Consider the following 72,089-nt stretch of genomic DNA (forward strand, 5'->3'; position numbering starts at 1 on the left):
TTAATTCCTCCATCTACAGCAGAACCATCATTTTTTTACCATTTACCATTCATTTGTCCCCTCTGTCAGTGCTAGAAGCCAAAGCAAATACTTTGTACGTTCAGGTATGATGGAGCGTGTGTGAAAGGTGTGATTACATGTGACAGCCCCTGCTCAATCAGCACTTTCAAACTTGTGCAAGCTATGGGTCCAACAACAAATAGCACATATATCTGTGCAGGTCGGCATTAAAAGTGAACCTGATGTTTTTCTATTTATGGGCAAATCCTAGATTCTCTTTAAATCTGCATTGCTCCTTGGCTTGATAAGCCAAGCTGCATTGCGCCTTGGCTTGATTGCTCCTTGGTAATGATAAAAGATGTATTTACCATTAGTCCAGTGTATAAAAGCGCTCCATTTACATAAAAGCATTGTCTGCATGAAGCATAAGCTTTTTAGCATTCATTTTGACTATCTGATAAGTGATCTGCACTTGAACTTTAATGCGCCAGTTCCTTGATATGATACTTAGCTAAAACTATGCTATCTTTCCACTTCAGAGTTACATACAGCAAGTGTGACGAAGTACTTCCTGTCCCTGCTAAAAATCAAACAACATTGTGCGTAGTTAGCATGGCTAATAGCTTAACCACAAAGAATACAGTGTCTTGCTGCTATAGCAATTATTTACTTCCTTCATTTATTGGCACATGCATTCCTGGTGTTTAATATCTTAATGATGCAACAAAATGGATCAGTCTAGAAATGTGTAAACATCTGAATGTGTAAATCTGTTTTTAAACAGAACTAGGTAATACCTTAGCAAGGGAACTGATGAGTGCCTGTATTAATTGTCTTTCTAGCAAAAGGATAACCTGTGTTGGCCACAATCCTCCTGATTCCTAAAATATAATTGTAAAAATATGTAAAGTATTTAGTTTAATGCTGGGATAGTGAAGCTGATTTACTGAAGACCTGGGAGTATCTTCTGCTTTAGGGTAAAAAATCCTGTTCATTGTAAATACCCAATAAAAAAACTGGGAATTCACATTTTAACTAATTGACTTCGCTAACTGAATTTACATTCACACAATTTATTAGAAGAAAAAGGGAAAAAGATAGGTTTTTCAAAAGGCATAAACTTTAGGTAGATCTATATAAAAACAGTGTAATATTTATTAATATTAAGGTACAAAAAACTTAAACAATGGTAGAGTTATGTTACAAGTTGGCATGATAAGGGACTCTATCCACACTATATTAGTAAGTAGGTTTACAGACTTGCATATAGTGAGACAGGGCCTCATCCTGGTCTCTATATCCCCTGAAGAAGCCCATTTGGGTGAAACGTGTCAGCATGAGGCCCTGTCCTTTGTTCCACGATCTATATGCAAGTCTGTAAACCTACTTATCAACTAACATAGTGTGGATAGAGTCCCTTATCATGCCAACTTGCAACATAACTCTAACATTGTTTTAAAGTTTTTTTGTACCGTAAAAATCATAAAAATTACGTTGTTTTTATAAATAACTACCTAAAGTCTATGGTGCCTTTTGAGAAGCCTATCTTTTTCCCTTTTTCTTCTAAGTATAGTCCAATTTCTGGACACCAAAGGCTTTGGCACCCAAACCAATGGATTGGGACAATATACCTATACTAAGTAATTGATGCTCGGCTAGCTATGGAATATTACTACTTTCACACAACTTACTAGTTGAAGGTTCTCAAACCCATTAGTAAATCAGCCAAATAACATGTTGTGAAAGTTCCTTAAATGAACTAAAAGGATTTGGACACTTTTGGTTTTAGGTTTTAGAAGGTGCTAATGCTTAAACCAAACCATGCAGCCCGCAGGTCAAAGCAACGTGTTCACGCTTAGATGTACCGTACTTAACCTTCCATTGCTTGAGAAAGCAATATAAAATACCTGATACACGCAGATATGGGGATCATGTGGCTAAATCCCCTTCTTTCTTCATGACAATGCTGGTGTTTGTTCACTGGTTAGGACTGGCTGTATCAGGTATCCAGCATTGTAAAATTTAGGGCTGAAAATAAGTCCTCTACCTTATTTATGTTCTATGTCATACCAGGTTTAAGCAGACATTCTCCTTGCTACCAGAGGCTCAACAGAGTGATAGGGATAGAAAAGGAAGGCAGAAACAGTCTGATTAATAATTTATTCAGCCAATTACTCAGAGGAAACTTTACTTGTATCAACAGTTCAGTCTGGTGGTGTCCGTGTAATAATGCAGGGAATATTTTCCTGGCACACTTTGGGCCCCTTAGAACCAACTGGGGCAATGTTTAAATACCATAGCTTTCCTTATTAATGTTGCTGATCATGTCCATCTCTTTATGACCATAGCATACCAATCTTCTGATGGCTACTTTCAGCCAATCTTAAACTTATGTCTTGAACATGACACAGAGTTTTCTGTACTCAAATGGCCTTCACAATCACCAGATCTCAATCCAATAGATCAATTTAAATCATGGATATGCCATTCACAAATTATGCAAAAAAACTGCAGGATTGTATTATGGCAATATGGGCAAAAACCCTGGAGGAATAGTTCCAGAACCTTATTACATCAAAGTCACGAAAAATGACTACAGTTCTAAAAACACAAGGGGGTCCAACCTGGTACTTAAACAAATGTGTGTATTATTATTAATATTATTATTAATATTAATAATAAACAGGGTTTATATAGTGCTAACATATTACCCAGAGCTGTATATATGTTTGTGTCAATCTGTTTTTTTATTATAATATATATATATATATATATATATATATATATATATAGAACACACATGTGCTTGTCATCATACTACAGAACTACAGTAAAACTGGTTTAGATAAGTAGCCCATATAGCTAACATTTTTCATTTGTCCTAGATGTGACACTCAATTCCACAGTCAATAGTGCTCAGACAATGTCAGAAATGACTAGAAACACAATAAACCTATATGTATGTGATGAAGGTCTCTGTCACTTTACATAACACAATGCAGCAGTAAAATGACCTAGCTGCAGTATGAGCTGTACCTCAAGGCACATAACTCATAGCAGGCAGATTGTCAAAGTGTGGATTGATGTAAGTTGTGTGGAAGAAAGATTTCTGGCAGTAGTACAAGCACCTGGAAGACAGCAAGGAGGGAGTCGTGTATTAATAGGGAAAACATGTATTTATTTATGGATAGAGTAACGAAGAGTTTAAACCCCTACAAGCCTTTTTGTGCTGTCTCTGCATCGGATACTTTCCTTCACTTCCTGTCCTACAGCAGAAAATTTCCCACAGTGGGCCCAATTTATTAAAGCTCTCCAAGGCTGGAGAGGATACACCTTAAACTGTGAATGTGAAGGAAAACATTTGCCAGCCAAGAGCCAATTATTTTAAGAAATACATTCCAGGTTTGTTGGATCACTCAGCTTCATTGATGAAAGTGTATCCTCTCCAGCCTTGGACAGCATTAATAAATCAGGCCCAGTAAGTAGGGTTTCCATCCTAAACATCTGTCATTTGGAATACTTATCCGCAATTAATGATTTATGATCACCTCTTATTGCGGTATGAACTGAAAAGCTCCCCTCATTTTTAATTTTAAAAATCACCAAGAAAATTGGAGGGGTTATCACATCAGTGGGAACATGGACGTCAATAGTAACCTGACATTTCCCAAATACCCTGTCCCACACTGTGTCTCTGTAAAGAGACAGCCTCTTGGTAGAGGCAGGGTTTGCTTCCTTATGTCAGAGCCACCAGCAAGGAGAACAGTGGGTCATGCCGTAATGACATCTCCAAGTCTCCAAATACCAGCTTTTGGAGGCAGCAGTGCCTTGGATATCTCCCTACAGATACAAAGGTGTGAAACCATAGACATAAAAGTACCTATACACTTGCATACAAGAAGTGCTTTACTATTTCCAGAAGGAATTACGGACAAAAGGTATACAGTATTCCTCAGTGTATTACTTTACAATGAACTTTGAATGAAGTCCTACATATTTTACTTTTCTCATATCATAGCAAGGTTTTACTTTTTAGTTTAGTTACTCATACTATTTTATGCTATATATATATATATATATATATATATATATATATATATATATATTTGCTCGTTACAGACCTACCCCACAGTTTAATGGACCAATAAAAATAGAAGAAAAGGTCATTATTGAATATGTTTCTATATAAGTACATGTTCACAAGAAGATTAATAGGGTGCCAAAAATATTTCTTTGGAATTGGATGAATGATTATTCCTTGCACAAAAGCCATTATTGGTTGATGTGTAGAGGTTGCAGACTACTGAGAGAATCACAATGCTGCCTGGGCCTGGGAAGATCAACAGTATAAAGTCAAGAGGTCTGAACCTGAGATCAGGCTTAATAGTATTAATTGCTTAAAATGTTTTAAGAAGATTTATACTGAGAAAATACACTTATCTATATATATCAGGTACTTCCCTACTCTTCTGTCTTTCCCCTTATCTTACGGTACATGGGTGATGGTATCAGCCATTATGCATTATTAGGTCATATACTGTGGGGAGGTTAAGCTGTACAAGTGGGAAGAAAAGTATTCTTGTTCTTACCATCAGTATAGCTAACACCCAGAAACCTTTTTACTAATCTTCCACATAGCATACATCTAAGGACATCAGGGAGAGCTAAGTCAATGTAATCATTTTAACCATTACAGGTTTTTCTTTTTAAACAAGATTCTGATTTTAGTTGTTAGTTTTTAGAAATATGTGATAAATCTATCAGAAGAGAAGATAAATGTTGACAACAATTCCTCTTTATGAAGCAAAGTATGCATTTCACAAACAGTAGACATTACATGAATGTATTTCTCAGTTCTGCAGCATTTTTCATCAGTGTCTTTTGTCATTTTTTATTCATCTTTTTTTTTTAAACTTTTTTTAATAATTAATAATTGTACATTACTTTACAACCATGTAATAATTAGGATTACAATTTCTGCTTGCCTGAATTGTCCTCTGTGACCTGACTTTAGCATATGAACTATTGACCCAGATATGGTATGTAGTTCTATATTGTTTAAATCCTGACTATAATAGAAAGTGTGTGCGTGTTCATCGCCCAAAGCAGTGCACAATAGAAGCAGTTTAAAAAAATATTGTTTAAAGCTTGGGCAATCAGCATTTAATGAAAAGGAAACACAATGGCAGTAAAATAGTATATCTATAGATCTTAGCAGGTTAGTACCATGCAAAACATAAATCTTTCTATAAATCTTGACTTGCTTCCTGAGCCTTACCATTGGTCCTTTTAGGTTATGGAATACCTCACTGGCCAATAGAGAAATTTAGAAGCGGTGCCAGACTCAACATCCTGTTCAGCTGCCCATATTCCTGGAAATACTATCACTGTGATGTGTGGTTTGCAGTGGGGTCATTTAGACCAGTTCCACAAGGATTGTGTTGAGCAGCATTGCTAATTCAAAAACAAGGCAATTTGCTTCATGTCCAATGGTATCAGGCCAAACCCATGCACTGCAGTAGTATTTATGGAAAAAGATAGGACATGTCAGACTTGTAATCAGTTTGTTATAATATGCCATGAATTCCATAAAGGAAGATTTTAAAACTGTGTGGTAAGGATGCACAACAGCACTCTTCAGTGTCCATGCACACTATTGCATATGCCTTGTGGCACATATAATGTGCAGAGTGAACAAGTCTTGGTACCACCAATAACCACCAAGCATGCATTTTATTATCATATGCCCAGTTTAAATTATTTATACTATGTTTCTTTGGTTTCATTATGAGACTTGTAATTCTCTCTTCTGGTGCACAGTATGATAAAGCATGTTATAATGCTCATGATAAAAGTTAAAGTGACACAAAATGCAACAGATAACCACAAGCACAGTGGTTACTGTTCATGCAAATATTTAACAAATGGTTCCACATACGTCCTGAGTCCATCAGAACATCATGTGCTAATTTCTCCTCATGTGTTGTAGGAAGTGAAAGAAGAAATGAAAACAAGCTGTATTTGGAACTCAGATTGATTGTTTTATTTTAACATTTTTAAAGCTTAGAAAATGTTGCCATTTCTCATTGATATTTAAGTATTCATATTACAGATATTTGCAGTTCAGCAGAGCAGCTACTGAACATTTTTATACATTAGGCTAAGTTCAGAAGGACAATGAGTTTGCAGTAAAGTTCTGCTTCTTCAGACCTGTGAACCATGTCCGCAGCCACCCATAGGGATTGAATGGGGGTAGTAGTGAGTGGTTCAGTACTGGCTGCTGCTGTTTGTCGAATGTTGAAATTCTGCTTTTATAAGAACCAGCACAGCGGTTGGGGTGGCTGAGTGGCTGGCAATGTGCCTACTGCTGGAAAGGCAGCCAGGTAATGCCTGATCCCTCTGATTATCTGCACCTAACCCCAGTCATTGATGATATCTTTTATGCTTTATCACACTACTGTAAAAGCATTCATCAAACAGTAATATGTCTAAAGGAAACCTGTACAATAAACCGAGGCTGCCACCGCTGGCTATATTGCCAATTTTGTTTCTTTTTTCAATCTTTAAGGCTCAGCATCACTTGAGGAAGTTATGTAAGGCCATTGCATGGCTGTTTTCTCCCACCAGCCACAAGCTGCATTTTAATGAGAACCTGTAATGACATGATATTCCCTTCACTCAAGTGAAAAAATAAAAGTGTTAATTGAATATTTTAGGATACATTAAAGCTGTATGCTATGGATACTGGAATCTCACACATATTTTATGATATTTAAAAAGACAAATTGAGGAACCCTAATATGTGTAAACAGGTGCTATGGTTAGAGGCATAATTAGCCACAAAAAAATATAAGGAAAAGTTGGCACCTTCCTCTAAAGTGTATGTAAAATTGGGATTTTTTAAATTTTTAAAATAAGTTTTGGATACAGTGAGAATGATTACACCTATGTTTGGCTGTCAATGTCCTCTCTCAGGAGATGTAACCTTCTAGTTAGTCACAGACAGGGGTGTAGTAGGGCAAGCATGGGTGGGAACCCTGTGCCCTCACTTTTACTCGGGAGTGGGCACACGTCAGGAGAAGGAGCCTGCTGGTGGCGCACTGGCCAGAGCCGCGGACCACGTCCTCCGTACTGATTGCAGGCTCAGGAAGGTGGGCGGGTTGTCTCAGATCTGCGATGGGAGAGTGGCCAGGTTCTGGTATCATGACGCCACTCTCGGGAAAGTGTCTTTCCCTTTGAGCAACACAGGCACAGGTGTAGTAGGGCGCGCACGTGCCCCCTCTTTTTTTTTGTGACTACACCCCTGATCACAAAGACAAAAAGTGAGGTGAAAACCCTAATTTTATAGTTGTCATGAGAACAAACAATGGAAAACCTTCCAATGAGAACAGATGTTCTGGTGAAATAAGTGCAAAGTGGAAATTCCCCGCATTTTAGGAAGATGCATTGCCTGCACACTTCCTGTGCAGCAAGTGAAAACTCACTAGCAGGGCACTGAGATTAAAAAAAAATACCCTACTGATGTTTATTATTTCCCTACTCTAAGGCCAAGAACCAAAATAGACTGCACAAAGACTTTTATTTAACAATTAACTGCCAGCAATTGAAATGATTGTTGCTGGAAACCAAATCAATTGCCCAGAATGTCATCCCGGCCTGGCCAATGAAGATGGCCAAATATCTGGCACCTGGAAGAGGATCAATAGAAGATGGCAGTGCCTTTACAGCAACGGGTACAGGTAAATGTAAATAAAAAAAAAAACAATCAGGCAGGAATATTTATTTTATTGCAGTCGCCCATCCTTTCTTCTAATGGACCTGCCTGATTGTAATTTTTTATTTGTATAGTTCCACTTCAATTAATCTCAGTGGAGTTTCTAAACAATCCTATACTAGATAAATAAAAAAAACATTTTAGATATATTTTAAGTTGAAGCTAATAAATGTCAAACTGTCTGTATCAGAATCTTCTAATAGGAGTAATCTCAAATCACAAACCACAGTTTTACACCACGGCCACAATCACACCACAGTGACTTCATTTACATTGTTGCTGTCACAAATTACCATCAATCTTTTGGGCAGGATTTTCCAGACTATGTCCTCTGAGCCTAAATCATTGTGGACATGGTTCAGCCTGTAATTGGAGAATGAAAGAAGAAGCAGCACAGCAATAATCTCATCTGTTACTCTACTTTCTCAATATCCTTTTTGTCAGCATGTGACAGATGGTGTCCCTTCTGCAATAAAACTTACCTGCCTGTCCCTTCTGCAATAAAGAACCTGCCCTGTCCATTTTTTTTAAAGGGTTTAGTTCGGTTTTATTGTATATTTTATGTATAATCAATTTCTATTAAGTTTTCAAAATATCAATGAAAGAGGAACAGAAGAAAAGAAGGGAAGGGAAAGGTGGGGGGTACATATCACCATGAATAAAACATATCCAGCCATAATATAGCAATACAATAATATAAATAACCAGCATAAACAAAGAACAGTATCAATATAATATTCATCTTCGCAAGAAAAATTTGTATAAATCATATATTTGTCAGCGGGAATAGTGTGGACAAGACTCAAAGCTACACTGAAGAGACATATTTGAACAAAGTTCCGCATTAGATAGGCAAATACACAGAAAACTTAGTTTACCTTGACACAAGTATTACAATAGATTAGACTCCACCATTCCATTTTAATATATCTGTGTATCTATTCTCAGTCATTGTAAAACACCTCTACTGAGGTAGGCCAAAGAACTCTATTTCAAAAAGGGTTGGATCTCTGGTGAATTTTTGTAACATTCCCAAATGTCCCAAGAAAATTGGGTGGTAAGTGTATTATCTTCCCATGCAATCTGCGATTCCATGGACTTAATGTCATTATTCCTACAAACCCACTCTGGCATAGAAGGGCATGAGTCTGGCAATGATTCTTTGTCCAGGTGTAATGAAATGGCTCAGTAGATCCTTCTAAATATGTTTGAGGGGACCAGTTAGAATGTGTAGGAGAGTCATAGTGGGGTGTGGGCATAAATCTGAATCCGTGATCTGATCTGTTAAATAGGTCAAGGATTTTCTTCCAAAAAGATTGGGCAGGAGAGCAAAGATTCCAAATATGAACCATAGATCCCTGGGTATGACTATATCTCCAACAATTAGGTGAGTATGTCTGATCAAATTTGTGGATGTCCATTGGGCACCTATACCATCTGCTCAATATCTTAGAAGACCTTTCTTGATCTTTACTAGACCTAGACAGCTTATGGGTCAATTATATATCTAGGTCTTTTCCCCAATATCTAATAAAGTGAGGCAGACCTTGTCTAAAAGCTTGCAATAAAATTTGATATATACATGCCACCCCATGTGTCATCCCTTGTAGGATGAGTTGCTCAAATCCCATGGGAGATCTAAGTATACTATCAATTGAGTGTAATTTTAAACTGATAGCCTGCATTTGGTTACATGCCAACCAGGTTGAACCTAGTAACTCCTGAGGAATCTGGAGATTTCCAAAACAAGGTATTGCGCCATTATGCATTATATTACCAATAAATGGATGTTCATGCTTGGTCCAAGATAGGAATTCTGGAATATTAAATAGAAGGGTCAGTGGACCCCGGCCTTGAAGATAAAATGTTTTGTTTCAGTAGGGAATCTCATAATGCAAGTACCGTATGTACCTTGGGCGGGGGGTGGATGGTAAAAGGGTTCGGAACGATGGGTGTACCCATGGTAAGACAGACAGATCACACAATGTCAGAACCTCATTCAAACTTACCCATAGCTTTTCAGTTTTGCTTTTGGCCCAATCTACTACCCTATGAAGGACTGCTGCCATATAGTATAGTTTAAAGTCCGGAATAGCGATACTACCTTCTGATTTCTTTTGAGAAAGAATTTGTTTATTCAATCTTGCCTTCTTTCCTCCCCATATAAAAGTATGTATCAATCGAGTAAGACGAGGAAATAGATATAATTACGTGGTGGAATCGCAATTGTGTAAAAATAGAATACTACTTTCAGGAGTATATTCATTTTTACAGTATTAACTCGGCCCAACCATGACAACCGTAAATCATTGTATATAAGAAGAATATTTTCAACATGTGTAAGCAGGGATCTATAATTAGGATCCGCTAGAACTGCAACATTGGACGAAATCCTGATGCCTGGATATTTAATGGACATATCTTGCCATCTGAAAGGGAAATTGTTTTGTAATTGTGATACCTGGGTAGGTGACAGAGAGACATTAAGGTCCTCAGTTTTATCATAATTACCTTTGAAGTTACCTAATGCCCGGAAACGATCAAAATCTTTCATAAGCACTAGTAAAGAGATATGTGGAGATGTAACATATATTAGGAGATCATCTGCAAATATAGACAATGTATAGTGATGTTCTTGAACCTGTCTGAGTCTGATAAAACTCCATTAGTTCATACTTTTGCATATGGACCTCAATATAGGGCTTGTATTCTATCAAACATATGTGGTCTAATACGTATTTGAAGAAGCGTATCCTGTAAAAACACCCAATTAACGCGGTCAAACGCTTTTTTGGCATCAACCGATAAAAGACACATGGGGACCGAAGTTTTCTGGGCCGTTTGAGAGATACCGTTTTTAGGGGTATTATCCCTAGCTTCTCTGCCTGATGTAAACCCCACTTAATCTAAATGTATAATGTCAGGGATCAAAGATTTTAACCTGTTGGCTAAAATTTTGGAATATATCCTAATGTCCAAACTCATCAAGGAAATGGGTCTATAATTACTGCATAGGGTAGCATCTCTACCTGGCTTAGGTATCACCGTAATGTGGGCCTCTAAGGATTGATTTGGAAAATCCACAATCACTGGAGATACTTATAAATACTGACAGCAGAAGAGAATAAAAATTGTCATGAAATGTTTTTTTAAAATCTAGGTGTAGCTCTATGTCAGTGAAAGGTTTCTCTAGATGTAAGCGGTCATTGTCAGAGATGGACGGAATCGCTGTCCTTGTTATATATTTTCGAACTCTATTGTGGAATGTTTTCGGCGCCATATATGCGTGTTTCCCTTTAGGGCTGTATAGGTCTTGGTAAAAACTTTTAAAAGATGATATTATCTCCAATGGATTATAGACTTTTTTTACCCTGAGATGTTCTAACATATGGAATAGAAGTATGGGTCACGCGGGAGTGGAGTGCTCTAGCTAATAATCTTCCAGATTTGTCACCATGTTGGTAAAATATTTTCCTAGTCCTATCTCTAAACTTCAAGGAATATTGTCCAATATTGCTCTCAAATTTGGCATTGGAGAGATAAGAGAACCAATGTAATTTTTATAACCAATTTTTTTTATATTTAGCTTCTAATTGGGATATAGATAATAGAAGCTTTTTAGTATTAGCCATTTTCTCTTTTTTCAGTCTAGACATTTAATAAAATGACCCCGCAGGACACACTTGAATGATTCCCATTGGAATGGTAAAAGTGTCACATCTGTCCCATGAATAGCCAGAAAATCTTTGATAACTTTAGTTAAATCTGCCATGCAGGTTGGATCTGTAAGTAAATTGTCATTTAGTTTCCAACTACAACCAGACGTAGAGACTGGAGATGTGCCTATTGATAGAAAGACTGGCGCATGATCAGACCACAAAAAGTTCCCAATAGTGGCAAAGTCAACATATATTGGGATACCAAAAATGCGTCAAATCTATGGTATGAGGCATGCGCCGGCAAATATTAAAAATGATCTTTTTCACAAGGATGTGTTTCCCTCCAGATATCTACCAGGGAAAATTGTTGGAGTAATTTTGCAAATTTAGAAAGTTTTGCATGGGGAGAAACTGTAGTTTTCGATGAAGAAGTGGGTCAGATACAAAATTAAAGTCACCACCTATCAGTACCAAACCCTCCTGAAATTCCACAAGAACCATAAGTGATGGGGTCATGATTTGGTAGATAGATATTTGCAATGGTATATTTTCTACCTTCAATCAAAAGTTTCAGGAATAGAAATCTACCATTAGGGTGTTCCCGGTGTGCCAAAACTACATGTGGTACTGATTTATGGATACCTATTGATACTTCTCTAGATTTGGATTCAGCATAAGTACTGTGGTACCATGTGGGGAAATATTATTGGTGCAGAAATGCGTCTCTTGATTCATAACAATATCGACCCTCTGTGAAGATTGTAAAGTATTTGTGATCTTTTATTAAGGGTATTAAACCCACATACATTATATGAATTAGTGGAGGCATTGATACTGTGTCTACAAGGCTTTATTAATTCGGGTAGATGAGAGAAAGGATAAACCCTAATAGGGATTAAAAAGGGGGGAGAGGAGGGGAAGACAAATAACCTAACAGAAAAGGAAAAAGAAAAAGCGAGTATTACAGGTACTCGCACTTGCAGTATATGTACAACGAACTTGAGTACTAACAAAATTCTTACCGAAGTAAGGGCCCTACTTGGGGGAGTGGAAGGCTATTAACCAAAAAAAAGTACAAATATATTATATTATAAACATATTATATACAAACATAATATATGCCTTGAGGAAAATTATCATTATGAATAGAAAGTGTAGTAAAAAAATTCCTTAGTTATGTAGCACATATATCAGGTAATTATCAAAACCAGACTATATAATAGTCAAAATAAAACACTGTGCCTAATATAGGCCTAACACTGCAAAAGGATATACTCTGAGACAGTCCTGAGTAGATCGCCATCTTCCATCCAGGGGATATATCTTTGCCAAACAACTGAGTGCTCTTCACTGTAAACCACTGTAAACTAATCGAGGAAGAACAGGTATAACATGAAAACCCACGCCAATCATGGGTGGTAGGAAAAAAATGAGGTAGCTATCATTTGCGAGAAGGACATGCAAATTATCCTAGTCCGGATTTAGCTTGAGACCATTGAGGCAGATCAATTGAGGCAGAATCAATAAAGTTCAGGGTAGTTATCATCTTGGGCAGATCCTCCAGATCTTTAAAGATTAAGACTTGACGCTTGAAACTAACATGTAACATGCTTACTCTACGTAAGCTAGTGTGCGTCTTGATAAATCTGGGAGGAATTGTAACTCAGCTCCATCAAAATCCAGGAAACGCTTTTGGCGCGCAGCCACCATAATTTCTTCCTTTACAATGAAATAGTGAATTCTGCAGATTATGTCTCTTGGACAGGTGGGATCAGATGGTTGAGGCCCAAAGCCCTGTGTGATCTATCAATAAAAATGTCTGTATCAACTGGACGACCAAGTAGCAGGTTAAAGACTCCCTTGACAGTAGCCATTAGGTCAGGTACAGTGGTAGCCTCCGGCAACAATCGGATACGTACATTATTGCGTCTATTGCGGTTTTCCAAAATATCAATAGAAACCATGATTGTATTAAGCTTGTGGTAGTGCTCAGCAATCAGGGTTTCTGCCGTGGTCACTCTGGATGTTAATAAACTATGATCTGCCTTTATTACAATTACAGCCTCCTTTGTGGTTTCAAGATTTCTTTTAAGCTCCTCTACTTCTTATTTAAAGGAGAATTCAAGGTGATGGGTATGAGCTTTTAAGTCAGCTTTTGTAGTTAAAGAACTCAAATATGCCTTAATTTCAGTAGGACTTACCTGCAGTAACAGCACAGTCTTCTCTCATAGAAGGCTCCGTATGATTCTGTGAGGAAGGAGCCAAGTGGTTGTGGTTTCTTCCTGCTGCTGCGTCCACCATCTTGGGTTCCCCTGGTGAGTGTTGAGGCCTGGCATGGAGCTTGTGCTTCTCTATCTGGCCATGCGCAAGGCACGTCCCTTATTGTATATTTTAAACAAGAATCCAAACAGGCAGGTAAAGTTGTTTTATTGTAAAAGAGACATTTAGTTTACATTATTTATTTATTTTGGAGTTAGGCTCCCCTTTATTGCTGACATGTTTCCAATTGATTCATGTGACATGTGAATTTTAATACCAGTCCCAATTTCGGTATTTAACATTCATATTCCCCATTAGAAAATTTGCTAGAATATAGGTTTATATGTACATTAGAAGCTTCCTCTTTATTTACCTCTGATGGTCTGCTCATAACTTCTCTTCTAGACTTTATTGGTTAATTTTTATAGTATTGTATGTTCCTATTAATAGTTAACACACATTTCAGATTTTATGAAGTCATTAATATAAAGCCGTGTGAATTTTAACAATTCCTACAGGAATCATTTTGTAGAATGCTGCACTGATGTAGATGTTCACATATAATTAATAGGAGGACATAAATTTCTTTACAAAGTTAGGACACTTGATAAGTATTATAAAAGAATGTTGGTGATATCTTCCCCTATGGCAGTCTTTTGATGTTCGGTTTTCCTCTGAAATCTTGCCTCTTAGTGGCACTAGAGGTCTGCTGTTTAGCTTTAGTCATTTGTTCACTTTCATCCCTAAATATAATGTTTTGAGTTATTTCAGGATAAAAAATAAGCTGTCCTTTCCCCCATGACATTCTGTCAACATTAGGAATACAGTATTTAGATTTACTGAAATCACATGTATCACATCACCAATAGCATGTAAATTGTATGGCATGATGCATACATGAGTCACGTTCAGTAAATTGTATAGGATCTATATACATGGGTTTTGGTTATTTAATCTGTGCATTAAGTTATATAGTTATATTACAAATCTTGTGGACTAAATTATATATGACTGCTTCAATGTAATTGTGATGGGCTTGCACTTCTATACATTAGCACCTCCTGTATAGATTATATTCATTGTTCAGGCCGCAGAAGTCCTAAACGAGGCCTCCCAGCATGTGCTGACTGTGGGGTTTCAGTAAAGCTGTCTCTAACTGTCTACGACCCATTCAACAGGCTATAAAAACCCCAGAAGATCAGCCACTCAGCATGTTGCCTACATCGGACTCTCAGCTGCTTGATCTCAGCAAGGTAAGGTCCACATTTTCATCAACACTAGAAGGAGCAATTCTCAGTATGAGTTTTGCCAATTTTGTTAAATGTTTTATAGTCAAGAGAGGCTGAACATTTCTAAGTTTGTGTACTGAACAGCAAGTCTTCATAAAAATTTACTATATAAAACATCAAAATGTCAGGTGAGAATCGTAAATTGCCCAATTCATATGGCAAGGGAACAGGTTGGGGTATAGGACACTTTAGAGAATTCATCTTGACTCATATAGAGTTTCTATGGCACTGTAAAGAACAAATTGCCATGTATAGATTAGTAAACTATATTATCCAATCGAATTACAATTCGTGTCTGATCTTACTTCACTAAGGTAAAAAGCTACTCAATAGGATCAAAATCACAATCTAATGTAGTCCAGGCTCTTTTATTAATACTATGTGGGTGCATATCAAGACATTCACAAATATGGTGTGCAGATCAAGGCGTCCTGGCTAAATCCTTAGGTGGCTAATTTGATTTGCAGCAAATATAATCCAAGTATTTGTAGTGTGATATTGCTGTAACCATAGGTTATATTTGGCTAATAAATAATATTAGAGGAAACATGGTGTTGGAAGATGATACAACAGGTTTCCATATCCATATCAACCCTTCAAATCCAAGGTGTCATTCTTCTAGTACAGTTTGGAACTTTATTAGGTTGTTACAGACAAAACAGACAATTTTATTTTTGCCACATTGTATTAGGCGGCCAGTTAATGTGATGTTTTTAAACAAGGCTTTCAAAAAACAATTTCAGGTATTACCATAAAACATCTGATTAAAAAGATTGGATGGTTAAAATACAGAATCAGAATATAATATGCAGGAAAGATGAAGTTAAAAGCATAACAAAGTTACAATGTTCTGACTTGTGTCCGTTTATAGGACATTTCTCCGGGAGACCAGCACTTACATATCAATCACGCTCTTCAGCCAGTCAAATTATAATGGCCAGACAAACATTCCAACATGAGGAATAGCCTGATCTCCTCAAGTACAGATGACAGAATGTGCGTACAGCAACAGATCTGTCAGCTGCCTAAAATATATCCACTTCTCCTTGATTTTATGGTTTCAATCAGAATATACACTCCACTTGTTCAGTAGGAGCTTATATAACATTTGTCAGAGTTGGGTATTTGAAAAGCTAATCACTGATGGGAAAATAGATGGAGTTATATCATGTTGTACTAACCTCTACTGCTGCAAAATGGAGATGATGTTTTTAATTTGGATATCAGCTTAATTAAAACCGCACCATTTATTTTCAATTCCGTAAATATCTTGTGGCATAGCAGTGGTAACCTATCTAGTTTAAAGCTTCCATTTCACAGTCTATAATTGCGACAGATATGAGCATTCCTGGCAAAGGGCCAGAGCTATGATGATATATTTGTTTAATTTAATTTACATTTTGGTGAAAGTTTATCAAATCTTTTTTTATAAAATAGTTTTTTTTGTATTTGTATAATATTATATAATTGCATATTTTTAAAATCCTTATTTATTATGGTATGCTTTGGTTCCTTAGTCTATGCAGCTCAATTTGGACTGTCTAATAGAAAAGAACAACATTACAAAGTATTGCAATTGATAACCATTCCTGACACTGTGCATTGAAAAGTTGTCTTTGCCCGGGGAGGAGGATCAGGTAGACCTATTCAGAATCCTCAGATTCATTCAGCTGGTCAGGATAGCAGTAAAAAAAAACAGCTACCAAGCTAATACTTACCAACTGCAGTTTAAAAAAAATAAATAAAACGTTAAATGTGAAAATAATCAAAAAAGAGGTCAGTCTTTCCAAAACAGGTTTTGATTTGCTGTGGATACCAATCAGTTGAACCAGCCATCAACCTTTTGTATATTTCTAGCAGATTTTTTGTGCATGGTGCAAGCGGTATTTTTTTGCTGCAGGAGTATTGAAACTCCTTCTGTCAAAAAGACTCCTTGGTTGGATGTTGAAGTCAGATATTCCACAAGTATATATTCCCATTAGTTTTTATCCATAAGACAAATATCAGTTTGGGGAGAGCTGGCACTTTAAGGAACTTTCTATCCACCTCTGTACATCTATGAAATGTCTACAGCAACTTTCTATATTAGGCAATATACTCAAAGCCAGGTGGATGTCTCAACATCTATAAAGGCTGATTTGTGATTGGCTGCTATGGGTCGGTGCACATCATAATTTTTGCACTAAACAGCTAAAACAGTATTTTATTTTTGCTTACAATACAGCCTCTGTCATAATCCCATCCGTGCCGTGCTCCTAAAAATGAATTGTGCTTAAATAATAAATCATAACATGGCTGGCAAAGCTGGCACACTTCTTAATAATCACTTACATAGAGCAAGGGCATAACTCGGACAAGATGAAATATAAAAGATGCCACAATTTTCAATGACTTCATAAAAAAATATATCTATATATATATATATATTGTTTCACCAAGAGTAATGTACTCCACACAGACATATTTACTGCAGACTTATTTCATAATGCTGAAACATTTCCAAATATAACCAGCTTTTGTGTATTCAGTGATAAGAATCATTGTTCCTTCCTGTGAATCAGAGTTAACGGTTGTACCAATATACATAGATCTTTAATCTGTCACTGTATATGAACACAACAGTGAGTCATGACGAGTCATTTCATAATCTTATCCACCTGTGAACATAAATAAGGAAAGCGCTAAAGTGAAACAGGAACCACTACTATTAATTCTTTGGAGTCCATACTTAGACATATATATATATACATATCTTTCCTAAAACACATGCAAACTTTCAGTTTCGTAATAAAATGTATTGATGATTCTGCATTTCTATGCCAAATAGCATATTGTAGCTTTGGGTAATATTAAAGCTACACATAAATGTAAGTCTCTGGGTTTGTAATAACTTGCAATGTGCATGTGCCCAGGTTCCTAAACCAGAAATTGCCAGGATGTTCAGGAATCCTCAATCCTAAGCTTTTTGTTAGATAATTAATAATCACATAATTTCCTACTAAATATGTAGTTGGACATCTCTCCCCCTCCAACTTCTATTTTCCTATTAGCACCTTAATGTAATAATTGGCTTTACTGGATAAAATAGGATGAAGTAGTGGCAGGAAGCAGTCCTATTATTGACCAGGAATCCATGGGGTCACCAACTGACTAAAAGAACATTTTGGAAACCCCGGGTATAAGAGCTGGTGATGAAGTACCAGGAGGTGCCTTCTTTATGGCTATGATGCCTCATTATAAGATATGTTATCCCAAAGGTTAAATGGTATTTAAAACAGTATTTTTTGCATTGTAGTGTTACATTTTATTTTAGTCAATAATATGTAACATTACATATAATTAATTATATGCAATACCTAATATTAAAGGTTATAGTTAGATAAAAAAAAAACATAACAGCACCTAAATTTTATTTTTTTATATAAAATCCTAAAATTTCAAAATATTATACCAGTAAAAAAAATCGAATATTGTGAATGCAATGGTCTTCAGTGTAGTTATCAATTTACTAAAAAGAAAAACCAATATTGTCTTCTCTTATTTTGCTGACACTTTTTTTGGCTGCAACAGATCTGCATAGTAATCATGGAAAATGGCAGTTTGTATTGTATTACCTAAGATCGATCTCTCACCTTTCTACTTCATGATCTGAAAGTAACTATCAATAGTACATCCCTGCAAAGGCTGGAAATATACCATCTGTATTATAACATTCAAGTGAATTATTTTATATCTTAAGTTTACTTCTCACTAATACTAAAGCACTCTGAATAAATAAATTACTCAGATATTACCACCGATGTGTGTACATCAGAACTTTTAGAGAAGCAAGTCAATTGAAAGGAAAGATTACAGCCACAAGTGATCTGAATAGTAAACTATGTTTAGACTATAAATAATAGAAATTGGGCATGCTAGACATAAATTGAGTTCTGAGCTATGTGGTGCATTCATTTTACATCGTTCATGTTTGTGCTAATCAGTTCTGGTTGGGGGTCCCATATTGGAAGCAAAAAGTTTCCATGTGTGTCAGCGTGACATTAGTATGATAAAATATATTAGGACATGTCTGATCATATACAGGGCAAATCCATGGGTTCATTTGAATGGGACCCTCTAGTACATATAGTACACACACAGTACATACCAACTTTTTGTTTGCTTTCCTGCCACTACATTCAGCAACTGGGAGTAAGGAGTGAAGTTTACACAAGGCTAAGGGCTCTCTGTCCACACAGAACTGGGCCAGTCAGCTGGAAAAAAAGATCACATGCCCTGTCCAACCGGGAAGTAATGGGGATTTTGTTTATCCCTTTACCCCATTCATTTAGTTGAATAGGAAAGATAGGTTTATGCTACTAGGTATGGGAGTTACCTGTTGCTTTGTCTACATGCATATTATTATAATGTATATTTTATATTCATATGACTCGGGGTAAGCATGGCTGCCCCGTAAACCCTGTAAACACTTTACATCACAAGAAGTATAACTGAGCACAGAAGGAACATAAGTTAACTGAATTGATTTCCACATAGCCAGGAAAGGGTTTTATTATTCAAAAACATGAAAGCAATACTCTGCAATTTACCATTTCCTGTACTGCAATTTACCATAATATATATATATATATTTTTTGTTCATGCCGTATAAAGAGTTTATTATTGGTATTATTATTAATAATAATAGGAGTAATAATATATATATAGTATGAGCATTTTGTAAATAATGTCTTTTTTTCTTTACAGGACAGAGCCAATATGACTCAGCATTGTACTAAATTCGCTGGCCACTGGAAGGTATACCCCCTCCCCCCCATATTGATGGGGCATAAAATGTGACTTTTTTTATTCTGAAATTTTAATTTCCTGAGTGTTATCTATCTAATAGTTCATTGAAGCACTGCATACAAGGGCACACCATACAACAAGACTTTTTACAAGGCAAATAACAGGAAACTCAGTAGAGTGTTGTCACTCTGAAGAGGAACTATTCAGGAGTCAGAATAGAGGATTAACCAGCAGGGCTGAAAACAAACTGGAACGTTGTACAATGAACAACACTGCACAAACAGTGAAAGAAAGGCAAATGGCACGATCCACTAAGACAGGAATCTAATAGGCATGGCAAACAATAAACATGTGCAAATGCAAAGAATGCTTAGAGCAGACATATGCAAGTGCCGAAACAGAAGCACAAATAAAACAGATGGTGGGTTTGATCCTAGGTAGGGCCACACATGCATGCTTGTTAGTTAAATTTCCCATTGCTTTCTTTTGTCTGTCCGTAGACTTTGATGGAGAGTGGCCTGAAGTTAGCACATTCAAAACAAATCAGCAATCACAGTTTCATATTTTTAATCTGAAATATTATGTGTACATTCAGAAGATTATCATATGTTCGCCCTTCTACTTTTATTAATTTCATATAGATAATTACAAACTTCTGATTCAGGTTTATTTTTCTCCTTTGCCACTGGGCAGTGTTCGTATTCAGTAACAGCCATACTTCTTCTGTATTGTTTCACATGCATTGACCATAGCCATGAAAATAACAGCTGGATCCGTCTCCAGGTCCGTTCATGCACCCAGAATAGGCCAATTATTTTCTAGCCATGCCTGCTACATGTTTAAAAATTTTCAAGGCATCGGTAATATATACATATTTTATATAGAACATTGAGCTAAATAGGATCCTGGACCCTCAAAACCAGGCTAAATTTAGATACGATGTGCCAGCTAGTAGCAGTAGGTGATCCTATTATTTATTTAAAATTATTTCTATTTAGAAATGCTTTTCTTACTGCTCCCAATGGCATAGTAACCAAGTGTCGACATTTTAGTTTTGTCTAATTAAAAGGAAAAGGTGGCACATTTCACACCTTCCCCTTGGCATGAAGATATGCATATATCTTGGTCAGTTTTAATGTAGTTTTTATATTTTAAATACTACACAGAGAGCAATATTTCATTTTTACCATAACTATACAGAAAGTACTTGCCACATACATAATTTACTAGGTCAGCTATCATTACCCATAATTCTTAGCAAACAACACTGCGATTCCAGATAAACAGGCTGCTGTAAACCATTACTCCATGCAGACATCTATTCCCTGAGGCCTGCGCTAGATTTATATCTCTAAAAGCATTATGTTCTGCTCAATAAAAGTCCTAGGAAAATGAAAAAGCTGATAGCCCGAACTACCCTCTAGACTCACCATGACATGAGGCTTAATTAGACAAACTGAACAAATGATATCACTGGCCATGCACTGATGTTATTCTTCTGCCATTCAGGAGCATCACTGGGGAAATCTTACCTTTTCTCACTGCCGTCACTGCGGTTTCGGTCACTTGTGCTCTTGTATCATCATGTGACTCATGCTTTGACTTTTAACTGCTTCCATTTCAGATTATTGTCTGGGATGAGGAATGTTTCCAGGGCCGCAGACATGAGTTTACATCTGAGTGCTATAACATCATGGAATATGGATTTGAAACTGTCCGCTCCTTCAAAATAGAGAGTGGAGCGTAAGTATGCATATTAGTCACACCAGATTAACATAGAACTGAGGCCAGGATATAAATATTCAAAGACTTACATATAAATAAGGAGCAAATATGCTTTACATTTGACAAATACTAAACTCTGCAGCTGCAGGTAATATGGAGCAATTCATCCAATTGACACTAATAATAAAAGTAATAAAGTTGTTAGGTTTGATTCTCTTTACTTTTATTTCTCGCTCTTCTTCCTGTGCCCTTGCTCTATGTTTTCCAGGAGAGGTCACAAGGCTGCCAGATTAATGCTGATAGCTGGCTACAATTTTATCCACCAACAAACATAAATGTGAAAATGTTTTGCAGTAAAATTTGATTATGAATGCTCTGCAGTGTCTCCAACTACAGAGGTCATTTCAGGCTTGTTTATTTATGATATGTAAATAGTAGACTATAGTTGAATATCCAAGTAAAGTATATCTGAAGCTTAATCATTCTTTTCATTCTTTCATTTTTTCATACTTGACAGTGAAAAAGCAAAGACTATATTAAAAGGCCAATAACCCTTTCACTGTACTGAGATCAGTACCACATAAAATTGGTTTCATTATGTGCCTTTACTTTGCATATAGTCTGTGCATTTCTATTGCCTCAATAAATTATCCAGCAACTAGACTAGCCAAAAATTGTTCATTGCTCTAGTTGTTAATGCATAAAAATAAATGTGTACATGACCTCTGCCACAAAATCTGGTCAGTAATAGGAACTGGACATTCAATTAGAACTAGTCAGTTGATAGCTCTGCCTGAACACTGACCACTACCTTTGTCATTTTTGACTTTTATAATGTAAATGGGCACTGCTTCTCAGCCAGGGTTCAGAGGTTGCAAGGGGTTGCTTGAACATTGGGCAGTCTGTACCTCTCAGGTCAGTTTTACTGACACCAATGTTTTTTTTGGCTATCTGTAAGGGTGAAATTCTTCTCATAGGTCAGCAGTGTAAGAGGTAGTCCCCGAGTTAAGGAGATCCGATGTACGGACAACTCCTAGATACGAGCGGGGCTTCCCTGCTCACTTGTGTGTAAGCCAGAGGCTTGATGGGGCGGAAAGGGGAGGTTTGCATGACTTGTCTTTGACAAGTCTTTTGGTTGTAACTCTTTAATGACCATGACAAACTCTTCAGTTGTTTCGTTTTGGCTCAGCTTGCTCTAGAACAGGGGTGTCAACTGGATTTGGATGGTTGGATTTTCCTAGAAGAATACTGTTATTATTATTGTTAGCCTGTGCAAAAAGGTTACCATTGAAATTCAACTCAGAAGGCTACAAATAGAGAAAGAGGCAAAGGATTTTTTCTTAAATAAAATTAAAAAAAACTTTTTTTTTTTTTCTTCTCTATTATAAGCTTGTTCCAGATTGAATGTGAAGCAAGACCTCTTTGTTTCCATATGAAAGGGGGTTTATATTTAAAATGAGAAGGAAAAATTTCCTCAATTTTTTAAAATAAATTTTAAGGTTGGCCCACGACTTTGTTTAAGTTTTTAATGTTGGCCCTCTGTGTATTTGAGTCTGACACCCCTGCTCTAGAAGGTAATAAATGTCTAGGCTCCATAAATTTTTTTTTTTTTTGCTTTGTTTGTGATTATTTACAGTGAGGATTTTATACCATAACTGACACCACGCTGCCTAATAATATGTTGAGACAAACATCTGTCCTAATTGCATTTATTAAAATGATGTACCTGTTCCAACTTACATACAAATTCAACTTAGGAACAAACCTACAGTCCCTATCTCGTATGTAACCCGGGGACTACCTGTATTGTGAGCTGTAATAATAGAAGGAGTTCCCTGAAGACATTAAAGTTTTTCAAGAGTCCCCCCATGTTAAAAAGTCCAAGCATAGCTGCAACAAAGGTTTTATAGAATACAGGTCCCACACTATAACCGCTCAGAAGAATAATAGAAATGATTATTATTTTATAATTATTAATATGATTATTATATCTATAGTATCATAGTGGAAGATAGTGTAATGTATTTATTGAATATTGATAATTTTAGGATACATAGTTTGAGAACTATAAATATTTGTTTATGAAGTGGGAATGTGTTAGAATAGAGAATAGACAAAGTCATATTTGTCCTTCAGATTAGTAATACAATATAGTTTACTTTACTTTTTCTTTGCTTAAGAATGACAAATGTGAGAAATGTCTACCTGTTTATATTACAGGAAGAGTTCTGTACAGTACTGTAAATCTTTCATACAAGTGTCTGCTTAAAAATTCAGTTGTGCAGCACAAAAACTATTCTATATCGCAAGATCTGCAAAATCACTTACAGGAGCTCCTAGGAACACTGTGTTATTTCTTTATTCTGAATATAGTAGTCATTATCAAAATGATATATATTTAGTCACACATCGTACCAAATAACAAGTTCTTAACATTTTACCATGGAGAAACTACTGAGAGTTAAAACTTAAATATAAGGTACAATAAAAACTACATAAAATATTAGTCCTTTACGTTTGGGTTTTTTCCGTCAGTTAATATAGGTTTCTAACATGCAATGTAATCAAAGTCTGCATTTTATTCCCACAGCTGGGTGGGCTATGAACACTTAGGATTCCAAGGTCAGCAGTTCGTGCTGGAGAGAGGAGAGTACCCCCGCTGGGAGGCCTGGAGTGGCAGCAACGCTTACCATGTTGAGAGAATGACCTCCTTCCGACCAATTGCCTGTGCTGTAAGTACACATTCAATAAAATCATCAGGGGGCCTCTGATAATAGTTTTCACTTACAGATGACAGGATAGAGTATGGTTCATACTGCCTAATAATGGCCTATGAGTATAATTATATTTAAAAGATATGTATTTTCTTTTAACACCAAAATGTCTAGAATTTTTTACACATTCCAAAATGGAAATTACAGCAGTTTCATAAGTCAGGTATACATATTGGAAGGGGCATCTTTTTCACAATAATCTATTTTATAAAAACAATACAAAGTGAATGCCATCTACAAACTGGTTGGCTTCTGTGGGTAAGACATTCATCCTTCATGCCCTACATTTTTTAAAGTGCCCATGCCTACACAAATGTAGGACTGGCATATTGGAGACTGTTTAAAATATAAGCAACACTTTCAAATAATTCATCTTAGAAATACTGTTTAATTTTATTATTGGTAACATGCCAGACATTTTTATTTGGGAACATTGGATACCTTTTTAACAAAATTTTAAACCCTATTTTTTTTCCATGATATTTTTAAGTTATATTATAATATATTTAAAAGTAATCACTGCATATAACTTTCAGTTTTTAGAACATTAGTAAACTTGCTTCTGTTTCTTGAAGATCTTTTTTTAAGGTTTATAGTAATTATTAATGACATTGCCAACATAGTAAACTGCTCAGCAGAGACCCATGGAGCACACAGCTTAATGTTCTAAGCACATATATTTAGTATATAGCTGAGTTATAGAGGAAACCAGTTGATTCACTAATATGTTGATGAAATAGAACAAAGAAAAGAAGCAACCATAGCAGACACGCACATGTAGAAAACTGAACTGAAACTCTAGGGATCTAAGCCAGTGGATCAATAGGATAATATGGGAAATTTAAATATATTTAGGAAAAATATGGAATATGCTTTTTTTCCAGGCATACACTTTACTTGCTAAACATTGGGGTTCAAGTTCCCAGTGTGCTTTTAATGAAGTGGAATGTCATTATTGTTTACCATATTTTTACCAAAACTAGTAGAGACAAATGTTAATAAATTAAAATTGTTAATAAATTAAAATACACAATTAAAATACACACTTCAAGGTATAAAAATGATTAAACACATCGTGTTACATGTACATGTTATGCCAAAATTTTTTTAGTCCTTTTACGTAAAAAAAAATGAACAATGAACCAGTCAGTTTATTAAACTGAAGGGCTGGCAAGAACATTCATCTTCTGTAAAATACCATTCTACTATATAACTACTTTCAGGTGCTTAACATAAAAGACAGGGTTCCACTGTATGGTTATTATTGGGCCCTCAGGATGGTTATCCTATGAGCTTGTCCACAGTACATAACACAAAGGAGGTTTCTGCATCATAATAAGTCCAATGCAAACCAGTTGCTTTATTTATGAGTGAGAACTGGTAGGCTCTTACCCCCTGTTGTTCTTTCTTTGGCTCTGCAGCAGAGTAGCTTTTCCTGCTCCAATCTTTGTTTAGTTTCCTCTTTATCATAGAAGTCCTAATGCACCTTCTGCATTCTCTGTTACATCTTAATAAGATAAAGACCATCAGTGAGTTTTCTTTGGTGCTGACCACAGCAGTGGGTTAAACCTGGGAACCTAAAGCAATATTAAAGTCCGGTTTCCTACAAATGCTGACAGATTGGCATTTTCAGTGAGAGAAGAGACTGTTGTTGTGGTATTTGTGCCTGCCAGTTGTTTCTTCTAGACAGAGTATAAGCTACAGGGGTACAGCTCATGCAGGGGCCAAACCAATAATTATATCCTAGTGGTTTTACTTCTGCTTTAAATAAAGAGATTTTACCACCAGATACCATAAAAAATATATAAAATATTACTAACACCTGTTCCACACCTTTTTGTACAGGAGCCTAACAGAATAAATGCTATTATTTATATTAGTAATAAGCAAGGCAGACGATAGTACATTAACAATAGCCCAAATTCTTTTTTAAAATGTATATCTTAAACTGTTCTTGCCACATTACATATGAAATTAGGTATTGCCTTCTACTAGCTAGAAAATTGTCACCAGAGATGAACGGTCATGATTGTCTTGGACAAAAATCTAGCATGTCTACAAAGGGTTTATCACTGAATCCCAGCTTTCATTCTTTATGTATTTAGGGTGTTTGCAGCTGTACCACTTATTACTCTACAGTGCACACGGTGCTGTGTCAGCAGTTCTATAATTGAATTGACCACTGGTGACAGTTTGGGGTCATTTTGTCAGTCATAAATTTACACAGTAGGTAACTGAATCCAAGTGAATTCTACTTGGTCACTGCACTGTATACATAACATTTGCCACCTTACACTATTTATTAAATATTGCCAAGAGTGTATTCATTTCTGCTCTTTATATTATCTCTGAAGTCTGATTCTCCAAATACTAGTAATGAAAAATATCTGTACTCTTCCTTTAGAACCATCGTGACTGCAAGATGACAATCTTTGAAAAGGAAAACTTCTTGGGAAGGAAAGGAGAGCTGAGCGATGACTATCCCTCCCTGCAGGCAATGGGCTGGTGTAACAATGAAGTTGGCTCTTTCCGTGTTCAGTCTGGCGCGTAAGTCATGTGCAAGTAATGACTATGTATAGTGTTATATAGCTAGGATAAAAGTGTATGTATGGGTAGATTAAAAAAGTAAACATCTCTGCAGGATGTTTCTCAGTTCTTTCTCTTGAGGAAATGGTGCATGTACATAAGCAATGCTGCAAAAAAAAGGTGTGTTCCCAGCTACTTCTTTGGGCTCATCACATTTGCTGCACTGAAATCCATTGTCAGTCCTGATTGTTGGACTACATAATTCCAACTATTGCCACATCTCTGTGTCCTCCTTATGCATACATGGATTTTTTTTCCTTGAAATACAATACTACAGCTTTGACTTTCCAGGAGCCTGTGTGTATTTGCCAACTACGCTCATCTCAGGCTCTTCAACAGACCAAGACTTTTTAGGGATTCTTCTTTAATGTTAACCACATTGCAAACATAGAAACATATCTGTAGGACTGAAAAACACCTCTTTTGTTTTTTTCACTCTACAGTTGGGTGTGCTACCAGTATCCTGGTTATCGTGGCTTTCAGTACATCCTGGAGTGTGACCGCCATTCAGGAGAGTACAAGCACTGGAGAGAGTGGGGATCCCATGCACAGACCTTCCAAATCCAATCCATCCGCAGAATTCAGCAGTAACCACCTTTTACATGGAGATACATATTTTAACCTAAGACAAATGAAATGATGCTTAACGTCAATAAAAAGTGTTTCTTTACATCTTACAATGTCATAATCCTTTTTTTTTTTGCCTGGAACTTTAAGATTAAATAGACGTATGATGCAAGTAAGCAGATTACTTTGAACATAAAGGTATTTTCTAGAAAAGAAACCTTGCCTACACAGATCACACTTTCTGTTAAAGGGCTTGTTCACATGGATGGTTTGTTTTCTCTATAATGAGAGGGCTTTGGAAGTTCAATTGACAGTCAACTTTTACAAAACCAAATGTGCAGTTATTGAAAACAGAACATCTGTGTGAACCCACAGCCCACGGTGTAAGCATATTAAGGGGATCATTCAGCTGGGTCAAAGCCTAACTTAGACTTAGGCTAATTCTAGATGTAGAAGTTGTTGTCTCAATTCTACTGAAGTATGGGGTCACTGTAACATAAAACAATTGGAGAAAAGAGGTCTCTGGAACACACAAGGTCATTGGAGCACATTGGGGTTACTGGAACACAGGGTAAATCCCCTGTATGCTTGCATGACATCTAAGAATACAATATTGGATAATAAAAAGAAGAAAGTAAGCAGTGAGTACTCCCCAGACACAATTTTGCTGCACTATGGAACCTAATTTACCTTTGCATAAACCACTTGATTCTTTCTACTGGTTAAAGCACATACATATGCATACATATCCTAATAATATCATTGTCTTTGTGCTCAGAAACACATTATTATTAGTAAAGAACAAAAAAACATTCTTGCAAAAAAGCAACCCAGTTATGGCAATAGAATCTGTCCCTTTAGATTCCCTGGTGTCTGCTAAACTCTGTGGTTACCCACAGATATTACACATTTCACCTGTGATTATTTTTGCAGAATCTAAATATTTACAACATGCTTTAGAAAGGAAATTAATATCTACAACTAAGAGGAACTAAATACAGAAGTATAATATTGGCCAACACCAAGGGAGAGATAGGGGAGGGGTACAGTAAAGGTTAGGGATATAATATAAAGTGGTTTTATATTTTATTTTGCCACATGCAGCCGATCATAGGAAATGAGTGGAGTTATTTTGACCTTGATTGCTGAACTCTATCATTTACTATGAACAATTAGCTAAAAATCAATTTGGATTTCTGTTTACCTTGCTGCAGCATCAGAGGGACAGGTGATAACTGTTGCATAATTCTTGTAATAAAACATCACCGGGTCAGCCACAAGTGAATGGTTTGCTTTAAGCACCCCAAACATAGAAAATACTGTATCAACATAAAATACAAAATACCCAAAAAATAGTGAAAACCCCAACAATTCACCCCATGAAACTGAAGCATAAAATAAGTTCCTAACATTAGGAATAAAAAAGAATGGATTCAAATAGATTAGTGCTTAAGGAGGTAGTATTGGGGAAAAAAAGTACATTAGTCTAACTCACCCTACGTTCTCCCTCTACAGTTTGCCTGCTTTCCCTATCCTTGTCGTACAGCATTTTATAAAATGGTGACAGTATGGCTGCTTGAATACTCCCCTTTTATAGTGTAGGGCGCTGGCTTATCCAAAAGCCCATTTATTGGCCTTCATAAGCCTGCCGGCTGTTGCTCATTGGCCCTGCACTGCATTCTAGTTCAAAAGAAATTTGGCCTAGGGCTGGAACTAAAATTCTCAAACATTTAGAATCTGCCAACAAACCCAAGATAGAATCCAAACATGATTCCAAGAAGGCTAGAGTTTGCAGATTTAAAAACTATTTGTAACCAAAATTTAGGATGATAATCCACAAACTACACATTGAACAAATAAAGTATTCAATAATAAATTAAAGTGCAAACAGCTAAATACAAAACTGCAGTTGTATTTAGAAATAAAAGTATTGCTTTTTTTAATGATATATACCTGCATCACATGGCATGTTTACACATCCTGGATCCCAGTTTTACTTTCTTTATGTCATGATGTTTAGATAAAATTGATGTAGACACCCATAATTTTCATTAAACACAGTACAATTCTGCAATTACCTTTGGTTCTTTTTATAAAATCATCCAATGTGTGATTAGTCAAGATAGACAATTGATTTTGTCTGTACATGCATATGATCACATATATAGGGGGAATTCTGTAGTAGGTGTGGAATTTCAGTAAATAATAATTGAAAATAATACTTGACATAATATAGTCTACAATAGTTATTAATCGGACAAAAAGTGTTGACAAACCACAGAACTGCTAACTCTGATGTGTTTTGCTTGCAGCACATTTAAAGAGTCAAGCTCAGGATGCTTCATGGTTGACTGTACAAACAAGAAAATCAGGAGTGACGTTAATAGAAAACCACTTCTGACTGGTTCCTTTATAACTTCCTCCTGTTGGGTTCAACGGGGGAGTCTCTATGAATTCATATACCAAACAACATGTTTTTGTTGCTATAATAAAACTCACTTTGATCACAAAATAATCCATCTGACAAGTACACTAAGTTCTACCTAATAGATTTTAGAGTGTTATTATATTCGATATGATTAGACAGGAATGTCACGGCAAGGTCTTCAGCTCATTTCGATTCTACGTTACCTGCCCTTTGTTAAACCACGAAAATTAAAAACACAGCCTATGGATCGTTGAGACAAAGTTCAATATGTCCCTGCTTGAAGTGGCAGCTGGCCCAATTGACTTTGAGATGCCCTTTTAACAGTTCTTAACCTGTAATTCTCAGCCTTCCGTTGATTGATGCTCCACTGCTCCTGGCTCAGCAAACCACTTTGAGAAAGGAGAAGAAAGGGTAGGAGGGAAGATTATTGTGCAATAAATAACACACAAGAGGCAGGTGGAAATGAGAATGCTATCTACCATTCGGGAAACAAAGCGTTCTTATGTATGATGAACATGTCTTTTTTCCCATTAGTTTACTGAATATAAACTACTAGAATGTCAAAGAACACATAAATCCTGAATTTATATATATACTACCTTTTACAACCAGATGTTTTTTTTTTTTTATAATTGTATGTATTGCTGGAAAACAGTTTATTCACTGTTCCATAGTATTTCATTTAAAGGAGTGTGCCAAATTGGTGTGCATTTGATATTAACGTGGGCAGCACTTACATTGCACGTGGCCAAAATGCGGACGGTCTTTGACATTTTCATGCATTATAAAAAATCAGGATGTTTTTTCTCTGCCAGATATACATATTGCCCATGCTAGCATTAAGAGGAAAGACGTTTAGATGTTTTGCCTTTTGTGGGTTTGCAAAGAATCCTGAAGGTTTAAAATCTGAAGCAGAATTTTTTAAACATAATGCACTTTTTGGCTTGGAACGAAGTCCAGCAGGAACAGAGGGCCAATAAAGTAGAGGTGTTTTGTATAGGTCACCCCTCTGTATATAAAGGGCCACAGAGCAGTCCTATTGACAGTGTAATGATGCTGGTGTAAGAGGGAGATAAGAAAAGGTGAATAGACAGAGATTGGGGCCAAGTGGGAAACTGCATTTGCTGATTGCAAGCTCTTTGTTCCTTTTACTGCCTTTTTTGTATTGGGTGTTTATGCCTATAAATGTGTAGTTAAATAGAGCAAGAGCAGGTTTCATCAACACGATCTGCCATTAAGAGATTTTACCCTATTTTCATTTAAATTTGGAATTCAACTTCCTCCATCACATACAACAGTTAAAAACAGCAAAACTGCACAACTACTACACAGAAAGTGACAAAAGTAATAAATCCAATTCTCACATCTTATACATTCTCACTCATCCATTACTTACAATTTTTATTCACTTAAATGTATTCCCTGCACCTCCACTCCAGAGCTCTATGTTGTTATAGTAAAATAGTAGACAGCCACATGTTGTAATATTTAGGAAAATAAAAAGTGTGTCTGACCAAATCTGTTTAATTATGAAATGCATGGGCAACAATCCATTTCATATCCACTGCCAAGTGGAATCCAGACTATGAAAAGAAATGCTGAAAGAGCAATATCTGTCAGAGTAAATGTCTATTTTGATAACACCAATTGGACTTTAAGCACTTCAGGTTTTCAGATGTAGGCGAAAAGTCCTTCTACAAAGTTTTTATATGTCCTGTTTCTGTCCAATTGCTGCCTATACTCCCATTGGTATTACTGGCAATTGCTAGCTGTCAAAATAACAGCAGTAATTACTTGTATTTTACAACAGGCAGCTGCCATAATGCAGTCATTCCTGTGTGAAATGACACTAACAGATAATTTACAAGTGTAAATACAACAATATATTGTAAGCTATAGGTACTATTCAAGATGTGGATCAAAATTCTGACTCTGATCTACATAAAAAATATGATAAAGAAACTTTATTAGTAAAAAAAATGTCATCCTAATATTTTCCAGGTAAATTGAACCTTCCTTCTCAGTGACAAGGTCAATTTATTTAAGGTGCCCGCACTTCCCCTCCCTAAAATTCCGCATGAAACTTAAAAAACTGTAGGGGTTAAGGTGGATCTTTCCAATCTGCCCCCACAGTGCCCAGGCAAGGAAGACATCATCCTTATTCTGGCCAGATCCTGGATTTTGCTGAGTAGCCCTGATCTGCAGGAGTCACTAATTCTGATAAAGAATGAAGTGTTTCTGCTTATGGCACCTTCTTCCTGTTCACCCAGCCAATACATGACCAATACTGCTTGGAGGTGCCTTATAAGAATCATCCCTTCTGCACTTCCTAAGACCTGGCCAAGAACACCTGCTTTATTCAAACCCCACCATAACTAAATGAGGAACTTACAAAATTCTATAAGCACCTCCATAAGTGCCTTATGAAAACTACAGTTCTTCCCTGGTAATATTTTGTATTTGATTTGTAGGGCATTTTGTTTCTTAATGCATGCATGGTTTAATATTGCAATGCATACTGATGTACAGTAACCCACAGCAATCAAATCAACTTTAATAAATCTGCCAATTTTAAGCTGCAGAATTTCATGCTGCACCCATTTCATCTCAGCATTGAAATGAAAAATTCCAACATGTAATGTATGTCTACATTGTGTTTTTCTGATAGATAACAAGGAGACAAATAGATAACTGTCACTGGGTTATTTTAAAATTAATGACTTTGGATCAAAGCTGCATAATACCACCTGGTGGTGAAAACTGGTGTTGCAAGTAATTTGTGAACATTAAAAAAATGAATTAGTTTTGGCAAGTTTTTTTTAGTTTTAGGCTATGTGTATTTTTTCTGTGCACCTAGTTTATGTTTTTAGCCATAATCTATAGATAAATAGCTGTATTACCCACTAAAGTAAAAGTACCACCTAAACATAGCACTTTCAGTTAATGAATAAATCTCTTTCCTTTTTAATGAATGCCAGATTAACTGTTTTATAAATTGACCCCATTGTTTTTGTCTAATTGATTACAATATGGCAAAGTTTATGGATGGCTTACAGCAGAACTAAACGTGAGCTTTGTTCTTCTTTATTACTGACCATCAATGTCTATGAACACCAGCCAGAAATTGTAGTGCATACAACCAATTTAAGTTGGTCACCTATTCCTGCTGTCATATTTTTTAGGGTTTATGGTAATCTGGAAGCATCTGTTCTTCGGAAAAACATTTACTTTTAATAGCTTAGATAGCAGTATTCCCTTTACAGATATTTTTGACTTTTTCATTTGTATGTGCTTTTACTACATTAGGTTATTAGATTTGAAGAATAACAACTTCCTGCTTAATGATTGTTGAGATATCAACCACACAGGAAACACATACATATTTAGAAAAGATTATTTTTTCCCTTCCATGTCAAGTCAAAAACTTTTGTTTTAGATTTATATGAAATTATAACGTTTTAGGACTCCTGTTGAGTTTTTACTGCTCTGTAGAGACATTCAGGGGCCATGTCAATGGGTGGTTTTTCATATGCTGCATTTACTATTAGAATGCATGTTTGTTTGGCCCGAAAAGCCTGTATTTGAGCTGCACTTCTAATTCACCTTAATAGAACATACTGGCCCTGATTTATTAAGGCTCTTCAAGGCTGGAGAGGATACATTTCATCAGTGAAGCTGGGTGATCCAGCAAACCTGGAATAGATCTGGTACAGAATTGAAAACATTTGCTAACAAAAAGCTAATGACTTTTAGTAAATGCATTCCAGGTTTTCTGTATCACCCAAGTTCACTGATAAAAATATATTTATATATATATATATATATATATATTCTCCACTTTTGGAGAGCTTTAAAAATCAGGGCCATTGTGTCTAAATACAACAAAAACATACATAGGGCACAGTACACAGCAGGTCCAATGCAGCCTCTGGATTGATATATATGTTTACTGCTCCGTTTAAGTCAATGGAAGTTTTCTGACCTATGTTTTATGTGTATTCTGAATGCACATAAAGGCAGGAACACATGGCTTTTTAACAAACACTAACCTACACTTCTTGTCCTACTGCCAGTGGCTTCACTAGACAGGGACACAGACAGGGATCAAAAATATGCTTCCTGTTGGTTAGAAGTAACATTTCAAAGTCACATAGTCAACTCTCCTGCAATCTCATAACACTTTCTGCACATATATAACATTGTCAACAACAGTATCAGTAGCATTATTTCATTGTTAACAGGTGAAGAACTCAGCTATGAGGAAAGATTAGCTGAACTGAATCTATTCTCTCCTGAGAAGAGACATTTAAGGGGGGGACATGATCACCATGTATAAATATATAAACGGTCCATATAGAGAACTATCTTCCCCATTATTCACTTTGAGATCATTCACAAAGAACAAGAGGGCACTCTTTGCGTCTGGAGGAAAAGAAGTTTAAGCTCCGGATAAGGAAGGGATTCTTCACTGTAAGGTCTGTGAAAATGTGGAATCGGATATCTACTAGAACCCTATTCGGACATATTTCTGTAAGTTACAGGTCTACAATTTAAAAAAAAAAATTTCATGAAAACCTGTGACGCTTTTGGAACAGAAATCTAGAAATCAGTGTAACGCTCAGGTGGTTAATGTACAGCACTGTGTACGTTATTAGCGTCATATAAATACTGTTTATAATTATTATTAATAATAATAATATTAATATAATAATATTAAAGTCAGCATTTTACCCTTAGTTGTCAGTTTGAGAAGGAGCAGTAATAATACAACAATCTCCAGTAAAGTTTAGGTAGATCCTAATCTACATATGACCTGGTTAGGATTGTTCTTCAAGTTTTACCTGTATATATAAACTATGCCGCAAGCTCCTTGTGTGAATTTTGTGACCGTGTCCGGTGTTTGTCATCATTAGCACTGCACATTCCACTGTGGGTTGCTTGATCTCATTCATATTGATGCCATAGATTTACTGGAGTGTGCTAGTAACAGAAAATAACAGTGCCACGGACACAGCCGGATTAATCTTATTGATTTGTAGCAGAAGTGCTAAATAAATCATTTACAAACCCAGTACATCCCTGGAATAATTTAGATCTCCTTCATCTGTGATAAATAACTGGGGAAGAGAAAGGCATATATTGAAAAATGTACATTTCTGAACTACTTAGTTGTTACTACAATGATGTTTGTGTTTTTGAAAATTAATTCATGTTTAAACAGCCTTGGGTGAGGTAATGTCTTTAATGATGTATTTTTATTTATTTTGTTTTTACTAAAGCCTACCTTTTTACTGTGTTACAATTTAGATATTCCTACACTTTGCTAATAAGCATTTAGAGAGACTTTGTCGTTAGATTAAATAACATAAGGACTTTTTTTTTTTCCTGTGCAGGCCTTTTTCTCATTTATTAAACAACTGAAAGTCACTATTTATTTAAAGATACTATAAGCAGCATCTTATAATAAAACTGCTGTGTTACAGTTACTAGTATGAGACTACTTAATACCATTTAAAAACAGACATGGAAGAATACCAGTTCTGCAGTAAATCCCTAAGGTCAGTTTCACAATACTATGTTGAGGAAACGTGCATTAGGTACATTGGTGCTCTAAGGTTCCAATCAATTTCTTTGGTATTTCCAAAAAAAATGTTTTGAGAGCCTTGTTACTGAGTAGGAAGTATACAAACAGGAATGCTAAGAGTCTTGTTACTAAGCAGGAGACATTTAAACAGGAAAAACCTGAGAGCCTTATTACTGGGTAGGAGACATTTAAACAGGATTGCTGGGAGCCTTGTTACTCCATAGAAGACACATTTGTAAAGATATAAAATTAGAAACATCCTAAAAAACTATACTATGTTAGCTGTATGTATTGGGCAGCATGGTGGCTCAGAGGTTAGCACTCTGGTCTTTGTAGCGCTAGGTCCCAGGTCCGAATCTCAGCCAGGACACTGTCTACGTGCAGGTTCTCCCAATGTTTGCGTGGGTTTCACCTGGGTACTCTAGTTTCCTCCTACATCCCAAAAACATGCAGTTAGGTTAATTGAACATGGTAGGGACATTATATTGTGATCCCCTTTTGAGGGAGAGCTAGTGACATCACTATGGACTTGGTAAATTGCTGCATATGTAGGCACTATATAAATACTGTGTAATAATATTTGTGTAAAAAAGGAATAGGCAATCAATAATGATGTGTGGTCATTTTTCGTTGTGTATCTATGTTCTTTAGGTATAAGTAAGATATTGTCTTCTTCTGGTCATTAGTTACATGGGTACCAATTGGCACAACAACATCTATATATAGGACCTCTTGCAGGGATGAAATAAATTTCTGAAGACATAATTATATATTTGTTGAACGCTTGTTACCTTAGACAAACATGGAGGAACATCTGGCACTGAAGGAGAGTGTTTCTGAAGTGGCATGGCACAGAGGGTATGTAGGATACCAATTACCATAATTACAAACTTCAAGCACCGAAGTGAACAACATTACTCAAAGCAGATCTAATTTGTTTCGGAACTCTATAGGTTTTATGTTGTTCCTTGTACTATGCTTCATTATGCAGAGTTAATTGAAAGTATAGATAAGATTCTAATCGTTCCCGCATGCTTTAGTCTTCCCACTTTCAATCTCATCAGTTAAAACTGAGTCATTTTCGTCCTTCTCTCCTGTCTCACTTTTTGTTCCCTAATGAACTCTATTTACGCATTCAACCTTTCTGCTCTATCTGTGCAGTGAATTATGTTTATTACCTGCTCTAAAACAAGGCAAACAGAAAATAACCCAAATGAACCAGTTTAATGAACATATATAAATGAACCCATTTTAGTTTCTCAAAGAACAATGCAGTGCAGTATCTAACATCAAACTGTCAAAGATCAGCTTTCATTTGACTGCACTAACGTGCTAAAAGCTAAAAATCTTATTGCCTGTCATGTTAGCACGTTCTTGCTCTTTGCACTGTCATTATTACATAGATATGCCATGGCACAGTACACTAGTCCTGCTGTGCATCACCTGCACTGTTCTCTGGAATAGGTTTGACCTTACACCGCAGAAGCCAATTTTCCAAATAAATTGTACTTGATTTATTTTATTTACTGGTGGAAAACATCACGTATGGAGCATAAGAATAATCACATTAACTGTAAGGGTATTTATTTTCTTATAGTATAATATAAAAATATTCTGTATCAATATGAAGTATATAAATATACAGTATAAATAATAATATAATAATATAAATAGTTACATTTTATGTATCCTTTATTTAATGTTGTTATTACCTATATTTTTACTTTATACTGCCAGAGCAATGTATTGGGTACATTAAGGGTCAATCGCTTATTTGTAATATTTACATATTTCTTTGTATGGCTGATTAGAACATGAAAAATACAAATTAATTCATAGCACCCCATGCTTTGTAGTTCTACAAGGAAGAATTCATACCAGTATTCTGTCTTCCTTGCTTGACTTGTGCTTTGTACCAAATTTTACACAGCACTCAAATAAACGATTGGCCGAAATAAGATTGATATTCCTCTATGTTGTCACATAGTTCTGTTCTGTATTCTTGACTTTCCTGCAATAATTCCCTGTATGCTCATGATGGCAGTCCTGCACTAGTCAGCCACTCGTAGATTTCCATTTGTCCGCACTTTTAAAGCCAGCTGATGGTGCTACATACATCCTGCCCTTGTGACCTATGAACACAGGATTTGTATTGAACAGTGTATAATAAGGTTGAAAATAAGCAGTGTACTGGGAGAAAAAAATCATTAAAAATATGAGAATATATAGAAAATATTGTATTTTGACTTTTATTACAGAATAGAAAAATGGTCGAAATGCGGTCCCCTGCCGTCACTGTGCGTCTGAACTATCAGCAGATAAAGTCAGGAGATAGGATTTTGTGGAAACATCTTTCATCAATTACCATGAAGCAGATAAAAAATAAACAGCAATCAATGCAGTAATACTGTATATATTTAGGACATACATTTATTTCACCTGTATTTGACTGAATTATAACCTAATGGGTACTGCAGAATGCAAACTGGGAGTGAAAGCACTAACAAGACAATGACAGTATATAGTAAAGGCCCCTGGGGAATACCTCTGTCCCAGATAGCATTACAGTAATGTAAAATATATCTGTCATTAAAGTGCACCCAATCCCAGTTCTGTGGGGTGCACAGGAGGTCTTGTGGGCAATAAGTAATACAGGAGATGATAAAAGACTTTAAATGCATTCTCCTGCAATATTGTGCATGTGGGACATCTGAGCTTGGAGAGCTCCGATCCAGGGTAATAACAACTCTATTCTATCCAACCACCACCAGCAAAACCTCACAAATCCCTACACTTTTTCAGAAATATAACACACAAGGACTGACCATTCACTTGCTACCTAACATATCCTATTGGTGCCAATATAAAAAAAAACAATAGAATGAATTCACCAGCTAGTGGTTTTAATGTTTGGGCTGATTGGTGTTCATCTCCACTGGAGTGGGTTTCCTTACCTTCTGTATTGAATGCTGTATATTAGTAAATAATAGGCACTCTCCCACACAGGAATATAACATGACAAAGACCTGACATCTCTATTATCCCAAATGAGAAAAAATGTCTTGATTTGAGTCTTTATCTACCCACCCATTAGTAGTATAAGCATTTGAAAGGAAGGTTTTAGAGGGTGACTAATAAAATAAAGCCCCAAATCTAGCAGTAACTGGTACCCTTATCTATTAGTTCCAGCTGAAATCCTAAGTTATTCCTTATGCATTCAGGTTTCTATTTAATTTTAACTATGTATTTTTGCTTGTACAATGAAGGCTGCCTGAATATATTGCACAATACTGGACCATCGCTCTAACACAGCAGTGCTACAGCCCAAGTCCCCAAGGATCTGACATTTCCTTCCTTGTACAATGCTCCAAACACTGCTTAGGGAACTGCTTGGTGCTTACTGCTTAGGGCACTGCTTAGTGTTAATAATTGTGGCCTTAACCTCCCTAGCGGTACATTTCTTTCCGATTTTATATGTCTAAAAGTGGTACATTGTTTTTCATGAAAATTTATTTTACAGTATAATATGATAGTATGAGTATAATAAAGTTTGAAACACAGAACCATGTACAAATTTGAAATTAAATAATAATAAAAAAAATAAATATATTTAAATTTTATAAAAAAAAAATATTATAGTCATACTATTATATATATTGTAAAATAAGTGTTCTTGAAAACAATGTACTGCTTTTACACATATAAATCCAATGTATTGCTTTCAATACAGCTATTTTGTATGATGGAATGGATGGATGGAATGGATTTTGAATTTCCCGTCTCGCCAGCAATGTACACACGCACCAATGTCACCGGGAACTCATCGTGTGCAGAAGATGCCGGAAGAAGAAGGAAGAAGATGGGGATCGTGGCGATGGACAACGCGGGATGCTGGCGGATCAGGTAAATGCTGTATTTACTTACCTTCCCATAGGTTTACCTACCCCGAGTGCGACTCGGGGTTACCACTTTCAGCTACTTTTTTCTACCCCGAGTCACACTCGGGGTTACTGCTAGTGAGGTTAATTAAGCTATAACTATCACGATAGCAGAAGCAGAAATGTTTGAACAAATCTCTGAGTAAAGCAAAATATTCTTTATTGGTATTAGAAATGACATCAAAACTCGTCTATAGTGCAGGGGTAAAGACTGTGCTTGGAGAAACTGGAGAGAACTTTAATACATAGGGCCCGATTTATTAAAGCTCTCCAAGGCTGTAGATGATGTTCTTTCATCAGTGAAGCTGGGTGACCCAGCAAACCTGGAAAGGATCTATCTGGTCCAGGATTCAAAACATTTGCAAGCAAAAAGCAAATTACTTTGAAGAAATCCATTCCAGGTTTGATGATGAAGTGTATCTTCTCTACTCTTGGAGAGCTTTAATAAATCAGGCCCATAGTGTTTATGTGTATGATCAAATATCCCTCCACTGAGTAAATTCCCCAAAATCTAGTCATATGCATACACACAACACTTTCAGACTGATTTAGTTTAGAATTTTCACTACAATTATCCCAATTATGTTGGAAGTAAATTCTTGTTTACTTATTATCTGCATGATTGGGTATTTAGAGTGATCAGGATTTCGCTTTTCACATAATTGGATAAATGAAGTGAATATTCAGAAACTTTTTTTAGTAAAGATTCTTAACATCTTTAGTGAATCAGCTTCACAGTACGTGAAATATGAATAAGAAAGCAGAAATAAAATGAAGTTGCTATGGGAAATTTATCTGTTCTTACCAGGAGTACAATCCAACAACTTTTTACCTAGCAATATATTCCTGTACCCAATAGTTTTAATATGATCACTTAGCTATAAGTCAACAACTGAGAGCCACTTGTACATAAAAATGCCGGCATCCATTGTCTTCAGTAATTAGAGTAATTAAATTCTCAGAGTCTTGTGGGTGTATTGTAGGATGTGATTAATAAAACTGATATAGTACAGTTGTCTAGCTGTTTTAGACCATTATTAGTCTTCAGATGCTGCTCGTAAACAATGGCATGGTATTGCTTGATGTAATAAAAACATTATATTACTGTAAACACAAAGGGGAAGCGCCTGTATCTGAACGAAGCATTCACGATGAATTGTAGATCTATTGGTGATGCGTAGAAACCAATAGATCTGTGGAGACATTCCGGGGAATAATAGTGTCAAGTACTACAAAACAAATCACTGTGTACTGTTCATCAGTAAAGGAGGAAGCTGAATAGTACAACCAGAGTGTTATTATTATGAAAACCCCTACATTGTGCTGGAGACTTGTGGTTTATCGATGTATTAACTCGTTTAAAGGGTCACATTGAGCTCAAATGCCATAAAAACTAAAGCAGGACAAGAAATCCTATGAATGTGGGACATTAGGGACTACTGGAGCTCAAGGACAACCGGACTTAAGCTATAGCCACACGTCAGATGATTCTTGCCTGATAGGAATGGTTTGGCTCTTCTTGAACAAGAATCTGACACGTGTACAGAGGTCGCCCCACGTCAAGCATGGATCAGTCCTGACGAATTCATGAACGACCGCAATAGAAGTGAAGTGGGGAGAGCAGAGCAGGGTGCTGTTCGCTCATTCTCCCCCCTCCCCTCTCAATATGTACAGCACTTGTTTGTTCATCTTTCATGCTTTTGTCACTGGAAATGATCATAAAGGATTGTTTCCAGCAATAATAATGCTTTTGTACGCAGCCTTATCAAAACCATAAAACTTGTGCTGATGGTTGCTAATGCTGATCTTTTGGAAATCCCCATTGATTAAGGGCTTAGTGACATGGGCAGTTGCAGGATGACTCTAGCCAATCACTAATAAAACTCCTATACATGTTTTTAACGCTACAAGGAAAAAGATGCTGCTCTCATTTGATTCAATGGTAAGCACACAAGTGGTTGATTAGCACATGGAAGATGTTTAGCCATCCTGTAAATGCTGTGTGAATGAATGGTATGTTAATCCCTTGATTTCAATACATTCTTACTGGGCACAAGCATGCATCCAATTAAGCCAATTAACATTAAAACGTCTAACATGCCAACTTGTTCTGGTTCAATGACTCAGGAATTATTGGAGCAATGGGATCAGCATGGCATCCAAGGGACTAACATTCCAGAAGGAGACGTCAACCGCCTATCTCGCTCAGCCTAGGTTTCTTTTAGTAATGACCTCATTTTGGATTTGTAAATGTTGAGAAGCCTTTTAGTGAAAACTTTGCAGATCAAAATCTTTAGCTAGTATGACTTGGCACATTTTCTGGAGTTTGTATCCATTGTGATGGATGTAACACGTATATATATGGGTAAACCAGCTAGCTGACTGCAGTAATCCTCCAAACCGCAGAGCCTGGGGAATACAGAGCTCAGCAGGATGTATCTCTATAATAGAGGTTTGTGTTACAAAGAAAAACAGGTACTGTAACATCAGTTCATTAAGTCCATGCTAAACAGCAGCCTAGATATTTAATGAATATAAGGTAAGCTGGAACCCTTCCAACTCTCTCATTATGCTGCTTGAAATTCCCATATGCCACATTTTATTAGTGGGTTTAATTGAGCATTGAAACTTCAGGGTAAACTGGAAAAATACAGGATCAAAAGTAATTTAGACATGAAATGGTTACTGAGGCTGAATAAATGAGTCAGTCAATTGTGACATTTTACAAAACAAATATGGAAAACATTTTTATACAACTTTATTGCTCATTGTCCTCTACCTAATGAAAGCTGACCTTGGGATTAAAAAAAATCAAGCAAGAAAAATAATCTACATTGCCTTCTTATTTGAATGAAACATGACATCATTAGGTGGGGCTATAAATGTTTTCATCCAAAACATACACATTTTTCACATTGTACTCTAGTAGAAAATGTAGAAATACCTTTATATAGCTTTCAAGATGCTAAAATATAAAACCAGAATGCACTTCCTGTTGGTCATATATGTACGATTTCACTATACATTCTCACATATCTGTGGTAATAGTGTAATTTTTTTAATTCAATAATATTTTATTCTTCATATTTTAAATTTCCTTGCTTCCATATTTTTGATACTAGATTTAATATTGTGATTGGTAGATTACCTGCGATAAAGGTAAAATCTTCATTTTGCAATGATTGTGCTTCCTTCCTAAATCTCAGATAGGATATCAGCTATAAAAGAAGCGTGCATGATTTTGTCTGCTGACTCTCAGATGCCTATTTGTTCAGTTTATAGTGGTTGAGAATAGGAAAATATGAATATTCACTTCAACTATCAAATCATGTGAAAAGTATTTGTTCGAGATATGATATATTTTAATGAACAGAAATCAGCATTAAACATTATTGGATAATTAAAATGAACATCCACAACCTTTGTTGTATAAAGAATGTCACATTAATTAGTAATACAGCTTCAATTTCTTGCTTTGATAGAAAGGGAAGAAAGTGGAACTATTATAAAAACATTGAGAAGTGGTATTATTAAACAGGAATTACATAGCCCCAACATGTTATGAAGTGCTGTACATTAAATAGGGGTTGCAAATGACAGACAGATACAGACAATGACACAGGAAGAGGAGAGGACCCTGCCTCGTATGACTGTATGTATGTATGTATGAGCAAATATAGCTCCTTCCAGGAACATATAGATTTACATATTATACATAGATCGGGTTAAAAAAAAACATTAGTACAAAGAGGAGATCGCTGTGAAAATTAAGGTAAAAGGAGCGTATATTTTAGACCTAATTAGTTGGCGCTAATCAATGGTTTCTGCATGTGTAACAGCTGCATCTTCTCTGATCTTCAGGCTTTACCCCAGCCATGCATGAAAATCACAGGAGAGATAAAGAAGCAGTATAAAGCATGTAAGGACCAGGAATTTAAAGCTGCAAATTAAGTCACCTACCTGAATAGTATTCCATTTTACATCCTTTCCAAAAAGTACAGGTGAATGCTAAAACACAGATTTAACAACTGCCCGAAGTGGAAATGTTTCCCATAGCTCCCTCATAAGGTTGTGTATTATTTTGCAGATTAGGTAACACTGTGATCTTAGTGTGATACACATTAGATGTAATTAGTAATAATAGCAATAATAAGTATAATCAGTATATCAGTAGATATTTGGATCTTTGGCAAGTCATGTCATGCACAATCTTGCCAAATATAAACTGACCAACCTGGATAAACATTTTATTCTTTTATATATATATATATATATATATATCTTTTATTTATTCAATCCCTAGGGATATTTTTTAGAAACTGCAGTAGATTAAGCAGCGCCATGGCACTAGCACATTGTAAATGAAATAGGTTGCATACTAAAGATAATCAGACAAAATAGGTGCTAAAGGACAGGAGCTTACATAAAGACAGCAAACCTATCTCACATATATTAGCAGAGTTACCCCAATAACATTTTTTTATAGAATTCATAGAGCCATGTGGGTTCTCTTTGGTCCAGGTACACATTTTGCTGTTATCCAATCAGTCCTATTCGGACTGGCAGTATACATTTTTCTGCAAGGAGGCATATACACCATACTTACTAAAGAGGCCCTCTTCCTCATCTGTTTATGCTGACTCTATGGGGGATGAGCCTGTTACCCTCTATAATGCTGTTGATTGCACAGTGAACTTTTTCTTTTACACCAGTTATGCTGTGAATCCCTTGTTTACAACACAGTTTATAGGTTGCTGTCTAAGGTCTATCTTGTCTGAAGAAGTGGACATTTCCTGGAAACGCATCAAAAAATATCAACTATGACAGATTTGCTATGGGAAAACATTACTTTGGGTGTACTGTGCTAGTACATATCTGCTTTGGGTTTATCACAGTTAACTGTCTTGCTTGATGTTTTCTGCAAATTATTTTATGGAATTATCTGAATCTTACTATTGTTATATATTGAAATGTTACTATTTTAATTGTATTTCCAGTAACCTTTTCTGATAATTTCAGAAATAGTATGATAGGAGACACCACCACAGAATATCATGTCTTGTACAGTTAGGTCCATAAACAAAAGGCTTTAGTTCCTCACATTTTTATTCAATCTTTTTATTCAACACACTGAATTAAAGATGAAAATCTGCAGTTTAACGGCAACGGAGTTTTTTTATGTAAAATTAATTGTGGTAATGTACAGAACCAAAATTAAAAAAAAGTTGTCTCTGTCCAAATATTTATGGACCTAACTGTATCTTTCCGGCTTGCAGCAGCAAAGCATATCATGGAATCAGTTGTATGCCCCCTGCTCAGCAGCTTCTCTTTAGAAAGGCAGCCTCCATTTGCGATGTACCTTTCTAAGCATCCCCAGCACAGACAATGGGGCAGAGTGCAGCGAAGGGGGATTTTAGAGAATGTGCTGCAGCCAATGAAATTAGTTCCTGGATTCAATCTGCTCTGCTAGGACTTTCAAGCCTAATTTCCCTCAAAGACCAGTTGCCTGTACCGTTTAGCCTGTGGTGTGATTTTTTGTTGGATTACCTGTTGCCGGTTTCCTGATTCTGTGATTGTTTGCTGCCTGGACTGAACTTTGCTTGTGATCACAACTCTGCTTGAATACCTTGTTTTATAGACAACCTGTGCTTGATCCTTGGCTCTGGATTTGTCTCTTTTGGACTCCCCATTGTGTCCTCTGTCCTGCTTGTGTGGGCTTCTGGTCCTCGGCCGGTCCTTTCCATACTCCATTTCTTGACCAATGAAGTCCTAGGGTTATCTGTGTGCCAGGATAGTGCATCTTGCCTCCTGAGGCTGTGCCGGGGCTTGCTATAAGTGAAGAGTGCCGAGTTAGATTGGGGGACTGGTACTGAACCAGAGCCTTACAGATAACCTATAGTAAAAAAACAACCAAAAAATTACTTTGGATCAAGGTGCTCTTTGAATTTTATAAAGAGGTTTGCATCTTTGTTGAAATGCAGCTTCTAAGTTCATTATCTTGGTTTCGGGACTTATGCATTAAAAGACAAATAGATTTATAGTAAATTATGTGAGCTAATGGCCAAATCCCAAACATATGGCCATTTAATGTCTAAGCAGAACCTCCCATATCAGCAGATGGATAATTGTACACATGGCCAAATGTGTCAGCCACATGACGAAGAAATTCTTCATACCCTAAACATATTATGGCCAGTTAGGTCTAACACATCCCAAATAAGATACATAGATTAAACCCAATAAAACACAATGTACCGAAAGACCTGATGCAGTTTAGAAACCTAGCGAGGATTTAGTGCCAGCTTTACTTCCAATTATGCAGAACATGAAACCCATTATTTTTTATAGTGCATTACTATTTGTCTAGCATAAAATAAAGGCATAAATGGATCAACATTTCCAAGTTTATAATGAAAGAGTTTAGAAGGTGGTCAGACTCTGCATTAAACGCAAACAAAACTAAATGACAAATCAGCACTTCTTGCAATAAATGAATATTGTAAGATGGTATAACTAAAAGGTATATTAACAATTCTCGTAGAGCATTAAATTAACAAAACTGCTTTTTTTATTAGTTCTGCGCAAACAGAGTAGTAAGGTGGACTTAACTTGTAATCATTTAAATGCCATTGCTGATCTCATGGTAAAGAACGCCTGGATGTAAAGCTGATCTTGTGGGGTCAGTAGATTCAGTAATACCAGAAACAAGCATGCAGGTACAGTAACTGTGTAACAAGTTCTGTGGTATTGGCTGAACACTTGAGCTCTATACTCATTTTGGGTTAGAATCGGAAAACCAACCAGGCAAGTAGCATTGTTGTAGAACCAGATCAGAAAAGGCAGTTTACCTAATCCATCTGTATAGGTCTGCAGTAGTTGTTGTAGGCATCAGCTTCTTAAAGCAGACTTATCTATTGTTCCAGAATCTACCAAGTTGTTGCTCATCCTCTATGTACCTTATAGGAACTCTTTTACCAACCAATTTTTGGGCAGGCTGCTGGGTTTCCTTTGCTATTCTAAAATTACTGAAATGGAACAAGTATTTGTAAGGCAGAAGGGGACCAGTGCTGAATCACAAAGCGGGTGAATCTGCAGGAAACAAAGCTGAGGAAGTAGGAATTGCATTTTTATTTTATTGCATTTCCAACCAATTACCTATGTGCAATTATCAAGCAAGCCAAATTGGATGGACCAGGGATCTGCTTAGCCTGTAGTACAATAATATTACAGACAAGTCTAGGACTGAATATAGGCATTAAATATGCAGAGCTTATGGGGAATTGGCAAAGACTTGTGCTCACCTTGTTTGATCACATGCAAGGAGACCTTCTCGATTCATGACAGACCTCCTGCTAGAAGAAGCCTGTAAGTTTATGGGGTCCTCTAGCACAGTAGTCCCCAACCTTTCAAACAGCAGGTCCCGGCAACACAGCACAAAATTTTGCCATGGCCTGGTACATGTACAGCCTTCACCACTCTGCAAACCCCAGCAGCTCCGCCTCCCTCTAGCCCACCAGCTGAAAACAGCAGAGCAGCGTAAGCTGTTGTGCTGTTGTGGCAGAGTGGTCGGGAACGGTAGAGAAGTGCAAACCCCCCATATACCGCTCTGCCACTCCCAGCAGCTCCCGTGCGAGAAGAGCCAGCCACGTCCACACCACCACTAGCTCTAGAGAAGTGCAAGGAGGGCTACTGGCACCTCCCATCACCCGCAGCCCCCAATCCTTCAGGGGTTGGGGACCACTGCTCCAGCAGTCTATGTGGTCTCCACCATGACAGTTACGTGTTCTATGCATACATTTAACCTGCAGTACCCAGTGATGTACAGCAGTCTCTTTATAAGTAGATGCAGATTATATAAAATGAATGGGAATTTCATGATGGGTACAAAAACATGAATATGCAATGCATATGTGTCTAGTAAGGCAAATACCAATACACTAAAAGCTGTCCCATCCTCTGCTTGCTTCTTACACATGCAGAAATTTCTCCTGAAAGTAACAAATTTCAATTACATAACGTAATTGAAAAAATTATGCTTGTATAAATACCTGGAATGTATTTTTGTGTACTGCTAAATATTCAACAAACCAGTGTGGAGACAGATGATGGATGTATTGTGGGTAGCATACACAACATCTAATGTTCAGTTCAGATTTTATGTGTGTCACTTATTCAAAATGATCTTCAGCAGGAGGCAAAGCTGTTTTTACACCTCTGTGGCTGCTATAAAGACAGGACACTGTTGACATAAATTTAAATATTTTATTAACAGATCCGACTTGCTTAAGTTGGACATTGAAAGTATGTATTCATGCAATTTTACACATTTTTTAAATAAATAAAAAAAGTTGAACCAACCAGCCCTATAGGTTAGGGTTAGAAATGGTACATCCACCCTCTGCCCTGGTGACCACTTTCACTGTGTAAGTAATGGGAAATCTAAAACTTCATGATTCATCTCCAGAAGAGCTGAGGGGCAATCATTCTATCAGGACGCCTGTCCTGAGAATTACTTTGCTACAGGGATTTACTCAAGGATCTTCTTGTTTCTCTGGGACAGCAAGTGAGGCAAAATGTCCCCAATGGAGGATAGACAGCAAAAGTACTCCGTATTCAATCCAAAGAAGAATTTTTCAGATAGAGATACTTTAAAGCAGCAATGTTGTATGTAGAATTATTTCTATGTTTGGTTTGTATATTTGTAGACTGGTGTTAGGTTTACTATAAAACAGCTTGTATTTGTTCTAGTTCAACCTTAATCTGATAAATAAAAGGCATTGATAATGTACCAGATTAATGATATAAATTCCTAAACCTGTGTTCCTTTATTTGTTTGCTGCAATTAACTGTACCAACAAATGGCACAGATTGTTCCCATGTTTGCTCTGTATATCAAACACACACCTTGAGGGTTGGTATTAAGTTTTTGTGGATCCCTGATAATATCAGTGCTATCGTGTTCTTGAAGCTAAATGTTCCCTCGGAGAGGATGTAAGACCAACCATTGTTTCACTTGCTTCCCAAAGTTTTTTGGCTATTCCAGCGTCCTGTGCGTGTGGTGGTAACATGCATGGTTTACAGTTGGAGAAGTAGCCCCCATTGTGCTGGAGAATGTCATCAGATACAGCACAGTATATGACAGTCTGAGTAGCTGCCTGGCAGGAGATGAAGAACACTGATGTGAAAACATACATCACTATGCGGAACAGGACTGAAAATTGGGATGTCCAGTCGCCAACAACGTAGCCTGTAAAAGAAAAAATGTTATAAAGTTAGGAGAAAGGTTTCATAATATAAGCTAGGAACAAAAATGTCATCTATAACAAAACCGTGCAAATATGTAAATTTCATTGTTAGGGTTTACTTATACTTTAAAGCAGAACTCCAGATTTTACATTTCTTTGTCTCAAAGGTTTACACTTCTGTTGCTTGGTGGAAAAATGTGTTGCTCCCTAATTGTGACTCCCCAAACATGTTCAAAGGTCACTGCGATAAAGTGTCCTGTCTGTGGATGTTCAGCTCCCACAAGGCCCAATGACTCACAAATCACAGATGTTTGTTCTATGTTATGCACATAATTTCAGTAAAGCCAGTTTCATCTGGGTTAGAAATAGGCAGCTGTAAAATGCCCCTTCCATGTGTTCTCTGTTAATCTTCTGCAGCATTTGGTATGTTGTAAATCTATTGTTAGTTTGATCACAAGTGCAAGTAGGTGGATCTTGTTTTATGTAAATGAGTAAGCCCACCCCATCTCCATGTGCACAATTATTCCTAGGACTAATGTACTAGGAGTTGTTGTGTTGCTTGGTGCGAAAAGCTGACTTGTTCTTTTTTTTTTAATAATTGGTAATTAAAAAATTATACAGGATCAATATAGGTTATGGAAGGGATGCTTAAACTGCTGTCTTGTGCGGTGCAGTGTGCCCAGTACTGTAAAATTATATACCAGACAGCATTTGGTTCACTGTCTCCTGCTGTTCGCATTGGGCAAGGTTGTGTGTATTAATAAATTACACAAACATGAAATCTTAAAAATGTCAAGTACTGAAGCAGTGAGAGATGCAGTGATGTGATGCATTCATTTCACTCCTTCTGCCAGGCAGTGCAGAGCAGGATTAAAAAGATCAATGATGGCCATGTGACTCCTTTTCCTCATTGGTTCTAATGTGGAAAAGCCAAGATAAATAAAATAACAAAAACTAAGGTGGAAAAGCTCCACAACAGATGTAGGATGGGGATACAGAGTTTAACCATTTACAATGCTGCATCCTGACATTCTTTTTTCAGTTAGGTGCAAACAATGAGTAATTATACCTGACCACACTTTATATATTAAACATTTGGTATCTTTTCTAAAATCTGGGCTTCACAATATTGAAGACTTACTAAGCAGAATGGGTAAGCAGTCTGATTGGATTCTAACCAAGCAGTATGTGAATCATAAGGCTATGTATACACATCGGATGACAAGTAAACAGCAGTTTCCCAATGTTGCTCATGGATCCTTTGGGACGGATCCATAAATGACTTATGGGGAATGACCAGTTTACAAGTGAAAGGAAGAGAGCACAATGGAGTGCAGCTGGCTTGTTCTCACTTTCCATAGAACAGAACAGCGCTATGTGAACAGCGCTATGTGTACAGCACTCGTTTGTTCATCTGTCACTCTTTGACACTGGAAATAATCACGAAAGATTGCACCCCGCAGATTTCTGGTGATGGGGCTGTATTAGGTACAAAAAAACCAAGCACTGGAACATCTTTTAAATTCCAAGTTAAACAGAAAAACCAAATCATTCAGTTTGAAATTGGTGTCTTCACACTCCAAAGTTGGAGATCAGGCTCATGTCATATGCAATGTTTAGAGTAATGAACAACCCTGAATTCTATCCTCATACTGAAAAATGCAGACTACATAAGGAGCTTTAAAGCAGAGTTGGACCCTCTGACTGATATGTCAGGGGGACCACCATTTTCTTCCTTCTTCTCTTTCTTGTTTAGATCTTCAGCCAATTTTACTGGCTAGGCCAGGATGAGTTAACCACCCGTGCAGCACGCAGCAAGTTGACATTTGCATACTGAGTGCCTTTGTCTGTTCGACTTTACCCCTTTATGGTAACTAAATCGTGTTGTTTATACAAGTTTACATTAAAATTCTTAATGATGTTTACTGCAGCATTATCATAAAAACTCATGGTAATAAAAATAATAAAAATCCCACAATACACTGACCTGGGTGAACAGCACATGTGAATACTCCATGCCTTTCCACCTGCCGAGCTAATTCCTGGGTAAAGTAGACATTTGCCAGTTTGCTCCTGCAGTATGTGAAAAGTGGCACCATATTGTAGTTAAGGTCCGAAAAGTCCAGCTTTTGATACTTGTAAAGGTTAGAAGTGATGTTGACAATTCGGCTTGGTTTACAATTTTTGAGGCGGTCTAGAAGTAGATTGGTGAGAAGAAAAGGTCCAAGGTGATTGACTCCAAAACACATACTAAATCCATTTTCTGTCCAGTCCAGCAAAGCTGGCCAGCCTGTGAATTAGAGTAAAAGGTAAATGACTGAGAAAATGTGCAGCTCAATTCATCTTAGAGTGCATCCTTCTTTGTGTATCTTTAATCATTAATTTAAAAATGCAACATCAAATGCAAAATAAAAACAAACCAACAGGAACGGAACTGCAACACATTATTACTGCAGGAAAGGAAACATATCCATATGATAAACAGCTACCGTTCTACAGTTTCTTTCCAGATGTTAGAAAGAAACAGATTAAAACGGATCAAAGAGTGAAGTAACTGATTTTGTGTGTACTTTCTTAAGCCCATTAATAGTTACAACACATAGGCTGCATGGCAGCCAAAAATAATTACAGATTTTTCTTTAACAGAACTTTGCTATCTATATCACTGTGATAAAGCTGTTCAATTACGTGCTATCCATTAATTTCATCATTCTGCCAACCCACATCCTGATGAACACGCGCTTCTAAAACGACTGCCGGTGTTGAAAAAAATGATCAATGGGCTTGTTTAAAAAGTTCAATGAGCAATGGTGTGCAATATTCCAATGCAACCAACCAGATTTCATCAACCTAGTGTTCTAAAAGCTATTTGCTTGATCCTGTGACTGGTGCCTATTAACTGTATTAAAACCCACATGAAATTTCAACTTATATTCTCTTTTACTGTTCTGATCATTATGAGCCACAGCTAAAAACATAATGAGTGAAAGATAACGAGTTTATAAAGAAACAAAAACACCTCCTCCCCATTAAAAAATGAACACATAGCCATGGCTGACCATATCTTGGGACCAGCAGTAATTATGCTTAGAATTTAATAATTTTATTTACCAAGGCAGTGCAAATCGAAGTAACCCATAGCAAGCAGAATTCCATTTACATAAGAAAGAGGAGTATAAAGTGACATTTTTTCTGTGTTTTACTTTGCGTTACCAGAAAACACACATAGGATTTTTATAGTCATAAAGTCAGATTAGCTTACAAAATACACATCAGTTACCTAAATACCAAAAAAGTCAACTGATAAAAAGTCTTACTTTTTGGGATTATATTTATACATACAATATATGTTGTGTTCCATTAGGCTTAGTCTACACAGACGTTTTCCCCAGCGTTTAACCTTGACCTTTAAAAGCCCATGTTTGAAATTCCTGTGTGTTCCAATCGGCTAATCTACACCAGGATTCCTTGAGGTATGTTTATGAGCGATATCTATAACGTTGCTTGCAACGTTTCAAAAATTAAAATGAAGGGTTAACGCTGGAAAATGCGTGTAAACGCTTACATTGATTTCATTGGAGCGTTTTTTTCCACGTTTATAAGCACTTGAAACATAAGCGCATTATAAATTTGGGAAAACTTGCTAAAAACGCAGCATAGACGTTTTCCAGCATTTTAAAGGCAAGCTTTAAAAGGGTAATAAAAGTGCATAAAACGCATATAAACGCAGTAGGAACATTTACATGCATTTTTAAAAACGTCCGTGTACACCCAGCCTTAATGTGACATTATTAGTGACATTCAGTCATTGGTGAAGATGCTGTAGACCAGGGGTGTCGAATTCAACAACACACAGTCTACATAGATAGATAGAAATTAGTCTTTTCAACCCTAAAGTGTGTGTAGAGGGGTTTGTTTTTGTTAGTTATGGATGAAGTAGTAAACTTCCTCATTTTTTCAATAAATTTCAAGTTTGGCCCCCGACTTGGTCTAAATTTTTTAATTTCGGCCCTCTGAGTATTTGAGTTTGACACCCCTGATGTAGACAATGCTGTGCCTGGCAACCAGATCCACAACTCCATCTAGTGGAGAATCGTATAAATGCAGCAGTCAAATAATGAAATACATTCATTCTGTGGTTAAGAAAGGTTATCAATTAGGAACCCATATTAAAAGATTTACTTGATTTAAATGAATTCCTTCACATGCTCCTTCAGGGCGATTTCAAGAAAATGAATTTGGAATGAATACTTTGGGGGCAATGACTTCTTTTAAGGCAGTTACATTACCATTTACATTGTAATAATTAAAAGAAAACATGATACTGCATGCTATTATAAAATAAGCTTGTATAAGTGAAAAGGTATATATATCCAAAGATTCTTAAATATAGAATCAAAGAAAAACAGTAAAACTTCTATAACTGTAATAAACCCAAATTAATAGTGAAACCAACAATAGGTATTTTTGACTCCATACTCACCGTCATGGTTTATAAGGATGTCAAGGCGTTTTTCAGTCTTTAGGAACTCCTTGCAAAAATTACGTATGCTCTGCAGGTTTGCCAAGTTCAGAGACCAAAACTGAATATTCACACTTGAACTTTCTTTCTTAATCTCTTTGACAGCAGCCTCCCCTTTCTGTTTATCACTGCTTGTGATACAGACACGGGCGCCACGTCTCGCCAGAGCAATAGCGGTCTCTTTTCCAACACCAGAAGTTCCACCTATGTTTTATAAATAAACACATTTACTTTTTGAGGCATGGCATCATTAATAAAATGTTTGTTATAGGAAGGTCATTAAAAAACATTCGACCATCCTAAAAGTGTATCACAAACTGGTCCTTCAGTTCCATGAACCAGTCACAATCTGGATATCTACACAGAGTTAGATCAAGTTACTGAGACACACTGGGCCTGAATTATTAAAGCTCTCCAAGGCTGGAGAGGATACACTTTTATCAGTGAAGCTGGGTGATCCAGCAAACCTCAAACGGATCTAGTCTAGGGTTGAAAACATTTGCTAGCGAATAGCTTTTATGAAATCCATTCCAGGTTTGCTGGATCACCCAGATTTACTGTTAAAAGTGCATCCTCTCCATCTTTGGACAGCTTTAATATATCAGACCCAATGTACCCAACTCATAACACTGTAATATGCATTTTTATAGATTTATATCAGTCTAAAATAAAGTTGCTGGAAAATACACATTAAAGTATATATTCTGAATAAAACTAAAATACATCAATATCAGGACTTGTGGGTTCTTCATAAATAACTAAAATCTCTAAAAAAATGTTGCTGCAGACCTGTTCTGGACTGTAGACCAATCTTTGCTGGTCTTTGATCACCCAGATAAAACACAGAACAAAATGATTTATAGCTGTCATTTCATAAACTTTTTTTTCTTTCTTACCAGCACACATGCACTCCGAAGAATCATGATGATGTATGTAATTTAGTGTTGGAAGAGTACGACAACAGACAGTGAAATGATATATAGTGTACAGCTACAGAATGTATCCAGCATGGCAGTCTGGAGTATACATTGTACAATATATATCAGCCTCTCAACCTTTATAATATCGGGGAACCCCTAACAATATTACCATCGCCCGCAGCTGACCACCACAGTATATTAGTGCTCACAGTACATTAGTGTGGTGGTCAGTGGGAAGAATGCCTCTTACATTAAATAATAGCCAAAAAGATTATTGGTGTCACCTGAACTGACCTACAAGGCACAGATTGCTCATTGCACAAGGAAACTTTAGCAACATCTGGAGGAACCCTGGTTGGGAAATTGGAGCAGTATGGAGTATTTGATGTATTACACAGAGTATGCATTCCAGAGGTCTGGAATATATATATATATATATATATATATATATATATATACATATTTGCACAGCACAATCTGCACAGTGATGAGCATATAACCTACTGCACAGTGTATATAATGCAGAAGTCAGAATGATATAATATCCAGCACAAGGTACACAGGTATGTAGTGCAGAGAATATATAAAACGGCAGAGTGTGTACAGTGTAGCAGTCTGGATCATATAGTATGCAGCACATGGAATTCTGGTGATAACTATGTAAAGCACAATTAAATAGTATGACGTTACTTTATACATATACAAACAAATATACATAGACACACATTCGGACATACACAGATCAGTGGGCTTCCCAAACAGGAGCGTTTCCTCTTCTTGTATATGAAGAGAAGAGTATGCCAATAAACAGGAAGGCATTTACAGAATTTGAAATGGTGGGAGGAGAATTATTTAAAAAATATAATAAAGAAAGAGGATTCAATAACATTGGTAACAGGACAAAAAAGCGTAGAGAAATAAAGAGACAACGAGGGGTCAGTGATTGGGGATGGGACATGGATTAGTAGTGATGAAGTGGTATTGGTGCGGAGATGTCAGAAATCAGTGCCAGGCATAGAGGAGCATGTTGTAACAAAACGCAAGAGCAGAGGAAGAAAGGAGAAAATGCATGCACAAAGAGGAAATAGTCAAATAAAAGGGTGAGGAATGCAGCCTGGGTGCAGAGAAAGAAAAGTGTTCCTACATGAAGAAATAGATTCTCACTGCAGAAGAGGAAAAGACAGGGAATGTTAGAAACCCTGAGTTTCCCATCACTAACATCTACCAACAAAGCATCTGGCCATGCAACTTGCATATTACCCCCATCTTACACTGAATGTAAATATTGACTTTTTTCTCTCTTGTGAAGTATAAATATCAGTACTACAGACCATATCCCGCACGTTTTTCTTTATCTTTATTGCATGAGTAGGTGCAGGTAAAAAGAAGGAAAAATACACTGATTGTGCTTTTGGTTACAGACAAGTTAAGGCCACTGCATTTCTGCCCAGAACAACTGCTGAACTTGCTGAGAATTTGACAAAAAATGCAGACACCACACCTAATGCTGCAATATAATACATTTCTCTTCTAGGGTTTATATATCCTTTAACTTTTAAAAAATAACAAGAATAAAAAATAAATGGAAGAACTGTCCTACAACCTCATCTTGTTCCTGCAAATTAAATAAAATACCGGGCATGCATAATGAGCTAGCAGCCTGCAGTGAAGCCAGGCCAGGAGATGCCACTTCCTCTGTGGGGGTGGACAGGACTGATACAGCTTTGAAGAAATGCCAGAAGTCACACAGAGACCAGGTGGCACTGCTAAAGCTTCCTTTTGAATATCCAGCTACTTATAACTCTGTCTCTAGTAATTCTTTTACAGGCAACTGAACATTCAGCTGGACAAATGCACCTCTTGGAAAAAGTTTTGGTCATTTGGCATTTCTGCAAGGCGCAGAAGCCAAATCACAGCGTGGCCTTCTGTAAATACGCACTTCTAGTAGCACACGCCAAGAGATTCATGGAATGAAGTGAGAACGCCTAATGAGAGATGAAAACATGCCCATATCAAGATAAAGACGCAGGGTCATCCATATAATAAAATGATCATTTACTTTTATTCTCTCTAAGTGGATTAAAGTCAAATTAATATGTTCTTAATAAAGATGATAAGCCTCACACAGTCTTGGCAACGGCGCTACTAAATGTCGCTCTGATTCAAATGCACCATGAAATCTCCGACTAAAGAGGAATACACTGCATATTACAGCTGGAATATTAAATAAGCAGTCTGCCAAACTCATTTTTGGGTGATTCAAAATATAAATAGATATAAAACTGATGTTATGTAAATCCGTACATTATTTTTATTTTTAATACAAAGGAAATTGTATAAATAATAAGGAATCTTCCAGATTTTTACATACACTGCCTGCAACTAAATCTCACTTAAGCTAAAGTCAAACTTTGAAAGTGCAGAACTGGGTTGGTTCATTTTTAAATCAGTGCAATTTGCATTAGGAATGCATGTGATATGCATAAATGTCAAATTTTCTGCATCTCATTGACCATCTCTAATACTCCGTATGCAAACTAGACACACATGGAACCCAAAACACATTAAGGACCAGGTCATTCAACTATGTCCTGTGTTTCACTACCAAGCATTAGGTAACTTCTGTCGCTGTAAGGCAGCCTGTTTATTTAACACCCCAGAATAGACAAAGTTGCCTCAACACAATGGGGTGCCATTCAGAACAAATGCATGGGTTCCCTATTTAATGTACAGCGCTGCGTAATATGTAGGGGTCATATAAACACTGTTTAGTAATAATATTAATATTAATAATAACATGTTTGCATTGGGCTGAATGGGTCCTAAGGGGGATTATGCATCAAAAGTGAACAACAACAAGAAAAATCATTTCCTATTGACTATGTGAACCAATGGGACTCCTGAGAGTGATTTGTTATGTGATCCTACACCTGGATTCTGTGGAAAAGACAGTCTAGATATACACATTGGTCCCTAGAGTTCTTTACAAATAAATGTTGTTGCAGAGACTATGTATACATTTGTATGCTATGAGATCTCCAGCTGAAATGGGACAAGAATTGAAAGTAGAAACCTTAGTGCATACATTGATGTTTATTTTAGCTCTGTGAATAACTACTAGCACAGATAGAAAAGGCAGCAAAAAGTGGAAGTGTTTTAATCATGGGAGATTTCAACTACCCTGACATTGACTGGAGTAATGGCACTACAGGAACAGCAAAAGGGAGGACATTTGTGAATTTAATACAAGATAATTTTATGGTACAGTTTACAGAAATTATACTCTGCTGGACCTAGTTATTTCTAACAATGCAGAGCTTATAACACATGTGCAAATAAAAGAGAATCTGGGTAGCAGTCACCATAATATGATTTAAATTAATGTAATCTGTAAACAGGAAGCAAAAACAGGAAAGATAAAAACATTTAATTTTAAGAGGACAAATTTTGGGGGACAATATTGTCCTCAAAGAACACAGAACAGAAGTGGGAATGTTTCAAGTCTGTTCTACAAAGGCACACCGAAAAATATATTCCAATGGGTAATACATTTAAGAGGCTATAATTAAAACCTATGTGACTCACAGCTGATGTTAAAAAAAGCCATAAGGAACAAGAAAAGGACATTTCTAAAATATAAAAATGCAGGATCACCTTCATTTTTTGAAAACTATAAAGAATATAACAAAAGATGTAAAAAGGAGATAAAATGTGCAAAACTTCAAAATGACACACAGATTGCAAAGGAAAGTAAGGCAAACCCCAAAATTTTTTAAAAATATATTACCCACCCGGCCGTAAACCCGACCTTGGTTCGGGGTAATAACATTTGCAAAAAGTGTTAAACCCGAACTTTTGTAAGGTGGTTAAACAAACGTTGTATTGCAATCCGATTGTCATACATTGCTACTGTACAATTACATTACAATATACACTATTTTTTTTTTAAAGATATTTTTTTTTAAAGATTTTTTTTTATGTTTTAAAAAAATTTTTTTATTATTACATTTATAAAATTTTGGACATATTTTGGTGAGTTATGCGGTAATTCGTTGTAATTCGGTGAATTATAAGTAATTATTGAGTAATTCGGTGAATTATAGCCTACAATCTAAAATAAATTTCCGAAGAAGTTCCGAAAGAATTAGAACACCCGGCGCTCGCGTACGCGTCCCTCGGCGATTCCTGATGATGTCCATGTGCGCGCCCGTCGATGGGGGTCGTAGCGGGAAATTCAAATATTTTGTATTGGATTCAATACAAAGTCCTGTATCCAATCCAATACAAAATAATATAAAATATTTACCACACTAGGGAGGTGTTTTAGAAAAATATATTACTATACAGTATACCGAATTATTGCATTTTCAGTATTTTTGATTTATTTATGTATTCTTGTTTAAGCTGATTTTTGTGTTTTTTATTTAATTTTATTAAAAATTTTTTTTTTTTTTTTACATGATTGTGTGTTTCAAACTTTTTTTTATATTCATGATATCTACTAGACCCTTGTTCGGACATATTTCTGTAAGTTACAGGTCTACAATTTAAAAAATTTTTTATGAAAAACAGTGTACAGCTTTTGGCACAGAAATCTAGACATCAGTGTAACGCCCAGGTGGTTAATAGCAAAAAGATCAACATGTAGGCCTCTTAAAGGATGTCGTTGGTAAAGGATGGGTTGTTAAGTGGGAATAAAGAAAACGCAGATTTACTAACTTTTGTTTAAGTCCGTGTACACAAAGGAAAATGGCAGAGCTTATATCCAAATTCATAAGAGCAATGTCACTGCCTTAAATGGGTCACAATGGCTTAGATTTGATATGATAGAGAACCAGCTGGGAAAAACTAAGGTTGACAAAGCACCAGGACCTGATGGATTACATCCACGTGTCCTCAAGGAGCTGAGCTCAGTTATTTCAAAGCCACTATTTCTATTTTTAGAGATTCTCTAGTCACTGGCAAGGTACCAATGGATTGGCATAAGGCCAATAGTTGGAAAGGTCCATAGTTGGAAAGGTCCTAGAGAGTTTGATAAAGAACCACATAGAGGAGTTTCTGCTAGAAAATATTATTATAAGTAATAGTCAGCATGGCTTCAAGAAAGACCGAAGTTGTCAAACAAATTTACTTTGTTTTTTTGAGGAAATAAGTAAACATGTAGACAGTGGAGTAGCAGTTGATATAGTATACTTGGACTTTGCTAAAGCATTTGACATAGTACCCCACAGACGGTTAATATGCAAGTTACGGTCAATAGGTTTTGAAAATTCAATCTGTAAATGGAGAGAACTGGCTTAAAGACCGCATCCAGAGAGTTGTAATTAACAATTCATACTCTGAATAGTCTAAGGTTATTAGTGGTGTACCCCAGGGTTCAGTTTTGGGACCTTTACTGTTTAACATCTTTATAAATTATATCATGTAATGGAATTAAGTCCATACAGGATGTCTATAATCTACAAGCAGACCTGGATGTACTGTTTGATTGGGCAGCCAAGTGGCAAATGACACATTAATATAGATAAATGTAAAGTTATGTACTTGGGAGCTAACAACATGCATGCTTCATACTGTCTAGGGGAGTACATTTGGGGGAGTCAGAAATGGAAAAGGATCCGGGGGTTCTGGTAGAGAATAGACCTAATAACAGCATGCAATGCCAAGCTGCAATACCTAAAGCTAGTAAAGTACTTCCTTGTATTAAAAGAGGAATAGACTGCAGAGATCGAGACATAATCCTGCCCCTGTACAAACTGGGTATTAAGGATTCAAAGTAAAAAATAACAGTGACTGTTGATGCAGGGAACATCCGATTGCCTCATGGAATCAGGAAGAAATGTTTTTCCCCTGTTGAAGCAAATCCTACCAGGGTTTTTTTGCCTGAACCAACTATGTCTTATAGGGTTTTGTATCTGGAACATGTTTATTTGCCTAGTGGTTGAACTTGATGGACTTACGTCTTTTTTCAACCGGCCTCCAAAACTTAGCATTATAAACTCTCAAAAGGAAAAAACACAACAGGGTCCTCTCCTCCTGTGTCACTGTCTGTATTCTCGGTCATTTGCAACCCCTATTTATGTACAGCGCCACGTAATATGTTGGCGCTATTTAAATCCTGCTTATTATTATTATTTATAATAATATTATTAATAATAACTATCCCACAAATACAGACATTACCACTAGGGAATAAAGAACTAAACCAATACATGATTACACATCAATAGTGACAAATGATATCTTGTTCCAAGGAAATATAAGGATTATGCTGCCTGGCTGTCATACTAGCAAGACGTCCTTCATACTTTCTGGTGCACTAACCAGGCACAGGGATGCAGATCATATCTGACTAAGTAATATGAATTCTTGATCTAAGGCAGTAACTTAAAGTCTACAACTTTAAGGGGGGGGGGGAGGGTTCCTCTATTCTGTTACCCTTTAGGTATTATTATTAATAATAAACAGGTTTTTTATAGTACCAGTAATGTGCAGCACTGTACATTAAATAGGGGTTGCAAATGACAGACAGATACAGACAGTGACACAGGAGTGTCAGAAGAGGACTCTGGCCTGAAGAGCTTACAATCAATATTACTAAACACTGTATTTTGCTCGGAGAAGAAGTTATAGACCTGAGACTTAACCCCTATAAAAGAAATAATAGAGTAAAATAAAAAGAGACAATAAAACATTAGGCTGTATGGACCTTGTAAAATATCTGCTAGCTAAGAGTAAAAATATATTATATCATTTTATTCTCCCTAGGCTGCACATTTCTCCATCTCCGGTGTTGGTCACATGCTGTAGTATTAGGCATATGATGTAAATTCAGTGCCATGCCAGATGCTTATTTTTACATGAAAACACCACTAATGATTAGGCAAGGCCCACACTTGCTCTTTAAAAGATCCTGAATTTCATCCTATCTTGTAAACACCGCCTGTCTCCTTTTTTTTTTGCTTCCTGTACGTTCTTAAAAACAAGCTATGGCTAAGCAGATAAATACAGCTTTTATACTTACTTTTTGAACATAACATGAAGAGTACCAGAAGCTGGAGCTGCTTCTAAAGGTAATGTCAGAAAAAAACATCTTATGGACTAAGAAGTACAAGCATGCATGTGCACCTATAGACTCTCCCGGCTGTTCTTTGCCCACATTTATTATTTTAAACAAAGAAAGCTGCTACTGTGTAAGTGGTCATTTAATATAGGGAACAATAATGTCCTCCTGGCCAGTGGTTATAGAGCTTTTTAAAAGAAAAAAAAGTATGCTACCAGCTGTATAATATGGTATCAACGATGCAGAGGTAAAATAAAGTCACAAAGGAAAAGTAAAGTTGTATGGCAGTGAGTTAGTACAAAAATAATTTTGGTGCATAGGCTAAAGAAGCTTTTTTTGGCAGATGTTTTTTTAATAGAAATAATGCCCAAAACTTTTTTTTTATATTTTGTAAAAACAGGGAAAGGTTGAGCCCCTGTTGATTTTTTACTGCTACCCAGTACTCTGAAAGATTCCCCCCTTCACTTCCTGTTAACAGTTTCATCAGACAGGAAATCAGGACAATTCTGCAATGTGTACATTAGCCTTTCATAACTGTACAAAAAAAGTTTTTGCCTATATAGCATTTAGTCATTCACTATCACATTTGTCTGGTGAAGTATTTAACAACAAACGAATGAAATGGTAGTGTATCACTGTAGCGATAAGAGATCCCTGTGGATATTCTAGTTAGTTTCAGAAATGAACTAAAGATTTGAAAGGACTTGTTAAGGTAGGAAGTGAAGCCAGCTTAAAAACATACACTTACCTTTACTTCCGAAATGCCTTCCATGCCTTCCAGCGCAGAGGAACCAGCAGACACAGCCATCTTTGTCCATCTTCTTTTCCCTTCTGCTTACCTCACCCAATCTGGCACTGTGCAGGCACGAGATCCGGTGAAGTTTTCTCCAGAAAAAAAAGTGCCAATCTCACTGCATATTTGTGATTGGCACTTTTTTTTTTTATATACATAATTGAGAAAGCCGTTCCTGGGCATGCGCAGGAGCAGCTGGAGACAGAATAGATGTACTCCAGAATAGAGATTTTTTTCATTATGTAAAAAGGTTATCCACCCTCTTAGATGATGTTATAAGTGTCATGATAGGTCTGTTTAAATGAGAATAATTGCAATATTGGAAATGTCAGAAGAAGGAATGCCTCTATTGTTTTTAGACACAATCCTATAATGTTTGCAACAGAAATGTGATGGCAACTCAGACTGTAATAAATATTATAATTTTCATAATAATTTGTGTCATTTGTAATAGGAGTTGCATTTTTATTGGGTAAAGATCTCTCATATGAACACTGAGGACTAACAGGCATCCAAAGACTAAGTAAAGCAGGAAAACAGATCAAACTCTTCACCAACTTTGCTTCAAAATCCTTCCGTACAATGAAGTTCTAACCTGGATCAAGTTTAGATAAATGTAAATGAGCCATTTTATTTACTCACCAGTAATGAGGACAGTTTTGCCATCCAGTCTCTTTGCATCTAGACATAGACTCCGGCTCTTGAACCATTTTAGAAACAGAGTTATAAACAGCGCCACCAGTACAGTGACCAGCATATACATGGCACCCTGTGAAAAAAAATAATAATAATATTCACATTACTACATGATAAAATACAGCGGTGTGTTTTAACCCTCCCCAAGACCTAATGGTAGTCTCTACAGGTTAATAATATCCCACATAAATCATCCATACGCCATCTCCCATCCTTCCAGGAACACTGGTGTATACAAACAAATATCAGTTTGGTGACAAACCTTGTAATGTAAAAGGACAATGTTAAAGTACAGAGAACAGAACTCTGGCTAGAAATAATATTGTAAGAATTTATTCTCCTTGTGTATAATCTTTAACAATTATGTGGTTAGAAAGCTGAGCATTTATATTGCCTTTGTGATAACACCGAGGGATCCTGTAAGCTCCACCAAGAAGTGCCAGTCAAGGATGGGATCCTGCAGGGCACCTGTAAGTATATGAGGCTGGGCAGGAAAGCAGAGAACTTCCATGTCATATCTCATGCCCTTATATTGTAAAACGTTCTCAGTGGCAGGACAGGGAGAGCTAAAACAAAGCCTTCAAAGAGAAGGCAACGCTGAAGTTGAAATGTTCAGCCAGTTAGGAATAGCTACTGTTAGAAGTGTCAATAGCACTTCCTGCACAGAATTACAAGTGACTGCTCACCCAGTACATAGTAAGCTTGGGTGACCAGTGTACATTACAGGAAATCCCTTACTGCAGCCACTAGGGGGACAAGCTTTGATATCAAAATTCCAGTGAATGTAAAGGTTTCAATGAACATCAGCAAGGAAATCCAAGTTCCACCAATCGTGCAACCTAATAGATACAACTTAAAATGGAATACATTTGTTACAAATACTCACCTTATAGCTGTTTATGAAATGCTCACCTAGGCAAGAGTAAAGGGCACTGGGCTATTTCCTGAACTCCTGGAACATTTTGCTGGAGAGTCTCGCCATGAGATTCTCTTCTTTAGCAGAATCACATGAAGTGGCCCTTTGACATCCGCTGTAGGAAGATGGGGTAGAAATACTGTTTCTCTTTGCCAGTCTCTAAGCGCATTTCAATAAGGGTTATGAACTCCAAGGAGATCATTTTATGCAAGGTCTAAAGACTGGAAGCTCAATATACATCCAGTCCTTAGTCTTTAGTGGCTGCATTAGTTTTCCTTTTTTTAGGCTAAAATACCTTTCAGCAAGTACAGAAAATACTTGATGATCAGAAATGCAGGGCACATATCACTTACTGTAAGCAGAACTAGAAGTAAAAACAAATCAGAAGCATTCTGGGTAATTGGATAATAGGATAGACATTGATTCGACTTTTGAATGACACTTTCATTGTATTGGTCTTTCTGTTATAGGAGCTCAGCATCACATGGGGCAATGTTCATGTATATGGTGCCGCCTTACCCTCCAGACTGACAACAACCCATAAAATAATATTAACAATAATATTCACATCAATGTTCAACCGAGAACTTCTTTTAAGCCGGGTGGGAAGTAATTGTAGGCAGGTGATGGACCCTTTATTGCGAGCCAACCTATCTGTAACCTCCTAAACCCAGCCGGGTGGTTGCTGAAAAGAGCCGGGCGGTGCGTCCAGCTAGAAGCGGCCGGGGAGAACACTGCAGCATGTATCTCCTTCCACATGCCTGCCCACTATGTACAGCAACCCACCAGCCATGATCCTGATATCCCAGACAGAAGACAAACTTTATTTACAAGTTACAGGCATGGTGATGAGAAGAATGGAGATAGGGGAGAAGGCAAACTATAAACAGATTAACCTTCACATTGAAAGAAGTGCAAATACATCTACTAATCTCTTGCTGTAGCGGGCAGCAAAGATCCCAATCAGTTACCAGCAGTGTAAGCAGCATGCTGCTATGGGGGGAGAGCAGAGTGATTGGGGGATGGGCCTATAAACTCCCGCCCAGGTATAGATTAGAGGTGTGATAAGTCTATATATAAATATATAGACAGCTTTTGGAATATGACATGCACATTTATTCGATTTTAGTGATTGGGTCCCCATACATTAGTAATAACATAGAACCAGGAAGAGAAGATGACATACAGCTGCCAGGCTCCCCTAGTCTGTACACACACAGAACTCCTCGTCACTGTATTGACTCAGTGGTCCCCGGCGCTGTCATTCGGCTCTATCCCCGCTCTGTGCTGCCCCTGTATACAGTACCCTCACACTCTACACTTCCGGTACCTCACACAGCCTATTGGGCGCCCGGAGCTCCGCCCACTACACGTGACCTGGCGGCAGTGGGGAAATTAGCCATAAAATATGTCTCTGAATAATGCGGTTGTTTTGATGTAGGCGGCCATTTTCCTGAAGTCCAAGCTACGGGAGTAAGTATACAGGAAGATGGAGGACACACCTGGGGCCTGCCCTAAAGAATGAATGGAGTCTTATGGTTTGGTCTTCACTTCATTCTACAGACATGGCTGGAGAGCTGTGTTCACAGAGAGAGATGGCAGCTAGCTATAATTTACAGGGAAGCAGCCCATTAAACATGACGTTCATTAAAATGAATAAATAAATAAAAACACCATTGTAGATGTAAAGCCATCCATCCCTCCATGAGCCAAGTCCACAGCCACCCTGTTTCTAGACATCGTCCGTCACAATTTTTTCCGTTTTCTCGCACTGATCCCACATTGTGCATTGATGTGAATTTTCTGTAAATGTAAAAAGTGTGTGGATCTTGCTGCACATGTGTGAGCCCCCTCTGCGCATGCCTGCAGCCTCCAGGGATATGTGACAAATGAATCCAAGGAACAAGCAGGTCTCACATTCAGTTTTTTTTACACATTGACTAAACCCAGCTAAACACAATCCCAGTATATGAAAACTAATTCTGTACAAAATGTTATAGTGTGTTATCCCAAATAGAAAGGCCTGTCTCAGCTGTAAAGTCAGATTAATGTTTTCTGTGGAAAATCAGAGCTCTGACTTACTTTAATGAGTTTGTAGCCAAAGTTCTTCAATATGATTGTTGTTAAACAAACCTAGATGTTCATCTATAGTAATACATTGTAGGTTGAGCCTACGCAAGGTGGGAGAATGAGATGGTAGTACAGGTGGGCCAGCAATGGCTCCATTCAATTGAGCCTTTTACAGAACAAGTCAGAACCCTCACCGTGTCCCAGGCATAGCACTTAGATTTTACCTTACGCACTAATCCAGCCTATAGATGTACTCCAAAGATTCCTTGCAGAAACAGAGAAACAGAGGGTTGAAATACCCAACCATAGCACATCCTCCAAAACCAGCAGCATCTACGTGGACCTGTGGAAACAAGCTAAAGTTGTATCCTTTTCATCAAAGGTTCCTGTATTTTCTCTGCACCAGCTTATAACTACAGTTCAGACCTGCAGAAAGTCATGTGTCTTTGTTTCTCCCACAATATATTTCGAGGTATTCATAAGGCTTAATACCAGTGAAGGTTTAGGTGGTCTCTCTGATGGGGTCAGTGAGATCAATGACAGCAGCCAGATCAGCATTGGTGAGCCCTCTTAGGAAAAGGTAGCACACTGTACACTTTGTGCAGGCAAAAAAGATGCCAATGCGATAGATTTACTAAAGTTTGTATCATCCAACCATAAAAAAAACAGTGATGGGCTAGTCCAGGGGTCTCCAACCCCCGATCCGCAGCCCACTAGTTTCTGTCTGATAGGTGGGCTGCGGCTCTGGCTGGTGCACCCCCAGCAGGGTCAGGGGAAGGACCCCACTTGGGGGGGCGTACTGGCCAGAGCCGTGGACCATGTCTCCCATGCAAATCACAGGCTCAGGGCAGTGGGCGGGTTGTGCCTCCCTCAGACCTGCGATGGGAGAGTGAGCGGGATCTAGCATCATGACATCACTCTGAGGGGAAGTTTCTTTCACACAAGGCTCCCCGCACATGCGCTGTCCGGAGTCCGTGAGTTCCAAAAGGTTGGCTAGCCAACAAACATGCAAGGCCAGCCCATGTGACATCTCTGATTCAGCCCACAGAATTTTGGGCTGCCAGATAACACATTATAGGAAGCCCCTGAGCTCACCACACTGGAGAAATAAATACCCTACAGCAAAAACAATGCAAATGTAAGCGGACCCTAGAGAAAAACATCTCTTCACTTGTAATAAATAAGCCTCTTTAATAATAAGTCACAGCTTCACTTAAGTTTCAAAATAGGGGTGAATCATTGGTAGAATTTATAAAACATTGTCAAAAGAAATTCAATATTTTACCCTAACCAAACAAAGTCAAGTATGTATCTGTTATCTTAATTATGTGAATTTATATTTAGGCATAACTATATTTATACAGCTTGCAGATTTTCAGCCACATTTAAATATACAACTTTGTGGATGAATCATCAACCACATATGTGCACTGATATTTCCAAAATATTTTTATTTTTGCTAAACACATTGGTGTCAGTCAAAGCCATTTATAGTACAAGCTGAATAATACTAAAACCTGTGTACTTTAATGAACCATATGCTGTTTGGTAATGTTTTGTAAATGGTATCATTTATTTAAACAGGAAAGGGGTAAATGTGACCCAATCATATTAAAGCTATTGCTTGCCTAAAAGCCCACTTAAAGCTTCAGTATATTCTTTACTTTAGCAATCCATTGCTTTGCTCCTTTGCACCTTTGCACCTCAACCTTCTCAACCCCCCCACTACCAATTTATCAGTGCTGTAATAATCATCTGTGTAAAAAATCACAATTCCCCTACAACTGTCAGTAGTATTGGGAACAGCAACATTGTCATATATTCTGAGAGCTGTACAACTTGGAGATAAATAATTTTACCCTTGCCGTCATTTCATCTGTCATAGGGAGTCTGGTTCACTTGCACAGCAATTAGAAACTTATCTTCTTCTCTTAGCACATCAAGAACCATTTTCCTCCAAGCAAGAATGCTCAGCCTCCATGATATGATGAAACTGAGTTTAACCTTTTCAAGTACACATTTTTAAAAAGGATTCTGTTTCTAGAAGTAATAGTGGTGTGACAAATCTATAAGAAAAAAGAGTAAAGCTTGACTATATTTTAGCTTTAAATAAACGGTACAAAGCTATAAGCATTGTACTATATCCTGGATTTCTCATTACATTGTTTTTTAAATCACCTGCCAGTTACATGTCTTGTAATAAATTAAGGAAACAGAAATTACCTAAATTTCATTTTTCATTTTGATAAATCTAGGAATGGTAAAAACCCCTTAAGTTATATTTGCTGTGTACCATTTTCAATGACTTTCTTTTCTTTACAGTATTTTCAGTCTTTTAGAATTAGTTACATTGGATAATATGTGTTCAATTTACTTTGTGTTCTATCTGCCCACGGCTTAAGGAAGAAGAGGGCAAACAAGACCTCTAATGCCAATGGACCTGATGGAATACTGATAGAAAAAGGAATGTAGAGATTTTTTGTACAGCTTCCAGGATATTCCAATACAATACGTCTTGTTCTGGAATTGCCACAGTGAAAAGAATACTCTACAAAGTCAGGTAAGTTCTGTTCTTAGACAGTAGTCACATAAGCAGCCATTCTCCTTTAAGTGATTTACCCCTTACTTACTTACTTACTTACTTACTTATCTTATCTTGGTGACAGTGGTCACTAGGACAAAATGAGAAGATGAGTCACCAGCAGGGGTAAATCTGTCCTGCTGTCCTCTGATGTATATTTGTGACATCTGTCTTACCAGATCACTAAATGGCCAAGTGGAGGGGAGGACGCAGCTCCATGCTTCTCATTGTTGGCCACTGGGAGTATTTCCACCCTTTAAGATAGCCAAAAAGAATATTAGTATCAGTTAAACTGACCCAAAAGACACAAATTGCTCATTGTTCAAGGAATTCCTAGAAACCCTAGCTGAAAGGATTTGTGTGTTTCCTTTCATCCAGAGCAGCTAGGGTTTCCTAGAAATGAGCAATTTTTGCATTTTAGGCATTTGTATTCATTTTACATGCAAAAACACAACATTATCATGCAAGAAAATGATTTCTCATTGAATAGTATGACTAATGCTACACAATGCAGAAAATGAGCTGCTCAAGCTGCATAATTAGGTGCAGAACACTAAGATGGCAAACATGAACACAAACAATTTCAAAAACAAAAAGTTGAAAATGGTATTCAAGTTAATAAAGTAGTTGGAAAGTAAAGCCTGTTAAATTTCACTGTGCTGCAGGGAAGCAATCTTAGAAATTTTTGTGAATTTATTGATGTAAAATAATAGGCAAGAAGCTAAATATACATCAAAAATACATATATGTGAATTGTCTTACCTTCTAAAGGATATGTACATTTGTTTAGCTATCGAACATGCTATTGGCTGACAGGCCAGAAAAATTACCTAAACATATTCTTGTACAGTTAAAGCAAAAAGTGTTGGGCCAAGGACTTGTTGCAGCCTGTATTTGGATAACAAAAGAATTGCAGCACAATGACAGGTCATCCCTATGCTCTCTTGCTTCAGACAGCAAACTCTGTGTGTTAAATAATTGCACCAGTAAAACCTGATTTGCTTACCAACTGCCAAGGACACATACTATGGGTCTGATTTATGAAATCTCTCCAAGGCTGGAGAGAATCCACTTTCAGAAGTGAAGCTGGGTGATCCAAAAAACATGGAATGGATTTTTAAAAATCATTTGCTATTTGCTAGCAAACATTTTGAATCCTGGACCAGATCCATCTCAGATTTGCTGGATCACCCAGCTTCACTAATGAATGTGTATTCTCTCCAGCCTTGGAGACCTTTCATAAATCAGGGCCTATATGTCATGAATGTCATGACTGTCATTCTAGAAACCCAATCATCAGTCATGGGGGTTAAAATTAGGTCACAAGGTTGTGAGAGCTTGTCTTAAAATTCAATGTGATCATACATCATATGTCAAAGGGATTAGAATGGCTATTTAGTTGCCTAATCACTTCTACCATGTGCCAGCACTAGTTGATGCTGTCTTCCTATCCATCCTTTGTTCTGTTTATGCTTTATAAGATGCTAGGCTGGGAGACTGGGGAGTATGCTTTACAGGTTTGAGGAAAATGTAAATATAAATTAAGAAGAATTAGGAATTAAATAAAGCCCAATGCCTGGAAGATAATCGCAATGTCCCCTTCTCTCACCTGATCCCAACTATTCACAGCCATTCACAAACAAAAGTTTCTAAATCTTAGCTTAAAAGCTTTTCTAAATCCTCTTTTGTATTGGATATTGGTGATCAGAAGCTGGTTTTAGGGCCAGGTAACTTGTTGCTATTTCTTGACATAACAGCTTAAAGTGTGTGAGACCCTGGGAGACCCACCACATCATGTGGGCCCTGATATTGACATTTCTGGTAGCCAATAGACAGTATACTAACGTGGGTGCTGTATACTGGATAGGAAAAGGTTTGTTTTAGGCTGGACACACAAATAGATTGTACCATAAACTTTATATCTATCAGCAACTGGGTGGAGCCTTCCTGATTGTATAAACAATAACTGAATTGTAAAAGTAGAACATCTTATTAAAGAGAGTTGGTAAACCTTAAATAGGTTGTACAGAGATTGTATAATTAGATTGCCCTTTGTTAACCAAGCCATGCTGTGGAGAGAATAACGGGAGACCACCATAATGATACCTTTGAAAAATACATAAAAGATTTGATTGAATACATAACTAAATTAAATACAGAAAGCTGATTTTAGAACTTACTCTTGACAGTACTTATGTAGTAATGAATGGTTATTCATATTGTAATTGAATGAGTGCAGTGGATGGTGCCATACCAGGTAAGAAGATATGAACATAGAATTATATAATGCAAAGAATGCCTGTGTTCTGGTGGACCAATTCCTAAAAGAGACATAGTGATCCATGAGAAAGGCACCTGTGCTGGGCCACAAAACATAATGAGTCTTTAAGTAATGCGATGATGTAATGGTCAAATAGTGAATATGTGATATGCATTTAGTGGGAGTCCTGGTCATTTCTTTAGTTCATCTTCTGAATGAAATAAAAATGTTTTTGCTCTGGGATACAGCAGAACGTTTTTTTTCAATATTCAAACACACTAAAAATGTAAAATAATAATTTGATATATTGAAACATGAATCTGCATACTAACAGCAAAACAAATTTGTATAAAATCTGCATGTTCAAACACATCTTTATTTGTTATGATTTGTGTATATTAGGTTATAGAGCACATTTACTAAAGGGCAATCATTCAGGTTGCCAGGAAAGTGCTGTTTTTTTTTTTTTACTAAAATAACTGCACTATGAATGCCGCAATCCTATAAGTGGTGATTAGCTGACACAATTGTCACTTTATTGAATGATTGCTAGTTCAAGAATAAACTGGTAAGCAAAAGGTAAATGTACTATTTATGAACAGTGCCAAGCAGCAGATCAGTGGTATTTCTTTTATTCAAACACCTTATTAAGTGACTTAAGTCAGAGTTAACTGATTTAAGTCAATGGAGCTGCAGATTGCTACTTTATGGTAAATGTAGTACAGTGAATAAAGCAGTAAAATAAAGGCTATCAGATTTGAAAAATTTGAGAACAATAGTGATCTATTATTTATAATTATATAGATAATTATTAAAATATATATTTTATAAAATATAAAATATTTAATATATATATATATATATATATATATATATATATATATATAATAACAAATATCACATTTCTGTTATTGTCAGCTGTTTGGGAAATCCACCTGATAGGCATATAGAGCAGTCCAAGTTAAAACCAATGTAAAAGTGAAGAAGGCACCTAGGGATCACGAACTGTGGAAGAGCAGGACCTAAGACAAATTACTAATACTGCCTGTGTTTATACTTAAAATATTTCTTCTTACATCCTTTCTATTTGATGGGTTCCTGACGGAATAGGAAGTAAAGAGAAACAGAACAGCTAAAAAACAACAGTGATCAAAGTATTCTAAGCTATACAATAGGTTTTCCCTTAAAATCCTTTAGCTTTAATTTCCTAAAGTTGACCATAAAAGGTAGACCATCCCCATATCTGGCTGAAAATGTGGACATCATAAAACTGATTAGATGACTATTTTCGCTGATGTACTGGATGAAATCAGTCATACACCAGAGCAGATGTTCGTGCACACTGGTGACAAGAGTTCATTCTCTGATTTTGTCAGTTTGTAACGTTTAGGAGGATGATGAGGAGGTATTCCTACTGCAGTCCTAGAGACCTGTAAAGACTAATAGGTCCATCTAAATGCTATATCTCATTATATGTGGGCACTGGTTGGTCAAGTTTTCCTCCGGATTTTAAAATGTCATGGATAATGCAATCTCCTTTACAAAATTCTCAATTCTGTTCCTGCCCACCTGGAGGCTTAGCATGTTCTTCTGTAGACCTTTTGTGGTAATCTTCATAATGTCTCATATATATGAATTACATTGTGTTAATA

At 36.8% G+C, this 72,089-nt stretch overlaps 2 protein-coding genes across 12 annotated transcripts in view; one reads left to right on the top strand and one right to left on the bottom strand.

The window, feature by feature from the left end:
* The first annotated feature begins 14,840 nt into the window (after positions 1-14,840).
* On the top strand, positions 14,841-27,534 carry CRYBA4 (crystallin beta A4). The gene is made up of 6 exons (XM_072415438.1): positions 14,841-14,945; positions 19,728-19,778; positions 21,394-21,512; positions 24,085-24,226; positions 26,673-26,815; positions 27,298-27,534. Exons 1-6 carry the CDS (start codon positions 14,904-14,906, stop codon positions 27,443-27,445), a joined length of 645 nt encoding a protein of 214 aa, XP_072271539.1. The 5' UTR covers positions 14,841-14,903; the 3' UTR covers positions 27,446-27,534.
* A 20,085-nt stretch (positions 27,535-47,619) lies between these two features.
* The window catches only part of LOC140333637 (retinol dehydrogenase 14-like), a 26,761-nt gene continuing 2,291 nt past the window's right edge, over positions 47,620-72,089 (bottom strand). Inside the window, exons 2-7 of one of the 11 annotated variants that reach the window (XM_072415446.1) lie at positions 68,243-68,431; positions 62,557-62,683; positions 61,083-61,125; positions 53,100-53,342; positions 50,604-50,906; positions 47,620-48,618 (exon numbers count right to left, since the gene is read on the bottom strand). In XM_072415446.1, the coding sequence (XP_072271547.1) occupies positions 48,323-48,618; positions 50,604-50,906; positions 53,100-53,342; positions 61,083-61,125; positions 62,557-62,595 (924 nt within the window). In that variant the 5' untranslated portion in view covers positions 62,596-62,683; positions 68,243-68,431 and the 3' untranslated portion in view covers positions 47,620-48,322. Of the gene's footprint in view, positions 48,619-50,603; positions 50,907-53,099; positions 53,343-54,352; positions 54,408-61,082; positions 61,126-62,556; positions 62,684-63,522; positions 64,583-64,672; positions 64,692-64,712; positions 64,914-68,242; positions 68,432-72,089 lie in introns of those variants that run through there. The other 10 variants (XM_072415445.1, XM_072415448.1, XM_072415449.1 and 7 more) reach the window with 10 other exon arrangements.

The sequence above is a fragment of the Pyxicephalus adspersus genome, chromosome 6 (assembly GCF_032062135.1).
Source record: "Pyxicephalus adspersus chromosome 6, UCB_Pads_2.0, whole genome shotgun sequence".
In the NCBI taxonomy this organism is placed as follows: domain Eukaryota; kingdom Metazoa; phylum Chordata; class Amphibia; order Anura; family Pyxicephalidae; genus Pyxicephalus; species Pyxicephalus adspersus.

Bases quoted from the DNA above. Each gene is read 5' to 3' on its own strand.
- CRYBA4 (XM_072415438.1), top strand. From the start codon at position 14,904: ATGTTGCCTACATCGGACTCTCAGCTGCTTGATCTCAGCAAG. The intron at 24,227-26,672 runs GTAAGTACACAT...CTCTTCCTTTAG, and splicing joins TCCGACCAATTGCCTGTGCT to AACCATCGTGACTGCAAGAT. The intron at 26,816-27,297 runs GTAAGTCATGTG...TTCACTCTACAG, and splicing joins TTCCGTGTTCAGTCTGGCGC to TTGGGTGTGCTACCAGTATC.